Source organism: Coffea eugenioides, chromosome 5, assembly GCF_003713205.1.
Source record: "Coffea eugenioides isolate CCC68of chromosome 5, Ceug_1.0, whole genome shotgun sequence".
Lineage (NCBI taxonomy): Eukaryota > Viridiplantae > Streptophyta > Magnoliopsida > Gentianales > Rubiaceae > Coffea > Coffea eugenioides.
In genome coordinates, this window is record NC_040039.1 from 8,987,696 (window position 1) to 9,059,784 (window position 72,089).

General features: G+C 36.6%; 3 protein-coding genes and 1 pseudogene across 3 annotated transcripts; all 4 read right to left on the minus strand.

Annotated features, from left to right (window-relative positions):
* Positions 1 to 2,380: 2,380 nt before the first annotated feature.
* Positions 2,381 to 5,055, minus strand: LOC113771141 (annotated as a pseudogene).
* A 5,168-nt stretch (positions 5,056 to 10,223) lies between these two features.
* Positions 10,224 to 14,831, minus strand: LOC113771142. The gene has a single exon (XM_027315757.1). The coding sequence runs from the start codon at positions 14,829 to 14,831 to the stop codon at positions 10,224 to 10,226; it is 4,608 nt and encodes a 1,535-aa protein (XP_027171558.1).
* A 24,753-nt stretch (positions 14,832 to 39,584) lies between these two features.
* Positions 39,585 to 44,027, minus strand: LOC113770196 (auxin-induced protein PCNT115-like). Its single transcript, XM_027314591.1, has 5 exons — positions 43,719 to 44,027; positions 42,549 to 42,749; positions 41,265 to 41,437; positions 41,083 to 41,185; positions 39,585 to 40,206 (listed from the first exon to the last, which is right to left on the minus strand). Exons 1-5 carry the CDS (start codon positions 43,944 to 43,946, stop codon positions 39,874 to 39,876), a joined length of 1,038 nt encoding a protein of 345 aa, XP_027170392.1. The 5' UTR covers positions 43,947 to 44,027; the 3' UTR covers positions 39,585 to 39,873.
* Positions 44,028 to 49,983: 5,956 nt separating this feature from the next.
* LOC113771143 (putative late blight resistance protein homolog R1B-16) lies at positions 49,984 to 53,920 on the minus strand. Its single transcript, XM_027315758.1, has 2 exons — positions 50,452 to 53,920; positions 49,984 to 50,345 (listed from the first exon to the last, which is right to left on the minus strand). Exon 1 carries the CDS (start codon positions 53,918 to 53,920, stop codon positions 50,477 to 50,479), a length of 3,444 nt encoding a protein of 1,147 aa, XP_027171559.1. The 3' UTR covers positions 49,984 to 50,345; positions 50,452 to 50,476.
* Between the last annotated feature and the right edge of the window lie 18,169 nt (positions 53,921 to 72,089).

Below are 72,089 nucleotides of genomic sequence, written 5' to 3' on the forward strand. Positions count from 1 at the left end.
TTTTAGGTCACAAGTATAAAAATTAAAGTTGTATTAACGTAGCATAATCTTTGAAAATTATAGTAAAATTACGCATATGTTAAGTTCTGTGACTTTCAAACATACTTTGTATCATTTACATTATGGATTTGTATCCATATTTTTTCTATCAAACTCTTTTTTTATTGGTAAATGGTATGTAAATTATTATAAAATGTATTTTATAATAATCATAATTCTTTATAGATGAATGTTATGTAAACTGTTAAAATTATCAATTAAAAATGACTTAATCATACTACTTTATGGCGTATATTAGTCTAATTGACTAAAAAATTACTGTAATCATGTGTACGTTGATTGTTGAATTGAAATTTTCTTTATTACTAGTACAAGTTCTTCTAATCAAAGCAAAATAAAATCAAATATCTTTTCCTTTTGTATGCAGTAGTTATGCTTAGTAGAAAATTATTAAACCATTTTTACAATACATAATTTCTCCTAAAATAAGTAACATTTTCCATGACCTCTAACCTTGTCAATAATACTAACCACCAACATGTAGATAATCTTAAAAGCAAAAGCCATCAATATGACAAAAAAAAAGAATATTTTCGGGTTGAACGAAAAAATTGCGATTCTATATAAAATCAAAAAAAATTCATTATGAATAAAAATGAATTGCAAAGTTATCACATTTCTAATTCATATGCAACCAGAATTTCACGTAGCATTACTTTAGAGGAACTTTCCTTTTTCACACTAAGGAACCAATCTTAATCTCTATGTTTCTTTTATTTTTTTCTTTAACCATTAAATGGGGTCAAAGTTGTTAGCAGTAAAATACTAAATAAATTTAATTCCATTTCAAGCTCTAGTTAATTGTATACTAATATTTTACACCACAATCAATTGTGCAGCAATTTCCTTTTTTTTTAAGTAGCTATTATTTATTTTAATACTTAGGTTAAATATTTACATATAAAATAATAGCAATAGAATGCCAATTCTCGGATCAATGGAACTTCAATTATTGTTCATAAAACTAATTTTGCATTGATAACAATTAGTCTACAGAATGAAAAGTCAATGGCAACAATTGCTAAAATATAGCAATTTTTAATTATGGGAAAATAAACAACTGAGTTCCCAAATATTTCACTTTTATTGTTTATAAAATCTCAAATTGTTAACTAAATTCAAAATAATTCTATTGTCAAAAATATTTTTCCTCAAATTAACTTTAATGATTAGATATGAGATACAAATATGGTAAAATATCCCTCATACGTATGTCATTGATATTTGAGACTCTTAGTAAAAAAAATGTGTTGTTAAAATAACATTGTATCATAGTGTACTTATTATTTTAGGACCATTTTATACGTGAACTAAATTTAATTTAAATTATACAATAGATTATATATGCATGTGATTTTCATTTATAATTGTTGGATCCCATTTTTATGAACAATCTCCCAAGGAAAATAGTCCAGATCATACTCATTTTCTTATATTAATTGTTATACGAATTTTGTCATTTTTATTGTTATATTATTTCTCATTTTGTTTGGGTTTTAACTCTTATTATTTCTTGTGTCCTAGATGTAAATTTATTAAAACTTTGTCATCTTATTATATTCATAGGCAATAAATTATAAAAATTGTGATATATAAACAAGTGATATTCTATATATAACTAAGAAGATTTGTCGTTATTGTTATCCAAACTTTCAAACTTTTCAAAAATTGAAAATGATTAAAAACTTATAATACGACAAAATTTTATTACATATTTACGAGATTATGTGAAAAGCCAAACTATTTTTCATAGTATTTTAAAATATATAAATACAAAATTTTTTAAATTATACATATAATCATGTCTTATGCAGGTATATTACGAGTACTTACTAACTAAGGTACTAAGCATTAATCATTAATAAAACATCTTATCATTATTTCAAATAAATTTCCTAATACTAGTTTGAAATATGTTTTAAAGTAAAATAGTACATGTGTCCCATAAATCAGTAAGTTTTGATTATTAATCAAATTTATCATGTTATCAGTAAGAATTACTATTTATGTATAAAAACTTATTATTACTTGAATTAAACTTACTCTCTAAAAAGTAAGTTTGTGATATAAAGTAGTAATTTATTTATTTAAAAAGTAAATTTAATATTTATTCCAATTTACCTTTTGAAGTATAAAAGTTACTAATTTATTATGGCTAACTTACTTTTTTATTTTTAAGTGTTATCCTATTTAGGTGAATAGGTCCATCAAGTAATCAAATGGTCGCTAAAAGTGTAATAATCTATTATATCAGGTAAAAAATTATTTCGTTAGCATAACTATCGTTACTAAAGCATTGTCCGAGAAGGATTATCTCTATTCAAGAGGTGAAGAACAAGCCAGAAGGACCATCATCAGGCAGCAGAGCTAGCCTCACAACACTTTCAGCACCTTCTTCTACAGTCAATATGCCAGATTCGAAGTTTATATCTGTTTTGAAAAAACCAGGACAGACACTATTGATCTTGATGCAGGGATGCATCTTTGCGACAACAATTGTGTATGCATTCATGGCTGCTTTCGAGACTGTATAAGCAGACAGGAATGAAGGCCAGCCTTTGGCTTCTTTGGAACCTTCTTTTAAGTCTTTCAGGTATTGATTGACCACCTCATCCACTCTCTCTTCTGTAAGGTTGTCGACATCAGTAAATATCCCTCTGGCCCATTCACTGGGTATATTCTGAAGCAAATTGAGAAAACTTTATGTAAGCTGTTTATGGGATTTACAGTTTTCCCTATGAAATGGATACTTCATTGAGTAACTTGTCAACCGAAAATAGAAATCACTAGCTAACGTGACTTCTAGATGTCCATTTGCTCAATGTTTTCGTAAATTGGAATTTCCTGTGGATTGTCAAATCCCACTATCTGTGGTTTATCAAAGTCTGGAAGATAAGAGATTTTAAATCGGGAATCAGGGTGGCTTCAGAACAGAGTTAAAATCCTGAGGTCATCAGAGAACTCGATGCGTGGAGCCAGAATTAAGTCCAGGGCCATTGTTGGTTCTTTTAAGTTTGTGCCAAGTTTACTATCCTGCACAACAATGTAGAATCTACACACTCGAAGAAATACAATTACAAGCTGATTTACCTTTAGCTTTCCCGCGCCTGAGGAAACGTTGACAACTCTTGGTGATTGAGATAATTGGAGAAGAGGAACAATGGCTTCAATCATTCTTTTGGCACCATAATAGTTTGTTTGAAAGCATTGTACTGCCAATTCGTAAGTCTCTTTGATCGTACTGCTCTGCCAATTCGTAAGCCTCTTTGATCGTACTGCTCCAGTCAACTTTAGCTTGTGCCTGCATTGGGCAAAACGAAGGAAAATGTTCATGTATTAAAAGGACACCAATAAAAGGGCAGGTGTATGACACATTGAAACCTATAAAAATCATATTTTGCAACTAATTCCGGAGAATCTTAACTAGCAAGATGAGACAGGAAAAGAACAGGATAAAGAACATGATCTCCAGAAGAAGGAAAAAGCAGGAGATTTTGGCAAATTGAAAGAGGACCAGAATCTAGATGATTTTTAAGGTAAAATCCAAATTTACCTCTTCAATAGCACCAGCTCCAACCGCAGCTTTAAAAGCATCAGAGTCTATATCAGCTCCAATAATTCCTGCATTATTCACCTGATCGATAAAACAAAAGACATGCATGAGTGGTTACAATTTACAAGACACTGAATTTGGCATTGGGTGAATTATCTCCTTATGCCCATCTTGTCACCAAAGGGGAATCTGGTTTTACAGAAAATCAATAAGTCAGATATTGGAATTGGAGTTGCTCTGTCATACCAAGATATCAAGCCTTCCAAACTGAGTCTAGATGAATTCAGCAAGGGAAGCAACACTAGACGAATCTGCCACATCAAGCTGATTGTAAGCACAAATTTTGTTTCCTAAAATAAAAGACAAGAAAACTTGCACAAATATCAAATTTATTAAATTAAATAATAAGTAGGCTACAATCTCTGAAAATTCTTGAATCAAAGAAATTAATCCCCTGATTCTTTTCTTCGAATAGCTTCAATTGAAGGGCCGAAAAGACTTGTTCTCCAATCGAAAGGGTGTTTCCTACAATTTCGGCGTAGAAAACGATTGATTTGATGATGGCGTCAAACACTTGGAACTTCGAGTCTTCAACACCGATAGCAGGAGGATTTGTTTGACTTGATTTGGGCTTGGATTTGAGGAAGAAAGCTCTTGAGGGAATTTGACAGAGTTTCTCCGAATGTTAGGGATTTTTCTATATCTTTGCCTTGAGGGAAGACCTCTATTTATAGCCAAAATATGTAGGCTAGGTCTTCAAGAAAACCCTCAGAATCTTCCTGCATTTTGGATCACTTGTTACCCAAGAAATCCATTTAACTTGGGCTTAAATATTGGGCCAACCCAGATAGTCCATTGTGAATTAATAAATCAATTAATTCACTTCAACTTAAATGGGCATTACAATTTTAACTTGATTTAATAGCCCATATAATACTGGCCCAATTTGCAAGTTCAAAACATAATGAACTTTTATCATTTAATTTAATTTAATCAAGATCAATTTAATTTAAATAAATCTTGACTAAATAAATTAAATAAATTTTCTTTGTCTACAAATGCCCCCACTTCAAGACTTGGTGTGGCATTGCTTGACAATTGCCGAAACGAGGCTTGAAGTTAACTTTGATTTCTTCTTTTTTTTTTTTTATTATTCAGCAACTTGGGAATGCCAAAACCAATTGCATTGTCCAAAATATACTCAAGGTCCATTGGTGCAACTTACAAGAACAATGGCAGCCAAGCAACTTTGGAAATAACCAATTTACCTTGACCTTGCAATTACCAAAACGTCATTGCTTCCTAAAGTTCATGCGAGCAGCTTTTGGAAGTAGTAATAACCGAGAAATCATAGCAATAGCCAAATACTCCAAGTTTCTAGAACACCGGGCATTAATATAGTATTCTCTCCTTGCAAACAGACCTGTACCTTCCTCTTCCATATGGAGTTGCAGCTTTATTCCATACAATGAATAGGTAATTGCCGAAACCAATGTCTTGACAATATGGAATTTCTCGAATTTCGATAGCTTCCTAAACTGACTTCCAGTTTTTGGAAATTGATTTTAGGAACCAAATTCATGTGATTCCAAAAAATTAAATGGTAATCACTGAATTTAGTAGCTGCCCGAAGTTTAACACTTCTTAAAATAATTCATCCAAGCACCTCTGACTGCCGAATTTCAAGAGCTTCCTAAACCGACCTTCAGCTTTTGAAGTTAATCTTAGGAACCAAATTCATGTGATTCCAAAAAGTTAAATGGTAATCACTGAATTTAGTAGCAGCCGAAATTTAAAACTTCTTAAAATGATTCATCCAAGCACCTCTGACTGCCGAATTTCAAGAACTTCCTAAACTGACTTTCAGCTTTTGAAGTTAATCTTAGGAATCAAATTCATGTGATTCCAAAAAGTTAAATGGTAATCACTGAATTTAGTAGTTGCCCAAAATTTAAAACTTCTTAAAACGATTCATCCAAGCATCTTATAAAAGCCGCACAAGACATGTTTTTGTCTTGAAGCTGTGACAAACATCTTTACTGAAGACTACCACAATATTTGAGGAAGAAACCTGTTTCACACGTGCACCCTGAAGGTAATCATCTTTACTGCGTTTTGACAACTACATGTTGTTCGAGTAATAGATGTCCACCAAATTTCATTGTGATCTATCAAAACTTGATTTATTTCCACCTTGGAAAGAGGAAAAAAATATATATTTTTTTTTTTTGAGTTTTTTTTTTTTTTTTTTTTTTTTTTTTTTTTTTTTGCTTTTCATGTCAATTTAATTGATAACTGACATAAGTGCTCACCAACACATGCATTGCGACTTTCTTGGAAATGCATCCTTCTTATGAGTTTTTTTTTTCTTTTTTTTTTTTTGTTACAGCTTGTATTGACACCCATTGAAGCGAGTTGACGTTTCAATTGTGTTTGACACTTTATAACTCGTGGAATTCAAAATACTAAGGTAACTCACATGCCTCATGATTTTCACTTCTTGTCAATGCATTTTTTTTTTCCGCCACGAAGGGAGGATCTCTTGGTGGACACTTAATTTGAAGAAGGAGTGGTGACCACTCAATTTAAAGAAGGCGCAACCGCAAACTCCCACGAGAGCCATATCATGGCTTGAGGAGTACATGAAGGAGAGTGTGACCACCCAATTTGAAGAAGGCGCAACCGCAAACTCCCACGAGAGCCATATTATGGCTTGAGGAGTACATAAAGAATAAGACACCACTACCCACTTCAATAAAACTCACCCCAAAATTCAAGAAGCTTTTACTATCTTCGACCATGCCATTTTAACCAAACTTTCTTTTTCCTTCCTTTTGCTGCAGGTTAGTCTTGATGCAATGGTGGTGTTCAAGGAAGTCGCTTTTTCAAACGAAAAGTATCTCCTTATCACTGACAGCGATGGTGACTCCGGTGACAAAGGAACGAAATTATTAGTGCATCCCCCTATACAAGGAAGTTACTCAGGTAAGTGGCCTTTTCACCAGTACCCAGAGTTAAAGGATTGGTCACTCGAACTTCCTCAAGATGATGGCACGAAGGTTCACTCCTTGAAATCCCTTATTCATGATAAGGAGCCAAGGACAACTCCTTTTCAGACCCTTGGCAGGCGGATCATAGATGGAGATGCACATTGGGGTCCTTCCTTGAGACTCAGTGGTGCATTCAGTTACATCGAGAATTATTGGGAGTGGTTGGAGGATATTCTCGGCAGGAACAAACAAGAACTCCGTGAAAATTGCTTGTTTGATGCCTTATATGCTTCGCTTTTCACATATGATAGGAACCTCCATGTACTTAGAGCATTCTGCGAGGCGTGGTGTCCGGACACTAATACCTTGCATACATCTGTTGGAGAACTGTCTCTTTCACTTTGGGACTTGCACAAGTTGGGGGGACTTCCAATCATCGGGGGTATCTATGAAGAGGTAATCCCATGCGCGGAGGAGCTAACTGGGGTTAATGAAAAGAAATTAAGGCATATTCCACAAAGTTGTGAGTATCTGTTCGCAGCCTTACATCATCTCCAACGTGGGGAATCCAACAAAGCTGGAGTTTCTGCTGACCAGTGGATTAATTTCTGGTTTAAAGGCAAAACCAGGTACTCAAAGCCAAAGCAGAGAAGGATAAAGAGGGCATCTCGTGCTCAAGCAACCCAAAATCCGGATGGCGAAATTGGACAACCGCGCAAATTTTCAAGTCAAGACAATGGTGTATTTAATACCATCGGAGTTAAACTTCACTTGCGGGAAGAGAGTTATCTTGCAGCGTTTATATCTTGCTGGCTCTGTGTCTTTGTTTTACCAGATGAGGACCCCCACTATATTAGACCATCTACTTTCAAAATGGCTAGTATGATGGCTGCCGGTCGTAAGACTTGCCTTGCTGTTCCTGTCCTGCTAAGCATATACCGTGGGCTTGATAAAATTTCAAACTCAGCTACCCCAGGATGTGCACGTGCGGCCTTTCCGGTGCACTACGTATATGCTTGGTTAGCGAGTTATTTCTCTACCCATTATTCGACTCCAAATACCATGCCTGGACCTACCATGACCAACTATTCTGGAGAGGGTGGCGCACGATACTTTGATGAAAATAGTGCTTGCGACCTCATTCATCAGGGAGATAAAGTAACTTGGGGAATCACTTCTCTTGTGAAGAATCGCAATGAACTCTTTATTGACGATGGCAAACTAGCAAATCTCGAACTAAGTTATTTTGTAAGCGCCTGCTCAAATTACTTAGTTTTGCATGCTGAAGGGGATTTCCTTGTTGAGCCATATAGTCCATATAGATTCGCGCGACAATTCGGGTTTTATCAAGTTCCTCCACAGGAACTCGGGGCAGATGTGCGTTCCACAAATTATGACTTGAGTCGAATACTCTGGCGCACTGCTATTCGTAGTAAAACAGAGTCAAAGATACTTTTTCCTAGCTATCCCTTGAATGCTAGCAAGCACACATCTTCAGGCTTTCAAACATGGTGGTCTACGGTACATGATGATTACCTCCTCAAAGGGCGTGATACTTTGATTAAGAGTATCCAATCAAGTGGGGAGCAGAAGAGGTCAAAAGGGAAGGAACTTGCAAATCTGAACAATCTCTCCAAGGTTGACAACAGTCTTGAGATGAAGCAAAAGACTGTGAGAAACGAGAAGGAAATTTTGAAGAGTTCAAACAACAAGGTTGCTACCCTTGAGGACCTTACCCCTAATGAACAATTTTCGAAGGGTACTTCAGTTCGTCTTCCCTCAAAAATTGTGAAAGCCATTGATCATGATTCTTGCAATTCACATGAGGAGAAGAGGAGCGAGCCTTTTGATGAGGAGGATGAGCAATCCACTAGCACGGACCAGCATTGGAAGCGCAAGAAGTCCAAGGTAATGACTTTCCCTTTGGATGATATTGGTTTAGATCCTAAGGAACTCTTTAAAGACATTCCGGATATATCTGTGCCTGGTATAAGCCGTGTCAATATTGTAAGGACCCCCCTTGCCTTCTTTAATTTAGCATTTGAAATCTACTTGTCAATTTCATATTCATGATTTGTCTCATAACGTTTTCCTTACAGTTGGATGATCAAGACTTGATCTTCATTGATGATGGAGAACCAAGTCAAATATCAGTTGAAGGACCTACTGCATTTGAACTTTTGGCCAAACAAGTGATCAGTTCTACCCAACAAATGGGTGCTAGTGAGAATTCCAAAAAGGCAGTAGAGGATGGAAATGTGATTCAGCAAATCACGCCACAGAAGGTGGAACATATGACTCCATCGGCCCAAAAGAAACTCAAAATTTTCGATCCACCATCGTGGCCAAGGGCACCTCGAGTATCTGAATTTTGCCCCCAAAATGTGATCTCAACATGCCGTCGAGACTATATCCAAATGTTGTGGAATAACTTGAGGGTGATGATATCTCAAACAGCCTTAGAGCGCATGCCTGCACTTGAAATGAAAGCCAACGAAATCATAGAGGAAATGCAAAGCTTCAATGCCGCGGATATCTCAAATTTGCAAGGCCTTTTAAAGGCTTTCTTTGCAAATGCAGCTCGTTACGTTGCAGTGAAATCTTCTCTCTCAAATAAAATTCCAGCTGAATCATATGATGAGTTGCTTTCTACGGCTACCCAACATCTTAGAGACGCTCAGAGTAAGGAGAGACAACAGGCAGAGAAGATCTCAACACACATGTTGAAGCTTAAGGAGATTGATCGCGAGGAAGTAGAGTTGAGGAAGCGACTTGAGTTCTTGGATACTCACAGGAAGGAGACGCTTTCACTGCTACGAGAAGAGCAAGATGATCTTACCCGAGTGCAAGGCGTGATGGTCGACTTACAAAATGAAGTTCGAAAGATCGAGAATTCCCCGCCCCTACTTGCTGAGGAGAGTCAAACTTTGGACAAGATGCAAGCGTTACTTGAAAGCAACCAAAAGGAGCTGTCGTTATTTGAATTCTAGAAATAGTTGCAATCTTTTACTTTGTTTCAAATTTCATCTTTTGTTACCTGCTCAAAGCGTGTAGCTATGTGCATAAACATTTCATAATGAAACTTGCTCTCTCTTTTTCACATTCTTGCAGACGTCCTCGTCTTTATTTGCTTTTTCGATAGCCACCATTTTAGACTATCAATTGTAGTATGAACAATTCTATCTTTGCATAATTTTGATCACACTTGAAAAGATAATTATCCAAATAATTTGGTAATCTGAATAATACACTTTCAAGTATATGTCACAAAATAATTCGAATTGTCTTAAAGATGAACGCTCCTTTTTTTTTTATCAAAAGAATCATCCGGACAAAGGATTTAGTTTTATATAATTGTAACTGAACTTAGAAGTTGCCCTCTAAGCTGCCTACGTATCCCAACAGGGAATCAAGTCACACGTAGTTCCTACCATTCACAGTTTAAACTCTTGCGGGTCAGGAGTATCCTTTTGTTTACCACCTTAGATTTGGTGGAGTGTTTCAGCAGTTTAACCACATGCTACACTATTGGTGGTTGTTGTCCACAGTTTTAGCTCATGCGGGTTTGGAGCAACATGCAGTTTAGACTCATGCGTCATGGAGTACTTCACTTTTTTTTTTTATGGCATGTATAACTTCACGAATTTTCCATTTATAGGACCAACTTTCACGCCATCTTTGTCCACTAATTTGTACGCACCATTCGTGTAGACTTCTCGAACAATGTACGGCCCATCCCATTTAGAGACGAATTTGTCTTTAGTGCGATGAGTCATAACTATTGGCCTTCGAACGGCAAGTACCATGTCCCCGACTTGAAAGGAGCGACGTCGAACTTTCTTATTAAAAGCTCTAGAGAGACGGGCTTGATAGCACTCCAGATTTTGTTGGGCCTCCAATCTCTTTTCATCCAAAGCTTCCAACTCTTCAAGGCGCAGGCGAACATTTTCTTCCTCCGTGAGCCCTTCTTGGATAGCAATTCTCAAAGAAGGAATTTGTTGCTCAAGGGGCAGAACAGCTTCTACACCATAGACCAAGGCATATGGTGTGGCTTGCGTCGGAGTTCGGTATGTGATGCGATAGGCCCAAAGAGTTTCGCCTATCCTTTCGTGCCAATCCTTCTTTGACTTTGCCACCACTTTCTTCAACAAGTTACATAAAGTTTTGTTGAATGCCTCTGCGAGACCATTGGCTGGGGCATTATACATGGAGGACTTGCGTTGCTTGAGATTAAATTTCTCACATAACTTATCCATCAAGCCATTGGAGAAGGATTTTCCATTATCAGTGATAATGTACCGGGGAACTCCATAACGGTAAATAATATTCACACGAATAAAATTCACCACATCTTCCTTTCTAACTTGCTTGAGCGGTATGGCTTCAGCCCACTTAGAAAAGTAGTCGGTCGCAGCCAATATATATAAGTGTTGACCGGATGACTTTGGTAATGGCCCCACAACATCAAGGCCCCAAGCATCAAAAGGCCAAGAAGCAACGGTCGGGTGTAACGGCTCAGGTGGTTGATGAATGTAATTTGCATGAAACTGGCAAGCTTGACATCTTTGAGCATATTCTATGCAATCTTTGACCATAGTAGGCCAATAGTAGCCCATCCTTTTAATCCGAAAATGTAACTTGGGACCGGATTGATGTGCTGCACATATTCCAGAAAGTGCTTCGTGCATCGCCCGATATGCCTCGTCTTCGTTTAGACAGCGCAACAGTACACCTTCAAATGATCTTCGGTACAGCGTGTCCTTGTACAAGATAAAACGAGGGGCTCGACGACGGATGTCAATTCTTCTACGTTGCTCCTCAGGTAATTTTTGATACTTGAGATAATCAACGAGGGGTTGTCTCCAATCTTCTTTGTCAATTTCATAGGTTGAGACCACATGAGCGTCGCCTCCTTCAATATTTTCATCATCAATCAGTGATGGAACTACCCACTTTCGGCACACACGGACTTGTATATCATGATCCGGCATGGTAAGTGAAGAGGCTAGCGCAGCTAATGCATCAGCTTGCTTATTTTCCCTTCTAGGAACATGCTTAATACTTGCACCTCCAAGCCGCCTCATTAGTTGCGTTGCATATTTGTGATACGGAATTAACTCGGACTTTTTGACTTCATAACTTCCCAAGAGTTGGTTAACCACTAATTGAGAGTCACCATAGATTTGAATGTCCAACTGTTCCATATCAACAGCTATTTCAAGTCTGAGTATGAGAGCTTGATACTCAGCGACATTGTTTGAACAATGATGACTTAGAGTAAAAGAGTATAGCAATATCCCTCCATCAGGAGTCACGAATACAATCCCTGCTCCAGCTCCATGACGATGAGCCGCACCATCAAAATACATCTTCCATGGTGGACGAATCTCGATAAGGAGTACATCCTCATCCGGTAAGTCATCACTTAGTTCCCATTCAGCAGGTATCGGGTGATCAGCAAGAAAATCTGCCAGAACTTGTCCCTTCACAGCTTTTTGAGGCACATAAATAATTTCAAACTGTTGTAGTTGAAGATACCATCTAGCTAGACGGTCGGACAGCACTGGTCTGCTCATCACATATTTTATGGGATTCGCCCTGGAAATGAGCCTCACACTATGCGCTTGAAAGTAGTGCTTTAACTTCTGTATTGCAAAAATAAGGGCTAAGCACAACTTTTCAATTGGCGAGTAATTTAGTTCGTTGGGGGTCATCATTCTGCTTAAATAATAAAGGGCAACCTCCTTTCCTTCATTATTTTCTTGAGCGAGCAATGCCCCCATCGATCGTTCTTGGGCGGCAATATAAAGGAGTAAGGGCTTTCCATGAATAGGTGCAGCCAACACAGGTGCTTTCATAAGATAAGACTTAATGCTATTGAATGCATTACTACATGCCTCATCCCATTGAAATGGCACATCTTTCTTCATCAATCGACTAAATGGCTGACACCTTCCTGCTAAATTTGAGATAAATCTCCGCAGATAAGCTAATCGCCCTTGAAGACTTTTCAATTCATGAATGTCACGAGGTTCAGGCATCCTCAATATAGCATCAATTTTGGCCTGATCAATTTCAATGCCTCGATGGCGAACCACAAAACCAAGAAATTTCCCCGACGTGACTCCAAATGCACACTTGAGAGGGTTCATTTTGAGTTGATACCTTCTCAACCGATCGAAAACTTGTCTCAAATCCTCCAAGTGATTATTTCTTTTCTTTGATTTCACAACTAAATCATCCACATAACACTCGATATTCTTATGAAGCATGTCGTCAAAGATACTTTGCATTGCTCTTTGATATGTGGCACCAGCATTTTTGAGACCAAAGGGCATCACTTTATAACAATAAATACCCTTAGGAGTACGAAATGCAGTGAGCTCCTCATCCTCCGGTGCCAATCGAATTTGATTATATCCAGAAGAGCCATCCATAAACGACAGAACTTCATGCCCAGTAGTTGCATCAATCATGAGTTCAGTGATTGGTAAAGGGAAGTCATCTTTGGGACAAGCATTGTTAACATCCCTGAAATCGACACAAATGCGGATTTGTCCATTCTTCTTTCGCACAGGCACGATACTCGAAATCCATGTGGGATATTTAACTTCACGAATAAACCCGGCTTCAATGAGTTTATTGACTTCAATTTCGATCAACGGAATCAAATCGGGTCTAAATCGCCGTTGTGCTTGCTTCACAGGTCGAACTCCCTTTTTAACAGCCAAATGGTGGACGGCCACTTTTGGGTTTAAATCCGGCATTTCTTTATAAGTCCATGCAAAAATATCTTGATACTCCCACAAGAGTTCAATATATGCCTTCTCTTCGTCAGGACTCAATGAAGCACTTACATATATTGGACGTGGGTTCTCTGAAGTACCAAGATTGACCTCCTTTAGATCATCCACAGTGGCCTTAACACCTTCCTCCAATTCAGGTGGAGCCTCTTCAGCATCTTCTTCTTCTTCAGGCGAGTCACCGTCAATTATAGTTATATGATTGCATGAAGCAACACTCTCTTCATCATCCTCTTTTGGTCTTGTGTACACCACGGTATGCTCCCTGACCCTCAATTCAGTCCCACACTTTATTACAAGATCTGTGCATCTTCTCATTCTCGAAGGAATGCTACTACCGAATTTATGAGAACCATTAGAAGGTTTTTCAAGATTTTGCAATGACTTTGCCATTTTTCCTTTACTCTTATGAGAGTATTGAGGCTTTTGTCTTCTTTGTGGTCCTAATCTCTTAAAAACAGATACCCGTGGAGTTTTATTCTCCTTTTCATGAAAAGCTTGAAATTTACCAACTATTTGAGAAGACTCATCCTCTATAGCAATATATTGGCTACTAACTCTATTGATCTTGATGCGGATTGGTGTAGGAGAAGAGTAGCCAAGGCCAAATTTGGGATTTTCAACAGCGTATCCCTTTTCCTTCAACATCTTTTGGGTAGAATTCAACCCATGAATCATGTCACTAGTAGATTGACGAGATGGAACATTTAACACCGCAGATTCTTTGAGATCGTATCCAGCCTTAGCGAGAAGCTTATAAGCGATAGGATCAAAACCTTCTTTAGTTCTTGACTTTGGTATGGTGTCTTGTTCAACTTCAGATTCTTTGCTTAAAAAGTTAGACCTTTTAAGTTGAGAAGATGACGCCTTTTTTGTATCAAGATGAGCTACCGGAAGAGTCAAATCTTTTAGAGTTTCATGCTGAATTGCAGGTGACTGTCCCTGTTCCATTCTTGATTTGGGAGGGCAACGAAAGACAACTGATTCATTGTGTGGCAATGAAACATCAGTTTCTTCACGAACTTCCTCTTTTGATTTCAAAATCATCACTTTCTCCCCTTTTGCATTTGGAGATTCGGGGTTCTGGATTTTATCCCCAGATAGAGGTTGCTCAGATTTATCCTTCGCAATGTGCCTTTTGATGTAAAATTTGGCATCGGCGATATATGTTTCCGCCTCAGTGAAAGGATTATCATCAGCTTTCACACTTCTTGCCACCCCGTTTTGACAGTACTTGAAGCATTGATGAAGAGTTGAAGGTACAACTCCATTTTCATGAATCCAGGGCCTTCCCAACAATACATTGTATGTTGTTTTAGCATCTATCACATACAATAGTGCTCTGGACGTCATGTCATCAATGATTATCTCCAAATTTAGTGACCCAAGAGCTCTTTGCCCTCCTTGATTGAAGCCTTGAATCATCAGTCGGCTATTGGAGAGTTCATCAACCGGGATACCAAGCTCCTTCAGAGTTTATAAAGGGAGAATATTGACTGCGGAACCATCCCATGCGCGGAGGAGCTAACTGGGGTTAATGAAAAGAAATTAAGGCATATTCCACAAAGTTGTGAGTATCTGTTCGCAGCCTTACATCATCTCCAACGTGGGGAATCCAACAAAGCTGGAGTTTCTGCTGACCAGTGGATTAATTTCTGGTTTAAAGGCAAAACCAGGTACTCAAAGCCAAAGCAGAGAAGGATAAAGAGGGCATCTCGTGCTCAAGCAACCCAAAATCCGGATGGCGAAATTGGACAACCGCGCAAATTTTCAAGTCAAGACAATGGTGTATTTAATACCATCGGAGTTAAACTTCACTTGCGGGAAGAGAGTTATCTTGCAGCGTTTATATCTTGCTGGCTCTGTGTCTTTGTTTTACCAGATGAGGACCCCCACTATATTAGACCATCTACTTTCAAAATGGCTAGTATGATGGCTGCCGGTCGTAAGACTTGCCTTGCTGTTCCTGTCCTGCTAAGCATATACCGTGGGCTTGATAAAATTTCAAACTCAGCTACCCCAGGATGTGCACGTGCGGCTTTTCCGGTGCACTACGTATATGCTTGGTTAGCGAGTTATTTCTCTACCCATTATTCGACTCCAAATACCATGCCTGGACCTACCATGACCAACTATTCTGGAGAGGGTGGCGCACGATACTTTGATGAAAATAGTGCTCGCGACCTCATTCATCAGGGAGATAAAGTAACTTGGGGAATCACTTCTCTTGTGAAGAATCGCAATGAACTCTTTGTTGACGATGGCAAACTAGCAAATCTCGAACTAAGTTATTTTGTAAGCGCCTGCTCAAATTACTTAGTTTTGCATGCTGAAGGGGATTTCCTTGTTGAGCCATATAGTCCATATAGATTCGCGCGACAATTCGGGTTTTATCAAGTTCCTCCACAGGAACTCGGGGCAGATGTGCGTTCCACAAATTATGACTTGAGTCGAATACTCTGGCGCACTGCTATTCGTAGTAAAACAGAGTCAAAGATACTTTTTCCTAGCTATCCCTTGAATGCTAGCAAGCACACATCTTCAGGCTTTCAAACATGGTGGTCTACGGTACATGATGATTACCTCCTCAAAGGGCGTGATACTTTGATTAAGAGTATCCAATCAAGTGGGGAGCAGAAGAGGTCAAAAGGGAAGGAACTTGCAAATCTGAACAATCTCTCCAAGGTTGACAACAGTCTTGAGATGAAGCAAAAGACTGTGAGAAACGAGAAGGAAATTTTGAAGAGTTCAAACAACAAGGTTGCTACCCTTGAGGACCTTACCCCTAATGAACAATTTTCGAAGGGTACTTCAGTTCGTCTTCCCTCAAAAATTGTGAAAGCCATTGATCATGATTCTTGCAATTCACATGAGGAGAAGAGGAGCGAGCCTTTTGATGAGGAGGATGAGCAATCCACTAGCACGGACCAGCATTGGAAGCGCAAGAAGTCCAAGGTAATGACTTTCCCTTTGGATGATATTGGTTTAGATCCTAAGGAACTCTTTAAAGACATTCCGGATATATCTGTGCCTGGTATAAGCCGTGTCAATATTGTAAGGACCCCCCTTGCCTTCTTTAATTTAGCATTTGAAATCTACTTGTCAATTTCATATTCATGATTTGTCTCATAACGTTTTCCTTACAGTTGGATGATCAAGACTTGATCTTCATTGATGATGGAGAACCAAGTCAAATATCAGTTGAAGGACCTACTGCATTTGAACTTTTGGCCAAACAAGTGATCAGTTCTACCCAACAAATGGGTGCTAGTGAGAATTCCAAAAAGGCAGTAGAGGATGGAAATGTGATTCAGCAAATCACGCCACAGAAGGTGGAACATATGACTCCATCGGCCCAAAAGAAACTCAAAATTTTCGATCCACCATCGTGGCCAAGGGCACCTCGAGTATCTGAATTTTGCCCCCAAAATGTGATCTCAACATGCCGTCGAGACTATATCCAAATGTTGTGGAATAACTTGAGGGTGATGATATCTCAAACAGCCTTAGAGCGCATGCCTGCACTTGAAATGAAAGCCAACGAAATCATAGAGGAAATGCAAAGCTTCAATGCCGCGGATATCTCAAATTTGCAAGGCCTTTTAAAGGCTTTCTTTGCAAATGCAGCTCGTTACGTTGCAGTGAAATCTTCTCTCTCAAATAAAATTCCAGCTGAATCATATGATGAGTTGCTTTCTACGGCTACCCAACATCTTAGAGACGCTCAGAGTAAGGAGAGACAACAGGCAGAGAAGATCTCAACACACATGTTGAAGCTTAAGGAGATTGATCGCGAGGAAGTAGAGTTGAGGAAGCGACTTGAGTTCTTGGATACTCACAGGAAGGAGACGCTTTCACTGCTACGAGAAGAGCAAGATGATCTTACCCGAGTGCAAGGCGTGATGGTCGACTTACAAAATGAAGTTCGAAAGATCGAGAATTCCCCGCCCCTACTTGCTGAGGAGAGTCAAACTTTGGACAAGATGCAAGCGTTACTTGAAAGCAACCAAAAGGAGCTGTCGTTATTTGAATTCTAGAAATAGTTGCAATCTTTTACTTTGTTTCAAATTTCATCTTTTGTTACCTGCTCAAAGCGTGTAGCTATGTGCATAAACATTTCATAATGAAACTTGCTCTCTCTTTTTCACATTCTTGCAGACGTCCTCGTCTTTATTTGCTTTTTCGATAGCCACCATTTTAGACTATCAATTGTAGTATGAACAATTCTATCTTTGCATAATTTTGATCACACTTGAAAAGATAATTATCCAAATAATTTGGTAATCTGAATAATACACTTTCAAGTATATGTCACAAAATAATTCGAATTGTCTTAAAGATGAACGCTCCTTTTTTTTTTATCAAAAGAATCATCCGGACAAAGGATTTAGTTTTATATAATTGTAACTGAACTTAGAAGTTGCCCTCTAAGCTGCCTACGTATCCCAACAGGGAATCAAGTCACACGTAGTTCCTACCATTCACAGTTTAAACTCTTGCGGGTCAGGAGTATCCTTTTGTTTACCACCTTAGATTTGGTGGAGTGTTTCAGCAGTTTAACCACATGCTACACTATTGGTGGTTGTTGTCCACAGTTTTAGCTCATGCGGGTTTGGAGCAACATGCAGTTTAGACTCATGCGTCATGGAGTACTTCACTTTTTTTTTTTATGGCATGTATAACTTCACGAATTTTCCATTTATAGGACCAACTTTCACGCCATCTTTGTCCACTAATTTGTACGCACCATTCGTGTAGACTTCTCGAACAATGTACGGCCCATCCCATTTAGAGACGAATTTGTCTTTAGTGCGATGAGTCATAACTATTGGCCTTCGAACGGCAAGTACCATGTCCCCGACTTGAAAGGAGCGACGTCGAACTTTCTTATTAAAAGCTCTAGAGAGACGGGCTTGATAGCACTCCAGATTTTGTTGGGCCTCCAATCTCTTTTCATCCAAAGCTTCCAACTCTTCAAGGCGCAGGCGAACATTTTCTTCCTCCGTGAGCCCTTCTTGGATAGCAATTCTCAAAGAAGGAATTTGTTGCTCAAGGGGCAGAACAGCTTCTACACCATAGACCAAGGCATATGGTGTGGCTTGCGTCGGAGTTCGGTATGTGATGCGATAGGCCCAAAGAGTTTCGCCTATCCTTTCGTGCCAATCCTTCTTTGACTTTGCCACCACTTTCTTCAACAAGTTACATAAAGTTTTGTTGAATGCCTCTGCGAGACCATTGGCTGGGGCATTATACATGGAGGACTTGCGTTGCTTGAGATTAAATTTCTCACATAACTTATCCATCAAGCCATTGGAGAAGGATTTTCCATTATCAGTGATAATGTACCGGGGAACTCCATAACGGTAAATAATATTCACACGAATAAAATTCACCACATCTTCCTTTCTAACTTGCTTGAGCGGTATGGCTTCAGCCCACTTAGAAAAGTAGTCGGTCGCAGCCAATATATATAAGTGTTGACCGGATGACTTTGGTAATGGCCCCACAACATCAAGGCCCCAAGCATCAAAAGGCCAAGAAGCAACGGTCGGGTGTAACGGCTCAGGTGGTTGATGAATGTAATTTGCATGAAACTGGCAAGCTTGACATCTTTGAGCATATTCTATGCAATCTTTGACCATAGTAGGCCAATAGTAGCCCATCCTTTTAATCCGAAAATGTAACTTGGGACCGGATTGATGTGCTCCATATATTCCAGAATGTGCTTCGTGCATCGCCCGATATGCCTCGTCTTCGCTTAGACAGCGCAACAGTACACCTTCAAATGATCTTCGGTACAGCGTGTCCTTGTACAAGATAAAACGAGGGGCTCGACGACGGATGTCAATTCTTCTACGTTGCTCCTCAGGTAATTTTTGATATTTGAGATAATCAACGAGGGGTTGTCTCCAATCTTCTTTGTCAATTTCATAGGTTGAGACCACATGAGCGTCGCCTCCTTCAATATTTTCATCATCAATCAGTGATGGAACTACCCACTTTCGGCACACACGGACTTGTATCTCATGATCCGGCATGGTAAGTGAAGAGGCTAGCGCAGCTAATGCATCAGCTTGCTTATTTTCCCTTCTAGGAACATGCTTAATACTTGCACCTCCAAGACGCCTCATTAGTTGCGTTGCATATTTGTGATACGGAATTAACTCGGACTTTTTGACTTCATAACTTCCCAAGAGTTGGTTAACCACTAATTGAGAGTCACCATAGATTTGAATGTCCAACTGTTCCATATCAACAGCTATTTCAAGTCCGAGTATGAGAGCTTGATACTCAGCGACATTGTTTGAACAATGATGACTTAGAGTAAAAGAGTATAGCAATATCCCTCCATCAGGAGTCACGAATACAATCCCTGCTCCAGCTCCATGACGATGAGCCGCACCATCAAAATACATCTTCCATGGTGGACGAATCTCGATAAGGAGTACATCCTCATCCGGTAAGTCATCACTTAGTTCCCATTCAGCAGGTATCGGGTGATCAGCAAGAAAATCTGCCAGAACTTGTCCCTTCACAGCTTTTTGAGGCACATAAATAATTTCAAACTGTTGTAGTTGAAGATACCATCTAGCTAGACGGTCGGACAACACTGGTCTACTCATCACATATTTTATGGGATTCGCCCTGGAAATGAGCCTCACACTATGCGCTTGAAAGTAGTGCTTTAACTTCTGTATTGCAAAAATAAGGGCTAAGCACAACTTTTCAATTGGCGAGTAATTTAGTTCGTTGGGGGTCATCATTCTGCTTAAATAATAAAGGGCAACCTCCTTTCCTTCATTATTTTCTTGAGCGAGCAATGCCCCCATCGATCGTTCTTGGGCGGCAATATAAAGGAGTAAGGGCTTTCCATGAATAGGTGCAGCCAACACAGGTGCTTTCATAAGATAAGACTTAATGCTATTGAATGCATTACTACATGCCTCATCCCATTGAAATGGCACATCTTTCTTCATCAATCGACTAAATGGCTGACACCTTCCTGCTAAATTTGAGATAAATCTCCGCAGATAAGCTAATCGCCCTTGAAGACTTTTCAATTCATGAATGTCACGAGGTTCAGGCATCCTCAATATAGCATCAATTTTGGCCTGATCAATTTCAATGCCTCGATGGCGAACCACAAAACCAAGAAATTTCCCCGACGTGACTCCAAATGCACACTTGAGAGGGTTCATTTTGAGTTGATACCTTCTCAACCGATCGAAAACTTGTCTCAAATCCTCCAAGTGATTATTTCTTTTCTTTGATTTCACAACTAAATCATCCACATAACACTCGATATTCTTATGAAGCATGTCGTCAAAGATACTTTGCATTGCTCTTTGATATGTGGCACCAGCATTTTTGAGACCAAAGGGCATCACTTTATAACAATAAATACCCTTAGGAGTACGAAATGCAGTGAGCTCCTCATCCTCCGGTGCCAATCGAATTTGATTATATCCAGAAGAGCCATCCATAAACGACAGAACTTCATGCCCAGTAGTTGCATCAATCATGAGTTCAGTGATTGGTAAAGGGAAGTCATCTTTGGGACAAGCATTGTTAACATCCCTGAAATCGACACAAATGCGGATTTGTCCATTCTTCTTTCGCACAGGCACGATACTCGAAATCCATGTGGGATATTTAACTTCACGAATAAACCCGGCTTCAATGAGTTTATTGACTTCAATTTCGATCAACGGAATCAAATCGGGTCTAAATCGCCGTTGTGCTTGCTTCACAGGTCGAACTCCCTTTTTAACAGCCAAATGGTGGACGGCCACTTTTGGGTTTAAATCCGGCATTTCTTTATAAGTCCATGCAAAAATATCTTGATACTCCCACAAGAGTTCAATATATGCCTTCTCTTCGTCAGGACTCAATGAAGCACTTACATATATTGGACGTGGGTTCTCTGAAGTACCAAGATTGACCTCCTTTAGATCATCCACAGTGGCCTTAACACCTTCCTCCAATTCAGGTGGAGCCTCTTCAGCATCTTCTTCTTCTTCAGGCGAGTCACCGTCAATTATAGTTATATGATTGCATGAAGCAACACTCTCTTCATCATCCTCTTTTGGTCTTGTGTACACCACGGTATGCTCCCTGACCCTCAATTCAGTCCCACACTTTATTACAAGATCTGTGCATCTTCTCATTCTCGAAGGAATGCTACTACCAAATTTATGAGAACCATTAGAAGGTTTTTCAAGATTTTGCAATGACTTTGCCATTTTTCCTTTACTCTTATGAGAGTTTTGAGGCTTTTGTCTTCTTTGTGGTCCTAATCTCTTAAAAACAGATACCCGTGGAGTTTTATTCTCCTTTTCATGAAAAGCTTGAAATTTACCAACTATTTGAGAAGACTCATCCTCTATAGCAATATATTGGCTACTAACTCTATTGATCTTGATGCGGATTGGTGTAGGAGAGAAGTAGCCAAGGCCAAATTTGGGATTTTCAACGGCGTATCCCTTTTCCTTCAACATCTTTTGGGTAGGATTCAACCCATGAATCATGTCACTGGTAGATTGACGGGATGGAACATTTAACACCGCAGATTCTTTGAGATCGTATCCAGCCTTAGCGAGAAGCTTATAAGCGATAGGATCAAAACCTTCTTTAGTTCTTGACTTTGGTATGGTGTCTTGTTCAACTTCAGATTCTTTGCTTAAAAAGTTAGACCTTTTAAGTTGAGAAGATGACGCCTTTTTTGTATCAAGATGAGCTACCGGAAGAGTCAAATCTTTTAGAGTTTCATGCTGAATTGCAGGTGACTGTCCCTGTTCCATTCTTGATTTGGGAGGGCAGCGAAAGACAACTGATTCATTGTTTGGCAATGAAACATCAGTTTCTTCATGAACTTCCTCTTTTGATTTCGAAGTCATCACTTTCTCCCCTTTTGCATTTGGAGATTCGGGGTTCTGGATTTTATCCCCTAGATAGAGGTTGCTCAGGCTTATCCTTCGCATGTGCCTTTTGATGTAAAATTTGGCATCGGCGATATATGCTTCCGCCTCAGTGAAAGGATTATCATCAGCTTTCACACTTCTTGCCACCCCGTTTTGACAGTACTTGAAGCATTGATGAAGAGTTGAAGGTACAACTCCATTTTCATGAATCCAGGGCCTTCCCAACAATACATTGTATGTTGTTTTAGCATCTATCACATACAATAGTGCTCTGGACGTCATGTCATCAATGACTATCTCCAAATTTAGTGACCCAAGAGCTCTTTGCCCTCCTTGATTGAAGCCTTGAATCATCAGTCGGCTATTGGAGAGTTCATCAACCGGGATACCAAGCTCCTTCAGAGTTTTTAAAGGGAGAATATTGACTGCGGAACCTCCATCTATCAACATTCTATTCACTTTTTGCTCTTTTGCATAACCAGTCACAAACAAAGGACGGTTATGCGGTGTTGACCCAAGCAACAAGTCTTCACTAGTAAAAGTGATACTTGTGACGTTCACCTCTTCATTGCTGGTAGACACACGACCTTCTTCATTGCCGGTGGACGCACGGGCCATCTCACAGAGAGATTCGCAAGTATTATCTTTTTGTTCCTCGATATGATCTACTTGCGTTGTGTGACTTGCGACCACATCAACATCAAAGAATTCCTTTGGCAAAAACTCTTTTAAAGTAATAGGAGTTCGCGACTTTTGCTTGAAGATTCGGCCTCCTTGAAGATTATGATAATCATTAGTTTTCTTTACGTCATTCTCTTTCCCCTTCCAAATCACCATACTTCTTGTTAAGACCTTGCTCGCCCTACTAGATGGACAAGACTTCCGCCTCCTTCTTCGCGTGACTAGAGTCCATCCTTCATCATCCACATCAGACTGTAGCGCCTTTTCATCTTCATATACATGTTCCTGAAGAGTTGAAGGAGCACCTTCTTGTTTGATTTCTATAGGATCAAGTGATCCAAATTGAATTATTGGCAATACAGGCACCATGACCCTTTTATCCTCCATGGACTGCAGGGAACCAATGGACGTTTGATTCACACTCGCCTTGTCTTCTTCAAGGAGAATTTTTCCCTGTCTTGCCAACTCCATTACTTTGTCTTTGAAGACAAAGCATTTTTGAATGGGATGCCCGACCAATCGGTGATACTTACAGTAATTTGGATCGTCAGTGTTCCTGGCCTCATCAGGTCGCTTCATCTCAGGAAGCGTGATCAAGTTTATACCTAACAGATCGTCAAACATACCAGGGACATCAGAATCAAGGAAAGGGTACTCCTTATCCTGCATCTCCTTGAGAGTTGGTTTCCTCTTTCCTTGTTCTTGATGTGCATTGATCTTGCTGTCTTCTCTCCTGGCAGTTTTGGGAACAACCTTAAAGGGCGTTACACTTGTAGCCATAGCTCCTTCTTTTCATTTTTAAATGGTGGCTTGCCCCCTTTCCTCGCTTCTTGTCTCTCTTTGGCCTTGTAAGGGTCAGGAACTGGCGGTTCTTGTCCATCAAGATTAATCTCCAACTTATGGGCTTTTGTGGACAATTCATCAAATGTTTCTGGTTGTACACCTTGTAAGATGTATCTGAGTCCCCAGTGCATACCTTGAATGCACATCTCGATCGCGGAAGATTCAGAAATTCGATCTTTGCAATTTAAGCTTAGATTCCTCCAACGGTCGATAAAATCAATGACAGGTTCGCTCTTCCATTGACGTGTATTAGAGAGTTCAGTCATGCTGACAGTTCTCTTTGTGCTATAGAAGCGACTAAGGAATTCATGCTCTAGCTGCTCCCAACTGTCAATGGTTCCAGACTCCAGATCCGTGTACCAATCAAAGGCATTACCCTTCAGCGAGCGAACAAACTGTTTAACGAGCAAGTCACCATCAGTGCCCGCATTGTTACAAGTTTCCACGAAGTGTGCTACATGTTGCTTAGGATTGCCCTTACCATCAAATTGTTGAAATTTTGGAGGTTGATACCCCACAGGCATTTTCAAACTTTCCACTCTAGCGGTGTAAGGTTTGGTGTAACCGCTGTATGGCTTGGCGCTTCCGCCCATCTTATCCTTGATTGTACCTTCGATAAATTCCTTCAGATTGTCAACATGAATGGTGCCATCAGGGGAGATTGAAAATTCCTTCGCGGCTTGTGACTTCGCATCCTCTTTCTCCTTCTCCCTTGATGACGAGTCCCCTTCATCTTGCACTTTGAATTTCTGTTTGGACATGCTAAGGCTATTTTCGCCTATATTTTCCACCATATCCATTAATTTGACTATCTTGGCATCCTGACTTTGTGCATGCACTACTAGCCCTTCGACAATTTTGGCTAGATTCGAGATCTGGTCTTCCACAGTTGTGGTATTGGTCATCATGACGGGCATCACCACAGAGGCAGCCGAATCACTTGGGCTACCAATAGATTCATCATGGGCTCCTTTCTTGTTAGGAAGCATCTCGAGATTTGCTTCTTCAGTCACAACGTTCGCCTTAGCCTTCTCTGCTAACTTCTTGGCCTTACTCCTTGTCAGAGGTGCAGTATACTGCGTCCCTTGAGTGGTTGAGACATCAGCAACTAAGCCTTCAAGAGAAAAGTTCACCTTCTTGAACTCCATCGAATTTTGAAACTGGTAAGTTGTTGGAAGAAAAGAGATGAGAGGCAGAGATTGTCCCACTGGGCGTGCCAGAAATTTGTAAGCACAAATTTTGTTGCCTAAAATAAAAGACAAGAAAACTTGCACAAATATCAAATTTATTAAATCAAATAATAAGCGGGTTACAATCTCTGAAAGTTCTTGAATCAAAGAAATTAATCCCCTGATTCTTTTCTTCGAATAGCTTCAATTGAAGGGCCGAAAAGACTTGTTCTCCAATCGAAAGGGTGTTTCCTACAATTTCGGCGTAGAAAACGATTGATTTGATGATGGCGTCAAACACTTGGAACTTCGAGTCTTCAACACCGATAGCAGGAGGATTTGTTTGACTTGATTTGGACTTGGATTTGAGGAAGAAAGCTCTTGAGGGAATTTGACAGAGTTTCTCCGAATGTTAGGGATTTTTCTATATCTTTGCCTTGAGGGAAGACCTCTATTTATAGCCAAAATATGTAGGCCAGGACTTCAAGAAAACCCTCAGAATCTTCCTGCATTTTGGATCATTTGTTACCCAAGAAATCCATTTAACTTGGGCTTAAATATTGGGCCAACCCAGATAGTCCATTGTGAATTAATAAATCAATTAATTCACTCCAACTTAAATGGACATTACGGATTTAATTTGATTTAATAACTCATATAATATTGGCCCGATTTGCCAGTCCAAAACATGATGGACTTCTATAATTTAATTTAATTTAATCAAGATCGATTTAGTTTAAATAAATCTTGACTAAAATAAATTAAATAAATTTTCTTTGTCTACAAATGCCCCCACTTCAAGACTCAATTGAGACTTGCTTGTCAAAGATTGAAATTGAGACTTGAAGTACTTGATTTTTTTTTTTTTTTTTTAACAAAAGGAAGCTGAATGGTGCACGCCATTCATGAACCACGTGTGGTCTACGCCAAAGTGTGATGCATAGGATTATTCCCCAGGTCACTACAATGTAATTGTTGCAATTAGTCTCGGAACTCAATGGCTTGGCAATCGCCAAAGCCAATTGTATTGCTCGAATTGCTGCTCTGTTGGTCTTTGGAATTCCATTGGAGACTAGTCCAAGTGACTACCATTAACTTAAAGTTGCAATACATTAAGACACCAGACATTAAAGCTCAAACGTTCCAATCGATATTATTCCGACAAGGATGGTCCCATGTCCCTTGAAGACTTTGCTCCATAGACATTCTTCACCTGGAAGTTCCAACAGGCGCCATTAATTTAATTTCACTTTCAGCAACTTCAATGTAGCCTTATTTGCATTAGGAATCCTTCTATGACCATTGCACCGCCTAAACATTTAATAATCAAAGCATGGCTACCAATTTGTTCGGTGGAAACTTTCCATTCAATACTTATCATGAAACTTCCACTTTAGACAGCCGAACATGGTAACTTTCACCACTTTGCATGAGGTTTCAAACCAGGAAGCAAAATCGATGGCTGCCGAATCCTATTCACAAGCAAATTGGAATTGATTTCTTAAACTTGACTTAAAAAAGAGTACCATTGCCGAAACTTGTAGCTTCCAAATTGGAATTGATTTCTCAAACTTAATTTAAAGAAGTACTACTGCCGAAACTTGTAGCTTCCAAATTGGGAATTGAGAAATCAAACTTAATTTAAAGAAGTACTACTGCCGAAACTTGTAGCTTCCAAATTGGAATTGATTTCTTAAGCTTGATTTAAAGAAGCACAATTGCCGAAACTTGTAGCTTCCAATTGATTCATGTATAGAATCATACTGCCGTGGCTTCAATGCTTTAAAGAGACAGGAGCCCATTTTCCCTTTTGACTTGCAATTGATTCTAAGAGAATTGGAAACATACCACCTTCGATTATTTCCAAATTGAGCATTGCCGAATTCATTGAGCACTTGCAATGAATTGGTAATTGGGCAAGTGCCTGCTGACGAGTCCCCTTGTGACTTCGCATCCTCTTTTTCCTTCTCCCTTGATGACGAGTCCCCTTCATCTTGCACTTTGAATTTCTGTTTGGACATGCTAAGGCTATTTTCGCCTATATTTTCCACCATATCCATTAACTTGACTATCTTGGCATCTTGACTTTGCGCATGCACTACCAGCCCTTCGACAATTTTGGCTAGATTCGAGATCTGGTCTTCCACAGTTGTGGTATTGGTCATCATGACGGGCATCACCACAGAGGCAGCCGAATCACTTGGGCTACCAATAGATTCATCATGGGCTCCTTTCTTGCTAGGAAGCATCTCGAGATTTGCTTCTTCAGTCACAACATTCGCCTTAGCCTTCTCTGCTAACTTCTTGGCCTTACTCCTTGTCAGAGATGCAGTATACTGCGTCCCTTGAGTGGTTGAGACATCAGCAACTAAGCCTTCAAGTGAAAAGTTCACCTTCTTGAACTCCATTGAATTTTGGAACTGGTAAGTTGTTGGAAGAAAAGAGATGAGAGGCAGAGATTGTCCCACTGGGCGTGCCAGAAATTTGTAAGCACAAATTTTGTTGCCTAAAATAAAAGACAAGAAAACTTGCACAAATATCAAATTTATTAAATTAAATAATAAGTAGGCTACAATCTCTGAAAATTCTTGAATCAAAGAAATTAATCCCCTGATTCTTTTCTTCGAATAGCTTCAATTGAAGGGCCGAAAAGACTTGTTCTCCAATCGAAAGGGTGTTTCCTACAATTTCGGCGTAGAAAACGATTGATTTGATGATGGCGTCAAACACTTGGAACTTCGAGTCTTCAACACCGATAGCAGGAGGATTTGTTTGACTTGATTTGGGCTTGGATTTGAGGAAGAAAGCTCTTGAGGGAATTTGACAGAGTTTCTCCGAATGTTAGGGATTTTTCTATATCTCCCTCTTTGCCTTGAGGGAAGACCTCTATTTATAGCCAAAATATGTAGGCTAGGTCTTCAAGAAAACCCTCAGAATCTTCTTGCATTTTGGATCACTTGTTACCCAAGAAATCCATTTAACTTGGGCTTAAATAATGGGCCAACCCAAATAGTCCATTGTGAATTAATAAATCAATTAATTCACTCCAATTTAAGCGGATATTATGGATTTAATTTGATTTAATAGCCCATATAATATTGGCCCAATTTGCCTGTCCAAAACATAATGGACTTCTATAATTTAATTTAATTTAGTCAAGATCAATTTTAATAAATCTCGACTAAATAAATTAAATAAAATTTCTTTGTCTACACTCATAGACTTGAAAATCTATAGGTGTGATTTTCTGTTGTTGCTCATATATCATGCAGCAGAGCTCAAGATTGTGCAGATCCTCATCTTCCCAAAAAGAACACATGTAAGAGAGGCGTGCTGCGTTCAAAGCCACTACTTCAAAGTGAGCCAATAGCGAGGTAGGAATATCTGCAATTCCTCGCAATTTGGCAAAGGGAATGAAGCTTTTCAAGAATGTTAGCTTTGCTTCAAGGGCTTGGACTTGAGCACTCAAAATAGCAGAAACAAACGATTCACTAATTTCCGGATGCATATAGTCATTTGTCAAATCTGCTAGATTTTGCAGGATGAGGTCTATGAATTCCATTAATTCATCATCTGTCATACAAGAATTTGATTTCAATGACCTGCTGCTGGCCAAAGCAAAGTAAATTTGGATGATTTCTTGCTTAAGTAATTTGATCTGTTCCTCAATTTCGAAGAACATTCCACATTCATCCGTTTCTGATCTATGGGAAAGAGAGTGAATATCCTCCTCATATTTGTGAAAGGTATCTTCGATGCAAGATAAGAAAGATGGAAGACTCACCTTCTTCACAACATTGTCAGATTCCAAGTACAAATCATTGCTTTGGCTCCACTTTCTTGCACACATAAGAAATGTTTTGAGAAATTTCATGTGTTTGATTGCATCAGGAACATCTAAAGGAACATACCGGTCTCGGAAGCTGTTCAGGATCAAATCTAGATCAAGTAAGACCCGATCGATGCTGCAAGTGGAGGCCATCTCCATCTCTTATGCAGGGATTTTCGTCAGTTTCACTCTCAAATTTTAAGAAAGAAACAAATCTCACTAACTGCAGAGCTAGCAAAGTATTTCTTTCCTGAAGATTACTTATTTGTTTCTGGTGAGAAGGTGAAGAAGAGTATTCAGATAATCAACTATTCAACTAGGTGGAATTGGCATCAAGATGGACCCCAGGCAATGATAATCAATTATTCAACTTGGTGGAATTGGAGCTAGGCACGTATTTGGTTAAATTGGCTTCACCCAAAATCCAAATTTATCTTGAACTAATTACAAACGGAGGAAATTGATAAAGATTAGTTGACTCTGTCATCAACATTTTATTAGGGAAATTTGATATGGCAATCTCTCAGGATTACAGCGAAATGCATTCTTGAAACATTTTCTGTTTTTGGTTTGTATTACAAATATGAGTGTGTCTTAGTTTCCCTAGTCATTACAAGCACATTAATTGGAGTTGATCAAAATTTTGTACGCATTCAAACAGAGTAAGAAACAAAAGAACAGCAAGGTAAAAGAGAAAATGCTGGATTATCATAAAGTCATCTTGTGTTTAGTAGAGTGAAGTTTTCATTGACAAGTTTATTATTTTTGGACTATTTCATACTCCTCATATTGGAGTTGAGAAGGACCACTATGGCATTGTCCATTGGCAAAGGGTCCCTACACCTATACTGCAAAAGCGTAAAAATCTAACTTGATTTACTGCACCTAGGGGTAGCAATTCCTGACACGATTCGAAAACACGATACGAACCTAACACGAAATTAATGAGTTTGGGGTTGAGGTTTTAGGGGTTTGGGTCAGAATCGCGTCGAACCCGAAAAGAAAACAGATCGATTTCAAGTCAACCCGTGGTGACCTGATATGACCTGTTTACGAATTAAAAATAATTTAATAAATATAAAAATTATTTTATCTAACTAAACTAAATCATTCTTTTTTTCAAACGCATTAATTACTTAATCCTAAATGAATTTATTTAACTTGTGTGAAGTTGAAATTATTATATTTGGATAAATAATATATTATGTTATTTTTTACTTTTATACTGTTTTAATTTATTTTATATTTGGTTTGGGATAAAACATTTTTACGGTGTTTAATTTATTTTAGATTTGGTTTGAAATTACTTATTTAAATTTTTATTACTTGATGATGTAATTAATTTTGTGAAAAATTGATTTGATTAGAAATTACAGTGATAAATTAATAAATTAAAATTAAGTTTCGGGTCATTTCAGGTCGACCCACCAACCCGAAATTTTTGGGTTCGTGTTAGGTATCCTGACCCGTTTCGGGTTAACGGGTCAGGTTCAGGTCAGCGGATTTTTTGTTATACTTAGACCTCAAACCGACCCGATTGCCACCCCTAATTGCACCTACACTTGTTTTACTTTAATCTTTGTAAATTGATTGTTTCTTTGAAAAATTTAAGCATTGTTACTCCATATAGTCACATCCTATTATTACATACATAAATTCTATGAAATCACAATTTTCATTTTCGTTACTATGGAAAAAGTAAAATGACATTAGAGGTTTTAGTTTAATGGATTCTTTCAGTTGAATGAAAATAATTACAACTGAGCCAGGCCTTGAAAGCTTGAACAGACATTCCCTATTTTCTATATTACCCGAACAGCCAAAACAAAGTTGTTAATTCCACCGTTTTGCACTCTAAAGTCGTTAATTCTTTCAAAATAGTATGGGTTCACACACTAACCCACACACTATTGGTGCAGGCATAGGAATAACGTGGAGCTATATGTGGGACTATGAGGAAGATCAAAAAAATAAAGAAACATTAAAATATGAATGATCGAAAAAGACTTGCTATAGAGAGTATGTATATAAATATAGATTTATTTGGTTTTTCTTTTCATATTTTTCTTTTAGCATGAATCTTCAAGCTAGCTCTCCAATTTTCTTCAATTGTTTTCTTTCTTGAGCCAACCACTAAAAATTTGACCACTTTCTCTTCTAATTCCCTTCTATTAATAATCATGACCATTGATCTGGGAGATTAATAACCGGGACCAACAAAGTAAAGAATTGAAGGCAAAAAATTTGAGGGCTTTAACCCTTGAAATTTTGGAAGTAGAGAATTTGAGATTTCTACAATTACTAGCATCAATTGTATTATAAAATATACGTATCATCACAGTTAGGTCTGTCAATCGGGACATATGAGTCGGGCTCTTATAAGTTCAGATTCAATTCATTTAATTTGTAACACTTTCAAACTTCGGGCCATGAGGTTCGGGTTAATAAATGTGATGATCATACTCAACTCACAAAATATTTCGGTTTTGAGCCTTATTCAGGCTTAGTTCAAGCTCAGTTATTGCTCCTCAATTTTCTTATATAATTACTATAATTATTGAGTTGTAAAGCTAATTTAATATTCACAAGATTACCACATTAAAACTAAACATGAACAAGTAATAGTTCTTAAAAAGCACATAAATCAAGAATTTTGTAACAATATTTATATCTAATTCATTCAAAATACTTGAAAAATAGTAATAAAACATGTGGTCATAAGCCAATACATTTTCAAAAGTTGAAACTTCGTCATACCTTTGTGACTTGAATCCAAACATGCTTGATGATTTATATTTCTAGACCAAAAAGAAATCAACCAAAAAATTTGCTCAACCAATAAGAAAAGTTAGAATTTCAATTATGCAATATCAATATTGGCTCTCAAGAAAGTTAGTAGATAAGTCTTCAAATGTATTTTTGTGTTTTGAAATTTGTATATATTTAATATTTAGTAATAATATATTCGAATGTATAATTATATTACATACATATCCTTATATATATAGCTAATTTAAGGGTTGGGCCTATATCGAGTTTGAACTTAATGAGGTCCAAACTCGACTCATATTTAATTCGGACATAATTTTTAGGCTCAAACTCATATTGGCTTAGTGAAAGGTTGGGCTCATCGGATTTTTTTTGGGCAGAACGAGCCAAGCTCGGGTGGCCTGGCTTCAGTGACAATCCTAATCATAATAAATATAAACACTAAGATAATAAACATAAAGAGTAAAATGATAACGTTCAAAATTAATGAGTGCATTAATGTTACCAATATACAATGGTCAAAGAAAATGATTGGATTAAAGAAGTAAAAAATTCTACTAATTAGCAGCAGTACTTTTTTCAAGAGTCAGGACATAAATGCATACTAATTTATCTATGTATCATAGATATATTTTTCAATTATCTTTTTATCTCATATATATTATATCAAAAAAATTGATTAAATATTAAAAAAAAAATCATCCGAAATAATCTCCTATCTAGACGCAAGTAAATGCCCATTTCAGTGTTACTTGGGCCATTGGAAATTAATGGAAAGTCTTCTCATAAGTCTTTCTTCAACATTGAGGGTGTCCACTTGGAAAATTAGAGAGAAGGCGACTGGCTGCTCTTCGGGTCAAGCACGACCAGAGAACCCTCCCTTTCCTTGCTTTTTAACACTGGGTTCATGGCTAAGGCATACCCATATTTTTAAATGTTTGATATCAATTCTTCTTATTTACGTAGAAAACTTCCACGAGTTGACTGAGAATTAGGTCCTATTTGATAATTCAATTCAATTCAATACTTAAATTTAATAGATTTAAATTTTAACATGTTTAAACATATTTAATAATAAAAAATTAAACATATGAATTAATTAAGTAGTACTATATTTTTTTGGCAAAATATATACTAAAAAATAAGTGATAAGTTATTCACTTATCACTTAATATGACATACATTCAAATGTATTAGATTTAATACTTAATAATCACTTATCACTTAATATGACATACATTCAAATGTATTAGATTTAATACTTAATAATTTAATAATTTTAAAATTTCAATTTCAATTTTATCAAATGCATCTTGTGTCATAGTCTCAAGAGTCAGAACTGAAATGCACGCTAACACTGCTTTTGTTTGGATACCAAATTTTTTTAAATAATATTTCACTTCCATTACAAACACATTTTCAACTCACATTTTTATATTTCCAATCACCTTTTTATCTCACATACATCACATCGTAAAAAATGCTACAGTAATTATTCCAAATAATATTTTAAATAACACTCTATTCAAACAAACCTAGCCCTATTAGAAATCAATTCAACTCTTAATATTAGTCTTTCTTCCACATTCGGCGGGTCCATGTGCAGAATTCGATAGATTGAAGGAGACCGGATACAACCACAGAGCTCTAGCTCAGTGGCCACCACTGGCCACCACCACTCTTGGTGGGGTGGGAGGTCAACCCTTGCCTCCCACCAAATTGCCACTTTAGGTGACAGCTTTAATTGGCTTTTTTCGATGGAGTCTCTACTCACATCGAATCCCCCTCCCCTTCCCCCTAGATTAGGATAGATTAGGTTATAGGAATTCTACCGTTTTGACAAAAAAAAGAAAAAAGAAGGAGACCGGATAGTGTTCTGGTCAAGAATGGCCATTGGACGGCCCCTTTTCCTATTCTTTAATTGAAGCTTTAGCCTTTAAGGGGCAATGTTTTAGACGGGAGAAGATTTCATTCACTATGTGTAGCCGATCTCTAGCCTTGTGATTCTAACCTGCTCCATTTTTTACATGTGAGCAACTATATTCAGGTTTTCGGGGACCTGAACAATTTTGGGCTAATTGATATATGTCACAAGAACATTTTCACATTCTCTTGTGGTTAAATTTAATAATATTATAGACAGCTAATGAGTTGATAAGACTTTTATAGTGGTGTATTTATCTCTTAGATAGGACTACAATCGAACCTTGGAAGCCAGCTTTTTAGCAACGAAACTGCCTCAATATTGGCTGGCTGAGTTCAAGCAGTTTGATCAAAGTATCAAATCAAGTAGTTTGATTAAGAAAATACTCCTAAACCTCATGATATGTAGACATTCTTTTTAACATTAACACTGATGATCTATTTTAAATTCCTTCAAGGAAAATATTATAATTAATATCACTTACATATGAGCTCAATTAGATCAGATCTATGCAAGTGGAGGTCATCTCCATCTCTTATAATGCAAGGCACTTCCTCAATTTCACTCTCAAATTTTTAGCGTAGCACAAGGAGAAATATTAACAAATCTCGCCTTCTCCAGATCTAGCAAGTATTTCTTCTGTGGAATATTTAATTATTCAACAAACAAACGGAGCAAGAAAGAAATGATTAACAATTAACAACGTAGTGATGAGTGATGACAATGCTGGAATCACGAGAAAGTCGCATCTCGGTTTGGAAAAGCAAAGAATTTTTTTATTCATTACCTTATGGTTTTTGAATGAATTATTTCCCTCTCATTTTGCAGCTAAGAAGCACCAGCGTCGGCATTGTCCACTAAGAAAGGGACATACACCTAGACCCTTTTTTTTAATTTAAAAGATTTTCACTTTCCATAAGGTATGACTTTCTTGGAATTTTCGAGAGAAAAAGAGCATATAAGGGGCCCAAAAAAAAGAAAGGAAAAAATTAAAGTCGAGCAGAAATTTTTATTATCACGAAAATAGTTTCTTTCATTTTCAAGTGAAAGGGAAAAAGAGAATGATAATTTATAATTAGTGATCTATGTTAGCTTTACTTCGCTTTTTTTCTTTTCGTTGAAATTCAAGCATTGTTGTTCAATATGCATGCTCCAAAAATCAATCCTATAATCCAAAAATCAATAGTTAGTTTTTATTTTCAAAAGAAAAAGGTAAAATGACTTCAGTAGAGATTTTAGTTCGATGGAATCAATAGAGTTTATACAATTACTAACAAGGGCTTTAAGCCATGAACAAAGAGCAAAGAGTAGTCATCGTGTACCTGATAGACGACAGATTGTTTTTTAAAAGCAAGTGAAAAGGGTTGCAACTTAGGACTTGGACAGTAATTCTAAAATTTAATAGTATACCTACCTTTTAACTTTTCGTGTGCTTTTAAGGTATCATATGGGGAAAAAAAAACCAACACCATATAACTTCAAAGGGAATTTCGCCAATTTGGTCCCTAAACATTTTCACTTAAACCAATTTCGTCCTTCATGAAATATTTTAACTAATTTAGTCCTTGAACTAGTTTTTTACTTCCAATGTAGGACTTTTTACTAAATTTTACTCAATTTGCGTGGACCAACAGGGGTATAATTGTCACACTGGCTTAATCTGCTGCAATTATTCGCCGAGGAGGAAGAGTCCCTGAACACTTTCCCTTTCACAAATAATATACTATCTTTTTATTCTCATATAAGAAACTTCATTAAGTGGCTTGATTTGACAACTATAGACCCTTTTGATTTCAATACTTAAAACTATCATATGCCGTCTCAATTCAATCAATCCTTATTATTACAAATTTTTTTATTGAGTTAAACAACCTTTTGGGAATCCATCTTTTGAAGCAAGTATTGCAGATTTACTTGCTTCAGATGTCAATGGCATACAGAGCTTGAATACATATCTGGCAGCAAATCCATCATATCTTGATGTGTTGATTTTCATTTCAAAGATGAACCAAAACATATTCAATCCGTGTAATAGCTTCAAGCAGATAATGACAAATGGAAGTAGTTAACATCGAAATTTCTACATAGCGATTCTGTCATAATAATTCCTTCCTTTCACAAGACAAACCTCAGCCAAGGCTGCTTATGGCTTCTGGCACCAGGAAATGTGGTTACCTTGTTTTTCTCCTCCCTCTCTGCGTGCTGTTTATGGGGACTTCTGCATACCCCACTCAGATTAGTCGTATATATCCTTTTGCCTGCTCTAACAGCATCAAGACGTGCAATTTACCAGCACAATGGCTTTAAAAAAGAGCAGATTGCTTCTTATTGCTCGGTGAATACATCACAAATCCGGCCGATCACTGACAACAACAGAAATGACTACCTTGTAACTGTACCTTGTTCTTGCAAAAATGTTAATGGCACTGTCGGGTACTTCTATGATACTGACTACACTTTGCAAAGAAACGATACCTTTGCAAATGTCTCTAATCAGATTTATAGTGGGCAGGCTTGGAAAGTTGGCGGAGAAGAAGATTACACTGCAGGACTGAATGCCACCATGCATCTCTTGTGTGGATGCGTAGAAAGTGACTCTCAGATTGTGGTAACTTATACAGTCCAACCTCTTGATACCTTATCAAGTATTGCAGATTTACTTGCTTCAGATGTCAATGGCATACAGAGCTTGTATATTATTTGTGAAAGGGAAAGTGTTTAGGGACTCTTCCTCGGCGAATAATTGCAGCAGATTAAGCCAGTGTGACAATTATACCCCTGTTGGTCCACACGAATTGAGTAAAATGTAGTAAAAAGTCCTACATTGGAAGTAAAAAACTAGTTCAAGGACTAAATTGGTTAAAATATTTCATGAAGGACCAAATTGGTTTAAGTGAAAATGTTTAGGGACCAAATTGGCGAAATTCCCAACTTCAAATGCAAGAAGGTATGGAATTTGTCAATATGTCAATGTCAATATACATTGATATGTAAAAAGTGCACAGTTTATCACAAAGATATTTATCCTAATATTAGAGTCATTTTTTCGAGAATTCAACTTGTTCATGCAAACATGTAATCAATATGCATGAATAAATAACATTAGATGAATTTAAACCGAGTATTTTTCAAATTTAAAATTTTGATTTCATAAATGTGCATTTGCAATTTAGAAAAGATACTTTTCAAATGGCAAATCCAGAGAGTAACAAATACTCCTACTTTATTTTGATTTCAAATCTTCTTTTGACTTATCAAAAAAGTGAAAACATGAAACTAATAATGGGTCAGATGGAGAGGAGTGTTAGAAATTTGTTTTCCAAATACTTTGTTCATCTAGTTTTTTCAACGGGTCAATTTCAACCATTATGACAGTCTTGTAAATGTAGGTCTACCAGGCTTTGTAGTCCACAACATGGATTGGATATGTCGATTAGCTCACACCTTACTATTATTATTATTATTATTATTATTATTATTATTATTATTATCATTGTTAATCAACAATATCTATTACACTCCCACTCCAACTCCTGATTTAGCCTATTCTAGGGAAAGGGGAGGTTCAACTGGACCAATTAGAAAACTGACTGTGACTGAATCACTATTGGACCAGACTGGTGCATTACGCACGCGTATGAATTTTGGAGAAGTTACATTTTAAATCTTGACCTCGTATTCCACTAAGATCTGCCCAAAGAGCTGTTGGTTAGCTCCCACCCTATTAGGAACTAGAGGTTTCGACCTTCTCAAAAAAAAAAAAAGTGTTTTTGTTTTTTGTTTTTTCAAAAATTATTTTCATCTATCACCAGCAGCCGGCAGCTATTGGTCATTCATCAAAGCATAGATCCGAACAACACCAATCCCCCACCAGCCATTCCCTCATTCCTTCTAGTATCCTTTTGATGAATTGGGTTCATCTATTTGGTGTTATAAAATCACATTTTAAAAGTTTTTTTTTGCGAAATTCAGGATGTAAATGATAATTTAAAAATTTTAATAGTGGACCTAAAAAAACGACTTTAAATTTTACATGTGACCCTACCTACTTTTAAAATAGAGGGAGAAAAAACCACATAACTTCAAGTCCAATATTATATGCAATTTGTCCAATAAATAGATATTCATAATTCATAATGTCATATACATATTTTAACTAGAGGTGTCAATCACAACTCAATTATATTGATCCATTCAAATCCGTTCACGAATAACCGGTCCAAATTCGCCCATTGATATTAAATGAGTCTAAGTGAGTACCTAATTAAACCCATTTAATTGGTTGGGATAATTTCAAAAACCTCCTTTGAGGTTTTTAGTAAGGTTTTTTTTAGTAATTTCAGACAGCTCCCCTCACGTTTTGAAAATTACACACACCTCCCCTAGAATATAGGTTGGGTTTCACCTTGATGATGTAAGACAAAAAAGTATCTAAATGCCCAAAATTGCCCCTCATCTAAATTTCCTCAATATGAATAATCATTATTTTTTTAAAAAAATCGAGAATATACTTGTATACTACCAAAATTATGAGTTTTATTATTTAGCCAATGTCTTGATATTTTTCATCCGCATGATTTTCTACATCCATCCAAACTTTTAAACTCTTATCACTTCTTCTTCTTCCGAACAAACTCTTTGTTTTAGATACCAAAATCCACCGTCGTAATTCTTACTTTCACAATCTTTACCACCCTATAGGTTTCTTCCTTATATTGCCTACCAAACCGTTAGTCATAAAACTCATAATCCTTACCTTGTCCCCACTCAAATGGCCAAGTCCTCAGTTACCAAAATTCTTCTAACCTCTGCTCTCAACATTTGGATTGGTCATCCTAAATTAGTTACATTTTTTTTTTCTGAATTGACACAATTTTATTGAGAACAAGTTTGATGTCTATTAAGAGGAGCCAGGCATAACATCAACAAGATGCAAGTTTGGGTAGTAGTTTTAGTACAATTTATCAAATTATACTTTTCCATTAACCAGTAGCTTTTTTGTACTTAATGATATGAACAATTGGGTTTTTGGCAGTGATGATGGCTTCCATCATCATCAACAACAGTAGCATATTTAAGTCATAGAAGGAGAGAAACATCTACCTTGATTAGTTTATTTGAGTGATAGAAGGTTACAATTCAATGATCATAGTTGAAATAGCTTGGCAACAATATATGACCTGGTCAAGAAGTATTGTTTTTCTTTTTTCTGTTCCATTTTTTTATCAATGGCTTGTCTTTTGAAAAATTATGAAGGTTATTATAATTATTGTCTATCATCAAGAGAGATAAGTGTAATATTAAAAACCTCAAGGAAACTTAGTGAAATTGTCAGAAACCTCAGAGGAGATTTCTGAAATTATGCTTTTAATTTTTCTTAACAGATTACAACAAAACTCAGCGAGTGTTCCAGCCTCGATAAAGAAGCTTGACAAGAAGTTGCAAAAACTTGATTCGCTACAAGCTTCAGTCATTTAATCAAAGATTTGCCAACCTGAATAGCAAATATCATAACAAAAATAGAAGATACGAAATTAACATGCTAACCACAAATATAACTGCGTCACACCTTTATAGTGAATTTATCCGCCATAACTTTATAGTAAATTTATCCGCCGTAACTTCAAATACCGGCGCTGCCTAATAATTGAATGACCATAGACAGTATAATGAGTGCATTTCTATTTTCTAGTAAGACTATTTCGCAAAAAGTAGTAGAATAAAAAATGATATACAAGCTAATTAATTCCAATCACAAATAATTAATGAATCAATCCAGTTTATTCAGAATTAATTTACAATTATTAGGTTAAATTTCTAATTATTAGGGTACACATATAATTTTATTTATATTTATTTAATTGATGCAGGGATGGGATAGGGAATAGGGCGGCGAAGCACCACTGCCCCTGGTCCCACTTAAGGCGGGGGCACAAAAATCACCCGCCGCCTACCCTGCTCCGCTTCATCACCTATCCCTATGCAGAGATCTTAAAGGGAGCCTCCGAGAGAAAATGAGAGACCCCAAGTCCCATGTAAGCAGGAAAGGAAAGGTTTATAAGTGGTGATTTTATACAAAAGTTATTGGGATCATGGATTTGGAATTATATCACATCCAGAACTTGGGACATAACTCTATTGTACTTCATGATTACTACAAAATCCAGGACGTAACACTTTTGTACCTCAAGATTACTTCACAAGACGTCAAAGCTAAAATAAAACAGAAGTCCACGAAATATCAGACCAAACAACCAAACTTGCATTTCATGTGCTCTTCCAAGCCAAAACTAAAATAAAAGTCCATCAAATACCAAAACAAACTTGCTCTTCATGTGCTCTTCCAGGTTGACAAAGGTGGAGTGTCGGAAGTTTTCCAAGTGTTGGCGTCAGTCGCATATCTATTACCCTTGACAGCGGCAGCAATAGATTCGAGTTCCGCCTTATCCTCTGCGGACAGTTTTACAGACAAAGCTCCTATATTCTGATCGAGGTTCTGAATCTTGGTAGTGCCAGGTATGGGGCAAACATCATTGCCTTGGTGATGGAGCCAGGCCAATGCTAGCTGTGATGGAGTACAACCCTTCCTTGAAGCAATGGCATTGACCCGCTCATACAAGTTCTTGTTGTGCTCCAAATTCTCTGCTTGAAACCTTGGCTGATACTGCATTGTATGAATTTCAACATTTAAGCAACTGTAATGCCAGAAATTCAAAAGGGAGCAAAGCATGTGTTGTCTACAAAAGAAGACGTTATGAATAACTTCAAGATATTTGATTATATTGTTTGAGGTGCACAAAGTTCCGGGGAAAGAACAATCCTGTAAGGTGGACTGAGTACTCCAAGAAACATCAATTGCGGAAGGTAGATCCTGATGTACATTTCTCATTAAAGAAGGAACTCAAAATAGATATCAAACACATTTTTGAACTATCAGGACAGTATTATCACAGTTAAAGGATGTATAGGAAAGGGAGAATAGCAATTTGAGAGGACAATGCACAGCTTTTGTGCCCTAGACCAGACGATGACATTGCAATGTAAGTCCATTTCCCCTCAAAATTGTAAAGAGACTATAAAAAAAAAAAAGAGAGATAGTTTCTTCCTTTTTTCATGTCCAGGATATTTTTGCACCACAAAATAGAACACTCCCACTGCTTGTGATAGTTGACAACGCTAGTGATATCTTTAAATCTAACTAAATACATAGCACACAATTTCTATCCTGTCTGTACAAAAGGTTCAGTTTCAAACAATGCCAAAAACTGCATTTATTGGAATCCAAGACTACAAGGCTTGTCAGATAGAAAAAAGCTTGTTGTGTCACTCCGTTGGATAGAAGTTAATTAAATTAGACAGTTTTAGGAAAGCTCAACCAAATTATTGGACATCAAATAGTGCAGCAACATGTAACAGAGAGACAAGAACAGGGATATTGAGCAACAATGCTGCTGAATGTGGTAAAATAGATGACAGAATTTCATACTAACTATACATATACTATACTAGAAACTAATAATCTTTTTGGATATTCACAAACCTTTCGGTAGTCACCTTCAGTCAAATTCTCGATCAGCTTTGGACCTGAAGAGAAGAATCCTTGTCCGAGTGGACTGTATGCAACAATCCCTATGCCAAGCTCTCTAAAAGATTACACCAAAGTGAATTCAAAACATGTTTCTTCTAGACCATGTAGAACATGAAGCAGAATAAATGCACTACCTGCAAGTGGGAATGATCTCTTCCTCAACATCTCTGCTCCACAATGACCACTCCAACTGTATAGCTGTTATTGGATGAACAGCATGTGCTCTTCTAATTGTTGAAGCTGAGGCCTCGGATAGACCTATATACTTTATTTTACCCTCTTCAACCAGTTTCTTAAGTTCTCCTATCTGGGAGAAGGAGGAATTTTTAACGGACAAGAAAATTCTAGCTGATTTACTATATTCCATACCAAAGTATAGAATCAAAATTATACATGCATAAACTAAAAGTAGTACTCGTTCTGTGCAGTGGCAAAACTTGGTCAAAGTATACATCAAATTGAAAGCACCATCTAAAAAAAATGGCAACAAGCAGCCATAGTACTTCTCTAGATGACATTGTCATTAACCCCACTTGTTACTTAGCTCTGCTGGACCATGCATAACGTGATGCTCGGCCAATATCTTCTTTTTTTCAATTTTTTTAAGGAGTGGCATTTAAGAAGAAGGAAGGGAGGAAGGGGTATTAGAACTTGAGAATTGTAAGTCTTGAGGCCTCAACTTTTGCCATTAAACCAAGACCTCCACAGCGCTTGGCTAATATCATTATATGACATTGTTGATTCTTCTAAACAAACTAACGGCAATACATATGAAAAATGTTAGTCATCAATTTTGCTGGATTTCATTCATACTACCGGTATTTTGAGTGATCATAGTGTAAGAAAATTTCTTCCTACCATTCAGGAAAAGTAAAATATTCTCCGCTGACTGCACTAAAAAGACCATACAGAAATCGTTCTACAAAATGTTCAGTGTTATAACAAATGAGCATCATGTACTTAAGATATCAAATAATGAATGCCCATCTGCATTGCTTTTGACACTGACTGAAAAGAAGTGATAAGGTGGATAAATAGCATATCTATACTGAATCAGATAGCCTATCTCAAATGAAAGACAGAATGCACAGGTCTTCTGGTTCTAAAGGAAAGGTATACAATCTATAGTACAATATCCAGCTATATCTCTCTCAGGGCCTCAGCAGGGCTGTCAAGCTAATATAAGACAACTCTTTTGGATGCTTGTAATTTTTGGGATGCCCGCTGCTATCAGCTTTATGATTGTGCAAATTAGCATAGACCATAATGGCAACAAACTTTTTTCTGCAATTTTTGAAGCAATTGCAAAAGACATGGAACACAATTATTCTCCACAAATTTCAACTACTTTGATCAAACTTTCATTTCATCAAGAATGAGGTGCAGCTTAAATTCAGGAAAGGAAACAAGGAGCAAACCGTGACTTCAATGGGCACACGTGTATCAATGCGATGCTGATAATAGAGATCAATGCAGTCCACATCAAGCCGCTTCAAGCTGGCCTCACACGCTGCTCTCACATAGGCTGGATCACCATGTATAATAAAATTGCCATTCTCAAAGCTCAATGCAAATTTTGTTGCTAGCTCCACTTTCTCTCTCAATCCTTCCTTCAAGGCCTAAAACCATGCTTTCCTAACATCAATCATCGAGGACATACACATCATTGCATGTTATAGCAAGGCGATTTGTGATCCATGCATGGCACAATCAATCTGAGTTTTTCCGTCGTTTTCATTTTTAAGACTAATATACTCCTCCTTCCTATTGAATATGGCAGCATGCAGAATGAAAATTATGTAATCTATGGACTTTAGAAGTTTGACTCTCTTAAAGAGGCCAATCCCTTTTCATTTTTCTGTTCTTCTTCCTGTTTCTTCCAATACAAATTCACAGTCAACCTTTACCATTGATGAGATTTGATGCAAAACATGAACATATACAGACTCGTATACGTGAACCTCAATACAAAAATAGGAACCTCATACTTAATCAAATTATTAAGGTGGATTGAACAGTGCCCTATTAGGAACCGTAAGGGTTCAAGGGAAGGAAAAGGAATGAAAACATCCTAGTGAAAAAGAAAGAAAAGGAGACCAGAGGAGTAAAGTTTTCCTATTGTCTTGTTTGGAGTAAGACATGGATGTGAAAGAAAACCTAAAGATGTTGTTTGGTTATCTGATAGAAAAGAAAGGAATCAAATCTGAAGCCTAAAATTCGGGTATTCGAGGCATTTTAATAGAAAATCACTAAAAAGAATTCCTTTCCCTCCGTTTCTATCCACTTTTGAATGGAAATGTAATTTTTTCCACATTTGAATGGAAACAAAACTCAAGCAAAACAACCAATCTTGTTCCTTCCTTCCTTTCCCTTATCTCCTCTCCTTTCCCTCCTCAAAATATCAGTCCAAACACACAGACTCTTGGTTAATATTCCATCATAATAAAGATCCAAGCTTTTTGGATTGACAAATGGACTTTAATCGCTGGCAAACAAAATTAAGAGGGACAAAGTGATACAAGCTTTTAATTGCCTGGGATTAAGTGTGATTTACCTGAATATAAATTTACAATTATGATCAAGGTTACCTTGCCTATGAGGATTTCGTTGATGTGGGGTCCATAGAAATCGGAGGTGTCAAGATGGGTGATACCTCTGCTAATAGCATGGTGGATGAGTTTGATCATATCAGGCTCGGGCTTTGGCGGCCCGTAGGAGCCTGACATGCCCATGCAGCCCAGCCCTTGAGCTGAAACTTCAAAACCTTGCGAGCCCAGCTTGATTCTTGGCACTTTCACTTCTTCTGAAGCCGCCATTTTCAGACAAGAACACAAGACACAGAGGAAAGAGTTGAGTGCAGCAGAGCTTGTTCTTTAGTAGCTGAGGCCTAAGGAAGAAGTATGGACTGGACTGAGGGATGCCTTTATCACTTTATGGTAGGAACGCGTTGACCGTTCCTACCGTAGATAGCAGCACGAGAGATAGACACGTGTGAAGGACAGAAATGGAGGCCACATGGTCCTTAACTTCGTGAGCGATGGGCCGATGGCCGACGCGCACGCAAGAGGAACAAAAAGTCAAAAACGAATGCCTCGCGGTATACGACAAGAGTCAAATAAAAAGAAGGGATAATTTCAGAAACCTGCCTTGAGGTTTTTAATAATTTCATTTAGCTCTCCCAAAGTTTTAAAAATTACATATTCCTCCCTTTTTATTTAAAATGACAATATTATTCTTAAATATTTTAATGAAGTTCCCTTATTTGGTATGCTTATACTTAGAATGACTTTTAAAATCATTTTTTCATTCTTTTTCTTTTTTATTCCTTTTTTTTAAAAAAAAATTTGCCAATAAAACTATAGAACTATCATTATTATCTCTAGTTTCTATTATAACCAAATATCGAACTAATGATTTTTTTGATGATTTAACTTATATGTAATATAAAGTTTTTGCAGATCTTTGTTTTCTATTTTTTGTTATTAAAATTAATAATAAATCCAAAAAAATTGCCCAAACCACTACTAAATTATAATAATTTCATTACTCGAAAAATCCATAAACTCAAAATAAATTATTTCAACATTTTTTTTCTATCTTACAAATCTAAATTCATAATAAAATACCATAAAAAATATCCTATTATAGTGATAAAATTATTATTATAGTTGTTTATCAAATAGTAGATATGAACATTAAAAATTTGGCACATTTTTCTTAAATTATACTAGATAATCATATAATTGTATAAGAAAATAAATTAAAACTCATTACACCGGATATTTTCAAGTATTCATTTAAAAATTTGACCAAGTCAATATTATTTTAAAATTTTATTACTAAAACTATCAAATCAAGGGAGTTAGGTATAATTTTTTAAACCTCAGAGAAGCTCAGTGAAATTGTAAGAAATCTCTGGAGAGGTTTCTAAAATTATCCCTAAAATGAATTGTGTTGAGTGAGGGATTGGTGGGGCAAATACGAAAGAAGGTGGTACGATAGTGAAGTATTTGCACCATGCTCCAGTGAAGTACGGATAATGTGACTAAGCCCCCTTTTAAAGTAGTTGTGTGATTAGCTTGGAAAAACTGTTTTAGTGCCTACAAAATAACGTTGATTTTCACATATTCTTAGAACTAGCAATAGAAAATGGGAGTGGTCGAGGATAAATATTTTGTTTGGTTATATCATACTCTGAGAATTCTATAACAATTTGAAGTATATATGATTGCATATAAAAGAAATTGAAATTGTAATCCCAAATTTGTTTTGGATAACATTATCTTTGAAATAAATATATTTTTAGATAAAAATAAAGTAAGTATGCAAATATATATATATTTATAGAATAACACACAAATGGAATGGTAAGCAAAATAACTGAATGACTGTTTCGTTAGGTTGGAGTGTGATTGGTTATTTTGGTTATGAAACATAAAAAGATATTTGTAAAATACCTGAATAGGTTTTCGCCAATCCTAAAGACCAATCATAAAATGACATACGTATTCATTTTCATGTCATTATTTCGTGTTAAGAAGTTTACGTTTATATTTATGTGTTTTCATGACTTCCTCCAAAGTACAAACTTGCCATATTTTTTTTTAAAGTTGCAGTGTGCAATTGCAAAAAACGCGATTTAAGATATTAACGAACAAAGTGTTGTTCCCAAACACATGAAATTTGTAGCACATTAGAATATTGTGGTATAACTGCAAAATTGATGATGCAAATTGTAGAATATTCCGCCATGTTTGAAGTGTGGTTAAGGAAAGGAATTTGAACATTGTGAAAGAAGTGTGCAGGAGTTTTCGAACAACCCATTCAAATGTATTATGGAGACAGGTGGAAGATACAGAATCGTATGCATACAACTAAGTGACCTAAAAACTTTTGGTAATTGTAGGAGTATATGACATTTGTGAAATGCATTTGCTTTGGCCATTGAGATCAATTGTAATGACTTTAGAAATAAAAGTGAAAGAAAAGGTGAGTAGAATTAGTAGAAGGCAATAGTGATGGAAAGAGCAAAGTAAATAGATGACTGTACCACAATAGGGTTTTGTCCGATTTTCAGTTATACAAAAATATAAGTGATATGATGTATAGTAAATTGTAGAACAAGCGTAAAACATTTTTAAAGTCCATCGATGAATTAATTAAAGCTCCTACATTTTGTAATAAGTGCATCGCATTTAGCATAGACACATGTAAATGGGTTAGGGGGGAACGATGCGTTGGGTGGTACGGGGAGAGAAAATATATATATATATATATATATAGGTAGAATTGAGTGTATAAATTTTGTAGGTAGTAACGTAGAAATGACTAAGGGTGTGTTTGGATTACTTATTTTCGTCGGAAAATATTGTCGTTTTTCGTGATCATATTTTCTTATCACCTTTTTCTCTCACATATATCAAATCGTTACAGTAATTTTTCTATGAAAATGACGAAAAATGCAATCCAAATACACCCTTAGTTTGTGATTTGCAACTAAGTGAATGGTTAATGTTCAGAACTTGACACATAGAGACACCCAACTTTACCTGCTTAGCTTTTAAATTAGGCCTCGCGTGTCCTCTTTGCCAGGCACGTGGTCGGTGGCTGCCACTCCAAAACCCTTTTCCACCACAAGCGATGACACATTGGACAGAATACGGCGTGTCCATAATTATTTTTGACACGCACCGTTCCCACCATAAAGGGATCATATTGTCAAAAGCGTATGGCAATAATCAAAGCTTTGAAAGGAAGACTCGTGAAAAGATTCTACATTGACGACTATTATGTCAACCAATGTTATGTCACTGATTACATACTTCCATGAAATTATAAAATTATCAGTATTTTTGTAATGAAAAAATGACTATAATATTGAGATAAATAAGTATCAATAATATCTTTGTGATCAATATTTTTGATCACACACAGCCTAAGTATCAATATTTTTGTGATCAATGATGCACTTTTCACATGTAAATATATATTAATATTAGATGTGTCAAAATATGTGACTTGGACGGATTTAGACGGATTTCTATTTAGTAATAAATATAATTGGATCAACCCATTTATACCTATTTAATAAATGTATATGGGTATACTCAATTACCAATTTATGACTCATTTGAAATTCCATTTATTATTATTTTTTTTATTTTTCGCATGTTGTTTGACAAGAAAGAACTGTATTTTATTGTTATTAGATTCGTAGGAAATTCAAATTTATTTTCTTAATACTTACTAAAATTGAGTTTAAATGTATATTTATTTTTAAATGGGTATAAATTGGTGAGTCGAGTCAATCCACTATCCACCAATTAAATGGATTTAATTAGGTACTCACTTAGACCTATTTAAAGTTAGTGAGCAGATTAGGCGGATTTGGACATGTTAATATAATTGGGTTGTGATTGATACTTCTAATTAACATGTGTATATGAAATTATGAATTATGAATATCTATTTATTGGACAAACTGCATACAATCCTGGACTTGAAGTTATGTGGTGTTTTTTTTCCTCTTTTTTAAATCTGATTTTAGAACACCAAATAGATCAATCCAAATCATAAAAAGGATACAAGAAAGAATGAGGGGATGGCTGGTGAGGGATTAGTGTTGGCCGGATCTATGCTTTGAAGAATGACCCATGGCTGCCGGCTGCTGATGATAGATGAAAATAATTTATGAAAAAACAAAAACACAAGAACAAAAATTTTTTTTTGAGAAGGTTGAAAACCTTAGTTCCTAATAGGGTGGGATCTAATCAACAGCCCTCTGGGCTGTTAGTCACCATTAAAGACTTTAAATCATAGTGGGATGGGAGGTTAAGGTTCAAACTTTGTCTCTCATCACTATGCCACTATATATAGTTTCTCCAAAATCCATACGGATATATAGTGCACTTAGTAAATCTGATAGTGGTTCAATCTCCATCAATTTTCTAATTAGTCTAGTTGGGCCTCCCCTCCCCCTAAAATAAGCTAGAACAGGAGTCGAAATACGTGTAGAATAGATGTTATCGATTGATAAAAAAAAAAAAAAAGGGTGCGAGCTAATCGACATATCCAATCCATGTTGTGGACTACAAAGCTTGGTAGACCTACGATCACAAGATTGTCATAATGGTCGGAATTGAAAAAATTGGGTGACCAAAGAATCTAGAAAACAAATTTCTAATGCTCCTCTCCATCTGACCCATTATTAGTTTCATGTTTTCACTTTTTTGATAAGTCAAAAGAAGATCTAAAATCAAAATAAAGTAGGAGAATTTGTTGCCCTCTAGATTTGCCATTTGAAAAGTACCTTCTCTAATTGTGAATGCACATTTATGAAATCAAATATCTTAAATTTGAAGGCTACTTGTTTAAATTCATCTAATGTTATCTATTTATGCATATTGATTACATGTTTGCATGAAAAAGTTGAATTCTCGAAAAAATGACTCTAATATTAGGATAAATATCTTTGTGATGAACGGTGCACTTTTTACATATCAATGTACATTGACATATGTGTGTGCAAAAATCCCAGTTTAGTTCACCAATGAGTTTTCCAATCTGTCTTTAACTTTGTAACATATTAATGAAAGTCTACTTCCTATTCCTTGATATGTAGATTGTATTATCTAATTCTATAAATAGAATTAAAAGAATCTTATTCAATAGTGTGCCCTTAATGAAACAATATCCTAACTCCGTCGAGCTAAAACTTCAAAGCCTTGTGAGCCAAGTTGATTCTTGGCACTTCCAATGATGCAATTTTCAGGCAAAAACCAGGCAGAGAGGAAAGAGTGGACAATTTTAATAGACACCTAAGTCTTGGTTAGACTTTCGGACTTGGATGATGCATGCCCAAAGGTAAGCAAATTCCTGTTTCTTTTCTAACGTAGTTATCATATTGGGTGCTTAATTTTCCAAAAGTAATTTTTTTTTTGGGTAAGCTCTATTACTCCTAAAGAAATTATGACAAGCTTGCGAAATATAAAAATTCAAGGTGAAAAATGAAACAATGACGACAACTGCAACATCAAATGTTAGAGAAGAGACTAAATAGTTTGACAAACAATGAATAATTTCTTTTATATATATAGCAGCTAAACTAAATAGCGTACCAGCTTTTGTTGTAGATCCAAATTAACTTGCAACTACAGTTGAAGAAAACGCTATTGATTTCAGCCCATTGCAGCCAATACTTTGTTGTCCCTTTTCTTCTTCTTCTTCTTTTTTTTTTTATAATTCAGTTACCTTTTCTTTTTGAAAAAAAAACATATGCATAGAAAATGAGAATTATGAACCTTTTTTAGGGCAGATTACGCTTTACCCCCATGTGATTTAGTGTTTTTATACATAATTCCCCTATAGTTTCAAAAACTATCATAACTTTCTCATGGTTTGGATCAAAGTGTCAAAGTGACAAAATTTGCAATTCATAACGAAATCACCTAAAATGTCAAAAATTACTCCTATATAAAGTTGAAAATTATTTATTAACCACAAGAAGGGTTATGTGTATATTTTGAAAATCATAGGGGGATTTTATGATAAAGCATTAAATTATAAGAGAATTATATGATAAAATATAAACCCATACAGAGTTAGTATGTCATGTATATTATGTTTGTATATTTTGATCACGTCAACCATTTTAATTTTTAAATAAAGGTAATTTCAACATTTTAATAGGTTTCGTTACTAATGATAATTTCTGACACTTTAATCCAAATCATGAGGAGGTTATATATAACTTTTGAAACCATAGGGGGTTATGTACAAAAACACTAAATCATAGGAGGATAAAATGTAATTTGTCCAAAAAAATGAAAAAATATAACAGAGTTTCTTGCCGGTCAAAAACCAATCTTTTTGTGGCAGTACCTTCGTACATTATCCCTATTTTCCAAGTCCCAATGCAGCAAATTCATACATGTTTGAAAAGAATTAGCACACAACCATAACTAAATTCAGCAAAACGAAATTACACAAAATACGCCAACAGCAAATTATGTGAATAACCTCTATGCTGTCGTGCAGATTGATAAAATGGTGCACGATATACGAATCTCATTCATTGTTTCCACCATATCTTGATAAGAAAAGAGCCATCGATCCTTTCCAACTTTTACCTCCATCTTCTACAATAGCACCAAAGAAAATCAGACCACACGGATGACCAATTACAATCTCAAGAGGAAAAACTAGCGTAGCACTCCCTGATGATATCATTAAGGAAAAATAGAGCAATAATTAGTTGTTTGTTCATCAATTTCAATGTGCTTGTGCATGCGCTACAGGCAACTGAAGTACAAAAAAAATTACCTGATATTGCACCAGCTGATGCCCTTCAATATTTTTTATAAATGATCTTCAGATTCTCATTTCCATTATATTTCTGTGCTTCTTCAATTTCCCGTACCAAAGAGTCGACGTCATCTCCGCAAAGATTCACCTTAATTGTTTCAAGAGTTGATATACTCCTTAAACAAGCAGGCATCGTTTTCAAGCTAAAAATTTGGAAGAGTTTTAATTGCTGAAGGCACGGGAAGTAATCATCACTGTCAGGGTCTGCCTCTATCCACTCAACAATCGCTGCACGTTCCATGGTCAAGACCCTGAGTTTAGGGAATCCTCCTTCCATCAGCTCCCATTTTTGGCCCTCCGTTGACTGGGCTCTTAATTTGAGGACTTCAAGATTGGGTAGTTGTTCAATCAATGACATTTTTCTACAGGGAAGACCCACATTTTTAAGAGACAACTTCTTCAAATTCTTGGGAAAAGAAAGCTCAATATGCTCCCGTGAACCGAACAAGTGGTAGCACCCTAAGGTGAGTGACTCTAGGCATTCTAGTCGACTCATGTTACAGCATACTCTGTTTTGGAAAATTCTAAGTCGGCGAACGTTGGGAATCCTTCTCAATATGTTCTCTCCCTCTTTATTAAGATCAAGACGCAGAGTAGAGAGTCTGTCTAAATTGGGTAAAGTGGAGAGGTTTTCAACAACATTGTCATTGGAAGAAAGACGAATAACAACGGCACTACTTACACATACATGCCTCAAATTCTTCATGTTCCAGATGCTATCTGGCAATGAAACCAGCTCCAGAGAATATAGACAAAAGGTTTCCAAATGTGAGAGCTTGGCTATAGATGGCGGAATGAATTTCATGTGCCAAGCTGTAAGGGCTAAGTACCTCAAACAAAGAAGTGATTCGACTTCAGTTGGAAGCTCCTTCAGCTTTAGGTTAATGCCCTCTAAATTCAAAACTTTAAGATGTTTGTAGATGCAAAAAAGGAAGGAGATGTTACGCAACTCAAACTCATCTCCCGGAGTAGCATGGAAGAGTAGCAGAGTACCTAAATGTGGACAAAATAGCTTTGACTTTATAAAATCTTCTACACTGGAGCGAATGGACAACCGAGGTAGGTTGGGAGGCTCAATAAAGGTAGAAAGCTCATCATATCCTTGCAGGACCTGAAGAAATTTCTTTTCTTTCGCCTCGCCCTTACAGAACTCAAATATCAAATCATGAATGTAACAAGTTTTGACTCCACCAATGCATCCGCTTTTACTTACCATAACTAAGTTTCGACCAATAAGGTCCATCAGATATTCTTCTGCAATGACCTCTGATCTCTTTCCTTCAATTTTTTCCACAAACCCTTCTGCAATCCAGAGACGCATCAAATTCTTGGCAGCAATTTTTTCATCTTCTTGAAATGCTGCAAAATACAGCAGGCATGCCTTCAAGTGATATGGTAAATGCTCATAACTGAGCTCCAATGACTTCTTCCACTGGTCTGTACCAGACACCGTGGTCGAACTTAAACTTTCAGCAAATTCTTCCCAAACCAAAATATCATGCTCTATAGTTGCTAGAATTCCAGCTACAACAACAATTGCAAATGGTAATCCCCTGCACTTTTTGGCAATACGCATTCCGATTCCACGCAATCCTTGAGGACAATCTTCTTTTCCAAAAACCTTCTTCAGCAGTAGTTCAAAACTTTCTTTCTCACTGAGTGGCTGAAGATAGTGAGGTTCTCCACCATATTGAACCTCTGAAGCTACATTAGAAAATCGACTCGTAAAGATGATTCTACTTCCATTCTTGTCATTGGGGAATGCAATTCTCAGCTCATTCCATACCTCAATGTCCCAGACATCATCAAAAACAACAAGATATCGATTCTTCAATAGCCTTTGATAGAGCTTTTCAAGCAACGCATGTTCATCCAGATTTTGAAACTCATCCTTCCTAGAATGTTTGCCATCAGAGCACAAAATTTGAAGCAACACATTTTTCATGTTAAATTCTTGAGAAACAGTACACCAAAGACGAATGTGGAAGTTACAGATTACTGACCTATCATTGTAAACTTTTTTGGCTAAAGTTGTCTTACCAAGCCCACCCATTCCCACAATGGGAACAATTTCCACCTGTTTTGATCCGCTTACAAGTCGGTCAATTACTTTTTCTGCCTCATCATCAAGACCAACCATGACTTCGTGGGTTTTACCTTTTGATAGCATGCGGCTGGAAGTCTTGCTAACTTCTGGTGCTCTTAAGCTATGAAAGGAAGGAATACTTTCAATAATGCTTGAGCCACTGATCTGATCCTTAAAATGCTTGATATGGATGTTGGTATTAGCCAGCATATCATAACAGTCAAGGGCATCTGTGGACTCTGAGAAGCTAACTTCTCCTCCTTTCACTCTGTTTAGAGAAGGCGAGCAAATTATAATGCCTGCCTCACTAAGAAGAGCACCAATTTTTTCGTTTTGTTCATCCATTTTCTCCTGATGCTCCCTTAAAATGCTTCTCAAGAATTTCAGTCCTGCATAGAGTATTCCCATTTCATCTTTCATAGAATCCATAAAACTTGAACTGCAGCAGAACAGCTCCCAGAGACAACCTATAAGAGAATCATTGAAGTTGTTCAATATCTGCTTATCCTGCACCATTGGTGTATGTAATGATGCTGAGCAGTATGAAGCTCCAAGTACTTCCTTATAAATTTCGTAGAGATGAAAATCAACAGCTCTGATCTTCTGTTGTTGTTCATACATCATGGAGTGGAACTCAGGATAGTGCATTTCCTTTGCATCATCCCAATAAGAAAACATGTGAGAGAGGCGTGCTGCGTTCAAAGCCGCCACTTCAAAGTGCGCCAATAGCAAGGCAGGAATATCTGCAGTTCCTCGCATTTTGGCAAAGGGAATGAAGCTTTTCAAGAATGTCAGCTTTGCTTCAAGGGCTTGGACTTGAGCACTCAAAATATACGATTCACTAATTTTCCAATACATACTGTAATTTGTCAAATCTGCTAGATCTTGTAGGATGAGGTCTATGAATTGCAACAGTTCATCATCTGTCATACAAGAATTTGATTGCAATGACCTGCTGCTTGCCAAAGCAAAGTAAATTTGGATGATTTTTTGGAAGATTTCTTGCTTCAGTGATTTGATCTGTTTCTCAATTTCGGGGGACACTGCAAGATTAACAGTATTTTGGGTATTTTTGCCCGTTTCTAATCTAAGATAAAGAGAGTGAATATCCTCCTCATATTTGTGAAAGGTATCTTCAATACAAGATAAGAAAGATGAAAGACTCACCTTCTTCACAACATTGTCAGATTCCAAGTACAAATCATTGCTTTGGCTCCACTTTCTGGCACACATAAGAAATGTTTTGAGAAATTTCATGTGTTTGATTGCAACATGAACATCGTAAGGAACAGTCCGATCAAGTAAGACACGATACATGCTGCAAGTGGAGGCCATCTCCATCTCTTATGCAGGGAATTTCCTCAGTTTCACACTCAAATTTTAAGGGAGAAACAAATCTCACAAACTGCAGAGCTAGCAAAGTATTTCTTGCCTCAAAAAGTACTTTGCTTTTATTTTATTGTATTTTATTATTATTATTATTATTATTATTTTTTTTTGGTGGGATAGTGAAGAAGAGAAATCAGATACTCAATTGTTTAACTAACAAACGGAACAAGAAACAGAATATCAGCAAAGTAAAGAGAAAATGCTTAAGGAATATGAACAGAATTATCATAAAGTCATCTTATGTTTAGAAAAATAAAAAGTTTTCATTGGCAACTGTATTATTTTTCTATATTTCATACTCGTATTGTAGTTGAGAAGGACTACTCTGGTATGTTCCATTGGCAAAGGGTCCCTGCACCTATACTACAGAAGCACAAAAATTTAACCATAGCTGCTCAATTCAGACTTGTTTTACTTTAATCTTTAATTGATTGTTTCTTCGAAAAATAGTCCCATCATATTATTACATGCATAAAGTAACTAGTTTCATTTTAGTTACTATGGAACAAGTAAAATGACTTTAGAGGTTTTTGTTTAATGAATTCTTTCAGTTGAATGAAAATAATTACAACTGAGCTTGTACAAGCATTCCCTATTTTGCCAGCATAGAGTTGAGTCTTTTAATTCATCCATGTTTAAAATATGTCAATTATAGTTAAGCTATTATCTTATTTAGTGTGGGTATATTAGGAAGAACGAAAAATAAAGAAACATCAAAATATAGATGATCAAAGAGACTTTTATCGGGAGTATAGAGATATAAATACAAATACAGCTTTAGCTGGTTTCTTTTTATTTTTTATTTTAGCACGGATGTTCAATCTAGCTCCCTAATTTTCTTCAATTATTTTCTTTCTTGAGCAAACCACTAAATTTGATCACTTTCTCTTCTAATTCTCTCGTATTAATAATCATGACCATTGATCTTGGAGATTAATAACCATGGCCAACAAAGTAGGGAATGCAGAGAATTGTGGGATTTCTGCAATTACTAGTGTCAATTATATCATAAAATATATCATTACCTTAATAAATGTAAACACTAAGATAATAAATATAAACAGGAAAATGATAACGGGCAAAATTAATGTTACTAGCGTGCATTAATGTTACCAATATACAATGGTCAAAGAAAATGATTGGATTAAAGAAGAGGAAATTTCTACTAATTAGTTGTAATACTTCTTACAAGAGTCAAGACTTAAATCTAAATTAAATATTTGTACAAAATTATCCTTTTGCATCATAAATATATTTTTTAATCACATATTTTTATTTCACATATATTATATCAAAAGAGTGATATAATTTTATTTTATTTTTTTTGTAAATTATCCCGTATAATCTCTTATCCAAACACAAGTATATGCCCATTTCAGTGTTACGTGGGCCCATTGGAAATTAATTCAAGTCTTCTCACTAGTCTTTCTTCCACATTCGAGGGCAATGTTTTAGATGGGAGAAGATTTCATTCACAATGCGCAACTGATCTCTGGCCTTGTGATTCTAACCTGTGCCATTTGTTATATGTGAGCAACTATATTCAAGTTTTTGGGACCTGAACAATTTTGGGTTAATTGATATAGGTCGCAAGAACATTTTCATATTCTCTCGTGGTTAAATTTAATAATATTATACACAGCTAATGAATTGATAAGGCTTTTATAGTGTTGTATTTATCTTTTAGATAGAACTACAAATGAATCTCGTAAGCCAGCTTTCTAGCAGCGAAACTGCCTCAATATTGGCTGGTCGAGCTCAAGCAGTTTGATCAAAGTATCAAATCAAGTAGTTTGATTAAGAAAATACTCTTAAACCTCATGATGTATAGGCATACTTTTTAACATTAGTACTGATCGTCTATTTTAAATTCTTTCAAAAAAATATTATAATTAATACTCCCTCCGTCTCATATATTTAGTCATGTTTGGGGATACATGCTTTTTATGCGTAGTGCATTCTACCAAAAAATTTTCTTTTGCTCCACTTTTGCCTTTAATCATGTGTCAGTCAAAATAAAAAGTAGAAAACAATCTCATCACATTTGTTTTTATGTATCATTAATGAAGGGTATAAGGAAAATTTCAGAGTATAAAATAGTGAGGATGTCAAATGTGACAAATATTTTGAAAAAGTATGATACTTTCGTTAGGACAATGGGACGGAGGGAGTATCTACTTACATATGAGCTCAATCAGATCCGATCTATCAAGTGGAGGTCATCTCCAACTCTTTACAGTGCAAGGAACTTCCTCAATTTCACTCTCAAATTTTTGTGTAGCGTAAGGAGAAATTAACAAATCTCGCCATCTCCAGATCTAGCAACTATTTCTTTTGTGGAACATTTAATTATTCAACAAACAAACGGAGCAAGGAAGAAAAGGTTAACAAATAATAACGTAGTGGTGACAGTGTTGGAATCACGAGAAAATCGCATCTCGATTTGGAAAAGCAAAGAATTTTTTTATTCATTACTTCATGGTTTCAGACACATTTTGCAGCTAAGAAGCACTAGTGTCGGCATTGTCCACTAAGAAAGGGACCCTGCAGCACCTAGACCTTTCCTTTAAAAAAAAAAATTAAAAGATTTTTGCTTTCAATAAGGTAAGACTTTCTTGGAATTTTCGCCTAGGTTGGAAGAGAGAAAAGAGCATATAAGGGGCCAAAAAGAAAGGGAAAAAATTAAAGTTGAACAAAATTTTTTATTATCATGAAAATAGTTTCTTTCATTTCAAGTGAAAGGGAAAAAAAGACTGATAATTTATAATTAGTCATCTATGTTAGCTTTATTTCATTGTTTTTTTTTTCTGTTTGTGGAAAATTCAAGCATTGTTGTTCAATATGCATGCTACAGAAATCAATCTTACGAGATAGCTAGTTCTTATTTTCAAAAGAAAAAAGTAAAATGACTTCAATAGAGATTTTAGTTTGATGGAATCTTTGACTAGAGTTTATATAATTACTGACAAGGGCCTTAAGCCATGAACAAAGAGTAAAGAGGATTCAGCACCAGTCCGTGATTTACGTTTCACGGGTCGGGTGTCCTTTCCGCCTAATAAAATTGTAATCCGAACCAGTTCTATTGGTTCGATAAAAAATTAAATTATAACTGTGTCCCGGAGGTACCGGACTTGGTACCTAAGTTAAAAAAGAGATCATATTTTTAATTGAGAATTAGAAAATAGTTACACGTCTAAAAGATTTTATTTAAACATAATTCATTACTTGTTAAGAAAGATCACATTACCATCAATACTTGCATATTTAAGGTAAATTTTTTTTTTAAATATCACTTATTCTCAACAACAAAAGCTAAATATATTATATAATTAGCAAGTTAACACTTTTATATTGTTGAAATGGTAAAGTATGTCATCTCAAATATAAATATTTGATGAAAGATGATTAGATATTCCTCTATTAATTATAGTTTTAATGGACAAAATTATAAGTATATCCTTATATATGAATAGGGTTGGGTATCTGCGATTTTCAAAGCCTTTGAATTGCGAGAGGACGTGCTCACTTGTCAATCTGATCTAGTACCTGAACTACATATTAAAATCAATTTGGATATCCTAAATTTGCGGTTCAGATCGGATCAGTGTTCACTATTTTTTAGATTTCTCCGATCAAAATAAACAACCTTCTTGTATCAACATCTTTATTATTGAGGGTCGGTTAACTAGTATCAACATCAATTGGGTAATCATGGTTTCTAGATCCAAACCTCAAGTCTTCCGTTTCTCACTTCCTTCTTGTAAAGTTTAGAGTCCTCTCACTCAATTAAATTTTTTTTAAAGAAAATGTATCTAAAATGTTGCAAACCAATCAGGATTAGAGTTTTGCCACTAGGCCTTTGGCCCGGTGATCACCACCAATTTTATGGTGTTAGAGGTCAATGATTCAATTCTTGTCTTCTATCAAAATTTATCATAATATGTGACGGCCTTAATTAGTTTCTTTCGATAGAGTCTGTATTCATCCACTTCTCGTTCCCCAAGATTAACTTATAGGAATTTTACCGTCGCCAAAAAAAAAAATCATGATTAGAGTTTTAGATCGTTCAGCATGTAATTGGCATCAAAATGGACCCACGCAACGTTAGACATTGCCAGCGAAGAAGTCACTAGGCAATTATAAAATTATTTTTCGTCACGATAACCACCAACACAAAAGCTGCACCTCAGAAAAGCAAAAAAAAGATACTTAAAAGCATCTCAACTGACAGATCGTTAATTTAAAGGTCCCTCATTTCAACGTTAAAAAAAAAAAGAAAAAGAAAAAAAGTCCCTCATTTCGATGTCCCAAAAACTGAATAAAAAAGGAAAAAAAAAAGTTAAAGCCGGATGAATTGCACTAAATCCCGCTCCAGAATTTGTGTAACCAAGAATGATGGCCTCATCTCTATTATATTTGCCTGATACAAAAACTAAATAAAAAATAACGAAAATAACGAAAAAAATTTCCTTACAATCCATCCATTACACAGAGAGGGACTTAGCGTCTGACACAGCGGGATGGCAGCCTGGCAGGGACAGCCGCCCCTGCAAAAGTTTTCAGAATTTTAAAATTTTTCCTATAATTCTAGTTGTCAACTAAAATTATATTATTTTGGCTCTCTTAAATATAATTATCAGTAATTTTATTTGTTATTTTGTTTAATTTCTTTTGATAAAGTGTCCTATACCAGATTAACAATTAACTTTCTTAAAAAGTATATGATTGGTATCTACTTACCCTACGATTATGTCCTGTTTGGATTGCTATTTTTAAGAGTTTTTGTAGAAAAATGTATTGTAGCTATTAGATATATGTGTGAGGTAAAAAGATGATTGAAAAATGTGTTCATGAAAATCGTAAAAATTTTTCTGCAAAAAATCACAATCCAAACTTTTTAAACCAAATTTCTTATAACAATGAACTCTTAGTTTCTTTGGTTCCTATAACTTTAAAATAGCAATTAACGTAATATTGTACACGTTACATAGGAAATCAAAGGGGAAAAAAAAATTCAACTATCATATAAATTGAAGAAGTTTGAATTATGGTTATGAATGCCTCACATTCATAGTAAATATAACAGTATAGAGTCTAATTCTTTACATTTTTCTTTACATTTTGTTTTTATGTTTTAAAAATTTCTTACCGTCACCGCAAAGGGTACTTGGAGGCATATGTAAGTGGGGGGCTCACTGCTCGTGAACAGCTTTTTTTTTTTTTTTTTTAATAAAATGAAAGAGAGAGCTACATAAATTAAACCACAAATGAGTCAAACACAATCATTTTAAGAAACTTAATGCTTAAATGTGACCAACTGAATTTGGTGATTATGAGAAAGTACATGTTTGATGATTAGAAGACAGCAAATAAATTAAAATCCTCGAATCATGTTTGATAAGAAGATGAGTAAATTGGTTTTGAATAGTAATCTACAGTCCATCTCGTCGTCCATGCCTCTGCCATATTTGTTTTGCCTTTACCAATAATGTTCCTGCTGAAGCCCATGATCCATTCACTTACAAACTGATATTATTCATGTTTTCTAACTGGCCTCTCAACGCTAGGGCCCAAATGAAGAAATTCAGCAGCAACGCTAACAGAGAAATTAATTAGATTTTTGGGTCTATTATAACTATCAAACAAAAATTAATTTATTCCTATAATTCCATAGAACCCAACAGACAACGGGAAAAATAGGAAACCAAAGAGCATTAAAACTGTTAACAGTTGAGAATTTTTTACAACCAAATTTTATCCAACTAATGAAATCTAATTGAGCCACCCAAGGGGAAATGATAGGAAAAGACGTAGACATCCAAAGACAAAGAGCTTTAGGACACCTCCTAATTATATGTTTAGAATCCTAGCCCGTGAAAAACGCAGGAGCTGTCTTGAATGATATTTCTAATGACAAGGAGTTCTCTCGAGGCAAGTCTGTTTTGAGAACACAACCAAAGAAAATGCTTGCCTAATCTCATCTGAATCATGCGGCGGTGTGGAATTCCAAACAATTGGGCATAAACAAACATTATCTATGGGTATAATTGAATTTGAAACCCATATCTAAAGCTGTAAACCATTTACCAGACACCGCTTAAATATCCATTCAATCATATCACCTTTAAAGCTCCCTGGAGAATCAATTATTTTACTAATTTCCTCTCTAGCAATTAACTCAAGAAACAGAACACCAAGTTGTAGATACCCTTCTCACCCTGTTAGTATGGAGGATTTTTCTACAATGGAGTTTTCTTGAGAACATAGAAAATTGCAACCCAATCCTAGATTTCGTATGTGGTGCTTGTAGTAATTTTTTGATCTTCATTTTTGTGCCCTAAAAAAATCAAGAACAAAAACAAAACTAGGACGCTTTCACAAATAAAATATCTTGTTTTCATATAATATTCATGATTCCGTTCTCGTACTATTAATTTTTAGCCTTGATTAGTTTTCTCTTTATTTACTTTATGCCTCCAATTTATTTATTAAATTATAAACTTACACATTAAACGGATCAGATAGGTCAACCCATGTTTGATCTGATTTGGACTTGTTTGCCGGGTGGTTGTTCAGGTCTAACCTGATTTTGACCCGAACGCATGAAGCGTAAATCCATACGCGCTAATTTTGTATTAGATTCGAGTTATATTTTTGAGTCATGTCGAGAATTGTCATCCTATGATTAATATGTTGATATGTACCATTATATTGGCTTCTCAGTTATGTTGGGGATTTATTTCTTAAGAATTGTAAATAAAATGAGCAAATGCATATCTTTTAGTGCACTTTCATTTGCAATATGAGTTGTTTGGACTTGTAATGGTTGGGGATTTGATGATCCAGCCAAGGAACAGAAAATATGGAAAGGAGGGAATAGAGAGAAAAGATGATAGGAAAAGGGAGACCAGAATGAATGAAAAGAGGCGGGAAGTTGTATTCTTCAATGATCAGATTTTGCATGCCTTCTTTACATCAGTATTCGCCTATTAATAGAAAGTTTCCTCCACTAACTAACAGTAACCGACTTTCTCCAAGTTGTTGCTGTTATAACAAATCCAGCAAGGCAATATCTGGCTAACAAAATTTGGCTAACTATTTTTGTCTTATTTCCTGCGGAATGATTACAATTGCCCCTTCTTGAAACAATCCTCGTCTCTAGGATTGAAGTTAGGGAATTGACTCCTGATGATAGACAAGTCTTCCTACATTGCATCTTTATTTTCAAGTCCTTCCATTGTACCAAAATCTGCTCCACCTTGTGTCCACCCCTATCAATCCATCTACGATCCAGTATAGAGGAAGGAATGATGGAGAAGAAGCCTTCATCACTTGGCTGGGGCAATATTGTACTAGCTGGGGCACCTTTTGTGGATGGTTTCAAAAGCGACACATGAAATATCGGATGAATAGCAGCTCCTGGTGGCAACTTGAGCTTATAGGCTACTGCTCCAACCCTTTTTTCAATCTGATATGGCCCATAATACTTAGCCACTAGCTTCAAATTTTTTCGAACAGCCACAGTGGTTTGTCTATAAGGCTGCAACTTAAGGTAAACCCAATCCCCTTCAGTAAATGTCCTGTCAGTCTTGTGCTTATCTGCAAATTGTTTCCTACGGTTCTGAGCATGCAGCAAATTTTCCTTCAGTAGGGAGTTCCAATTCACCCTCTCAGATAACCAATCTTCTACAACAGCTACTTGGGTGTTGTCTGGTTGTAGGCATAGCTGTTTTGGTTTATACCCTTCAGAGTGCTTGGAAAGGCGTCATCTGTAAACTTGAATGGAAATTAGTGTTGTACCACCATTCAGCTACAGGCAAGCATCTTCTCCAGTGGCCAGACTGTTGCAAACACATAGCCCTCAAGTATGTTTCCACACATCGATTTACTCTCTCAGTCTGTCCATCAGACTGGGGGTGATATGAGGATGAGAAACTAAGGGTAGTTCCCACCTGATGAAAGAACTCCTGCCAAAACAAACTTGTAAAAACCTTCTCCCTATCAGATGCAATATCCGCTGGCAATCCATGCAGTTTATAAATCTGTTCGAAGAACACTAGTGCAACACTCTTTGCTGTGAAATGAGACCCCATGGATATGAAATGCGCGTATTTAGTATGCCTGTCTACTACGACCATTATGACATCATGTCCCAAAGATCTTGGCAAACCTTCAATGAAATCCATTGAGATATGTTGCCAAGCCTGTTCTGGTATTGTGAGAGGCTGTAGCAAGCCAGGGTAGCTAGCATGCTCACTTTTGCTCCTCTTGCAGATGTTACAAGCTTGTACATATGCTTCCACTTCCTTTTTCATTCCCAGCTAAAAGAAATATCTCTTCAACTTTTGGTAGGTCCCTTGGTTGCCAGAGTGGCCTCCAACTGCCGAATCATGCATACAACTAATAAGTTGCCTCCTAAGTTCAGTGGTAGTTCCAATGTATACCCTCCCCTTGTATCTGATAATCCCTTGATGGTAGGAGTAATCAGGTGTACTAGAGCTGTCTATTGCGAGTGTTGTTAATAATTCTTTGATCTTGTCATCTCCATTGTAGCTCTTTGATACCTTGGACAGCCATAGAGGCTTGATTGCAGATGTAGAATGAACTCCCTTGTCACTTTCCTGATTGCTTCCTCCTGCAGAACCACCTTGCCTCTTAGAAAGAGCATCTGCTACTGTATTATCGGCCTCTCTTGTATTGGATTTCATAGTCCAGTCCCATCAATTTTGCAAGCCATTTCTATTGTAAGAAAATTGTGATATTTTGTTCTAGCAAGTATTTCAGACTCTCATGGTCTGTTATGATGATGAAATGAGAACCCAATAAGTAATGCCTCCATTTCCTCATAGTAGTGATTAAAGATAGCAATTCTTTCTCATAAATGGACAGTGACTGATTTTTTTGTCCCAAAGCTTGGCTCATAAATGCTAGTGGTCTCCCTTGCTGATCAGTACTGTCCCCATGGCTGTTTGGCTTGCATCTATTTCTAACATAAAGGGCATAGAGAAGTTGGGCAAAGCTAGTACAGGAGCCTGTGTCATAGCCACCTTGAGCTGCTCAAAGGCAGATGTAGCTACTCCACTCAATACGAAACTGTCCTTTTTAAGCAACTCAGTTAGGGGCTTTGCTATTTTCCCATAGCTCTTAACAAACCTCCTGTAGTACCCTGTCATTCCCAGGAAACCTCTAAGAGCCTTAATGTTATCAGGAACTAGCCAGGACAACATTGCCTCTACCTTTGCAGGGTCAGCAGAAACACCTTCAACAATAACTATATGTCCCAAATACTCAATTTTGTCTTTACCAAAGGAACATTTAGACATCTTAGCATATAATGAATGGGTTCTCAAGATGTTAAGGACAAGGGATAGGTGTTTAAGATGGCTATTCAGGTCTGAGCTGTAAACAAGAATATCATCAAAAAATACAAACACAAATTTTCTGATGAAAGGTTCAAATATAGAATTCATTAAGGCTTGAAATGTAGCAGGAGCATTTGTGAGGCCAAAAGGCATCACTAGGTATTCATAAAGGCCAGAATGAGTTCTAAAGGCTGTTTTAGGGACATCAGAGGGGTTCATACGAATTTGATGGTAACCTGACCTTAGATCTATTTTAGAAAATATCTTTGCATTATATAGTTCATCAAGCAGGTCATCAATGATAGGAATGGGAAATTTATCATGGACGGTAAGGTTGTTGAGCTGCCTATAATCAATGCACAACCTCCAGCTTCTATCTTTTTTTTTTAACTAGGAGAGCTGGGGATGGAAAGGGGCTATTGCTGGGTTGTATGATACCAGATTGCAACAGGTTTTTGACTTGTCTTTCTATCTCTGATTTCTGCATGTGGGGATATCTGTAGGGATTGATTTTGAAAGGTTTGGCATTAGGTATGAGGGGTATTTAGTGGTCCAATTCTCGGATGGGGGGTAAGGATGTAGGTTCCCTAAAGATGTCTTGATATTGGTCAAGCAATTGAGTAAGTGACTTTGGTACAGGAGTTACCTGACTGTTCTGTACTTTGATCATGCAAGAGTGTTGCAAGGAAGTCCTGACTTTATCCCTAATATACCTCTGTGCTGCTGTCCCTTGCCTCATCCTCACTTTGGCCGTATGTGAATCACCTTGCAGCAACACAGTTTCACCTTCTTTATCAAAGGACAATGTTAGCTCCTTGAAATCAAAAGTCATTGGACTGTAATGTTTCATCCAATCCACTCCAAGGATTAAGTCATACGGCTCTAAGTCCAACACATATACATCCTGAGTGAAGTTATGTCCCTGCATTTCCCATTTCATATTTGGAATCCACTGATTGCATGTTAACTCCTTTCCATCAGCTATCCTCACCTTGAAAGGCTTATGATCATGCACAGAATCAAGATGTAGTTGAGCAATGGCTGATCTAATAAAACAGTCGGTACTCCTCCCATCTAGCAGAATGGATAAATCATGCCCCTTGGTGCCCTATCATTTTAATGGTATTGGAAGACATGTTTCTTGAGACTGAGTGTAGGGAGAAGGCTACATCCTTGCCAGACTTATTCCCTTGATACTCAATGATTTCTCCTTCTTCCTCATCTACTTCAGTGTCGAGCAATCCTTCCTCATCTGCAAGTACTAAATGTACCCCTCTATTCTTGTAGATGTGTCCAGGGAAAAATTTTTCCCCACACCTGAAACGCAGGTTATGATCCTTCCTATATTGAAATTCTGTGGGAGAGATTCTCTTATAACTTGGAGGAGAATCCTTCTTAATACTGTTCTCAAACACCTGAGTTGCAGGTTTCTTGTGGCTCAGGTCATTAGGGTGGGTGTGTTTGTTTCCAGAAGAAATTGGTGGAGGTACCTTCATTGGTGCTTTAGTTTGCTTTAAGATGATGCTCAAGTACTGTTCTTGCCATCTAGCCTTTTCGAATGCTACCTGTAAGGTCTGAGGCATGTGTATTTTTCACAGCAGGCTTGATCTTCTCCTTCAGTCCACTCAAGAAGCTAGAAACATAATATGATTTAGAGAGGAGGGGGGAGTTTTACCATGACAACAACCCTTAATTCTTCAAACTTCTCATGATATGCTAAAACTGATAAATCTTGGTACAATTTGTTGAACTCCTCTACCACATCTTCTCCCCCTATATCCCCAAATCTTATACAAAGTTCTGAGCCAAAATCCACCCATTGTACCACTCCTCTATCCTTCTTAAAGCTTTGATACCATAGATCAACCTTGCCTTCCAAATGCAGTTCAACCACATCCATCTGTTGGCCTTCTGGAATCAGGTATAACTAAAAAAACTTCTCATATTTTCTGATCCATTCTCGTGGATTGGAACCTCCAAAGCTGGGGAATTCCAGTTTGGGAACTCCTTTTGGGAAACGACTCTTCTCTCCCAGAAATGGATTGCTCCCTTCTGGACTTTTCCTGAGCATTTGATTCGGATGTCGCTCAGATGAGTTAGGAGATTGGCCTAGAATTCCTTTTTCCCCCTGTAAGTCCCTCATAAAGGTATTGAACTGAGCACTCATTGTGGCCATGAAATTCTTCATTTCTTCCTGTAACTCAACGCTGTTTGCTTCTACCAAAGCCTTCATGTCCACGTAGTTAGACTCCATCTTTTCCTCCAAAGCTTGACGTTCGATTGTACTGGATTCGAGGATAGCTTTGATCCTTGCATCTTGCTTCTTCAATGACTCCTCAAATCCTTTCATTTTGGTGCCTTCCGCCATTGTTGCTTAGACTGGAGTTCGCAATTCCAAGGAACGCAAGCTCTGATACCAAATGTAATGGTTGGGGATTTAATGATCTGGCCAAGAAACAGAAAATATGGAAAGAAGGGAATAGAGAGAAAATGATAGGAAAAGAGATAGCAGAATGAATGAAAAGAGGCGGGAAGTTGTATTCTTCAATGATCAGATTTTGCATGCCTTCTTTACATCAGTATTCGCCTATTAATAGAAAGTTTCCTCCACTAACTAACAGTAATCGACTTTCTGCAAGTTATTGCTGTTATAACAAATCCAGCAAGGCAATATCTGGCTAACAGAATTTGGCTAACTATTTTTGTCTTATTTCCTACGGAATCATTACAAGACTGATTTGAGACACTTTGACAGATTTTAGGGTCAAAATTAATAAAACAAAAATGAAAGATGCAAAGTGACAATCTATGTAAACTTAAAGCATGGAAGCGGAATTTAATAATATGGGCCTCTGCAAAACTAATAACCTTAGACGTAGGTACAATTGACACCACAAGTCAAGCCGAATAAAGTTACCTCAGTTTTGGGTTGTTCATTTCATAATTTAAAAAATATGAAATGAATCTGACAGGTGCCGAATCTGTGCAATAATAATAATAAAAATAGAACCTAACCACCACTAAAAGCAGTCAAAAATTAATCCTAGGTACTGGAGCAGGGACTCTAGGTGTGCAATGGGTTACTTGATTCACCCTGTTCCCGAAGAGTTTGCTTAATCCGATATACCAAAATTAATTAATTGACGAAATTTACTAAATAGTAGACAGTGGCAAGTAGGGTCGTCTCCTCAGGGACTGGAGATATTTGTCCCTTTTAAATTCCAATTGGTAAGAGGGATTTTATCGGAGTGAAACTAAAAATAATTAAGCAATCCAACTAAAAATAAATAATTAACTAGCACAAATATAGCTGGAATTAAATCAAGAATAAATAAAGTCTAGCCAAGGATACATCTATTCAGACACAGTCCATTTATCCGATCATTGATGCAAGAGAGGCTCACTCAATTTATTAATAGGCTAGTTATAGCCGCCGATGAACTCTAACAACCAATTTTTCCTTAAATTATTGATAACCAAGGTACGACCATTGATCACCCTTAACCAGAAAATACTCCAAGGTACGACCGTGGGAATTAATTTTCCAATTGCATTAGTAACTAGAAAAACCTAACCCTAATCAATAACACGCTACGAGAGTTATTCAAATTAGATTGCACGTTCCCCTAATGTGTAAACACACCAGTTGCCACAAATATTAATCAATCAAACAATTACGGATTTAATTGACTAAATTGGCACGAGATTAATAAATCACATTGAACATCGGGCCTTTGACATCCAATTAATAAAATAATCTCATGAAAATTCAAGCAGACAACGTGCAAATATTAATAAATCAAGGAACGCGCGAAAACTAATTAGATCTCACAGATTTTCGGGATTGCGTCGTCGAGTTGACCCTTGACTAGATGGAAGGTTTAGCCATGCCGCATAATTAAATCACCACACGAATTAATTGATTGCAAAGGCATTGCGTTTTTACTAGGAAGCAAGGAATAAAAAATGTTTTTCCCGTTGGGAAATATTGTCGAACACCTGGCGTGTGTCAGAGGCCAGTCTCAGGAAAGAAAGAAAGAAGACTCAAAAAACTGACTAAAACTAAACTAGAGCCGTCTAAAGAGTAAGTCCCCCCTTTTTGCTTCTGTACGTCCCCTCTTAAAGAGCCAAAAGAAAGATGCCTAAAAGCTATCTCCGGTGGTCCCCACACATGTGGACAAAGCCTCCAAAATTACTTCTTGTTCCAAGTCTTTCTACGTTGCTTTCTTTGAAGAGCCCAATTGACTAAATGCCTTTCATTAGCTTGTGGTCTCCACCAATTCAAGGGCCCAAGGGTTGAAGCCCTTAGAAGTCCCCATTTTCCCATAAAGTCTCTCCTTTTTGGTAATTTTCTACTTCATTCCTGAAATTAAATCCAGATACCAAATATAAGTAGATATCAACAATTAACACAATATCTGGCAGGGATAAAAGGGAAAATTAATAATAAAATTACTAACAAATGATACCCTATCAGAATCCCCAAATCTGAACCACCAGCCTTTGGGCTGGTGGCCACCACCTAATTGAACCCTTGCCTCCCACAAAAAATGCCACATTTAAGTGGTTTGTTTCTAAAAAATTTAGGCGGGTATGTTATGCACCCGTTTGGTCTGGTGGTGATTCAGTCCCTTCCGAGTTACCCTTGAATCGAATGAAACCGGCACCAGAATGGTTTAGAATGATAAAAATCTCTACAGAAAAATCTAGCTGTGCCGATTTCATTTGGCTTTACCCAAGGGTCAACTCTTTATTCCCTCCGTCCCACTTAAAGTGTCATACTTTTCTTTTTTGGTTGTTCCAAAATTTTTGTCATGTTTGATATTTCTAACTACTTTATACTTTGAAATTTCCTTTATACCCTTCATTAATATTGCATAAAGATAAATATGATAGGAATGTTTTTTACTTTTTATTTTGACCATGATAGGGTGTTAATTGTTAGTAATTTTATTGTTAATTTTCCTCTTTGTCCTTGCCAAATATTGTTTTAATTGTTAACATATACTTATATTTGTTGTTTGACCCTAATTACAGGGAGGGGAGCAAACAAGTGCAAAAAAGGAGACTTTCTTGAGAAAAATGCTCCACACGCATGAAGCTTCTAAAAGATCCACAACCGGGCCCCACATTGTACCACAAACAGATTGCCTTTCCTTTTGCTAATTGGTAGTTGACTAGTAATAGGTAGTTTACTAGCACTAGAATTCCGAGACAGAAGAAACATTTGCGGGCCGGCTTTTGCTCTTGTTATCTTTTTTATTGTGGAGATTAGAGACAGTTTTAGGGCTCCCTTGGTTTTGGGGGCGTCCAATTCCTCTATTTATTTTTTTTCCTTTTTTCCGTCTCTTCTAGGAGGATGACAGGAACATAACTTGTTTTCGAGAATTACTTTTGCAATTTTGCATGGGATTTCCTCCATGAAGATGAACTAACTCCTTTTTCTAGTCAAGGGTTAATTTGAAAATGCGGTTCCATATATCTGTGAGATCGAATTATTTTACTTATTTCTTTTATTCATTGGTATTCGTACATTTTCTGGTTTAATTGCTTATGATTGTTTTGTTATTTGAATTTCAAGGGTCCGATATTCGATTAATTTAATAATCTACTGTCATATTAATTGATTGAATCCGTAATTGTTCTATTGATTAATACTAGTGGTGACTAGCGTGATTGGTTTCATGTTAGGGAAACATATGATCTAATTTAAACAAACCCTCATAGCGTGTTTGCTAGTTAGGGTTGGACTTTTCTAATTCTTAATGCAATCGAGGAATTAAATCCTACGGTTGTACCTAGGGGTTAAATTCTTGGTTAGAGAAATAGTTAACGGTCGTACCTTGACTATCAAAAAAGTAAGGAAAGTTTGGTTGTTTATCGCGTGTATGACAGCTATAACCAATCTAGTAATGAGTAATTGAATAATCTTTGCATCGATGATCAGTTGAATGAACCATATCTGAAAAGTTGCACCTTTGACTAGAATCATATTGGCTATTGATTAATCCTTGTTTAATTCTATTAGTAGTTTCATTAGTTAGTTAATTAGTTATTTTATATTCTTCAAAAATCCCTCATACTTTGGATTCTGGAAAAAACGAATTATTTCCATTCCTTGTGGATTCGACCCTACTCACCGCTATATACAAAATTTGTAATTTTCTTGAGTAGGTAATTATTATTGCACAGGCTCGACACCTATCAGACCATCACATAATTAAGGGCAAAAGTGAAACAAAAGAAAAAACCTTTTTATGGAGGGTACTATATATAAAAAGCATATATCCTCAAATATGACTAAATATCTGGGATGGAGGGAGTATTATTTTGCCTCATGAATAATAGCCAACTCTTTATTATTTTGCCTGAAATTAAAAATAAGGGAAATAGTGGACAAAATTTTTTTTTTTCTTTAAAGCTGAAGGGTAGCACTGCATTGTCGACAACGAAACATAGTTTAGTTGATAAAATGCTTCACCTTGAGTCACATGCACTATCCTGTCAATCTCTCATCGATCCCTTATATAAAGGGCATTTGGAGGCCTATGTAAGTGGTGGGCTGAGTGGTTCAAAACCTCTACAATTGGATCCGGTTCTAGAGAATTAACGCGTGCCCATATTTTTCTTAAGGAGAATTATATACCGGTCATAGACATCCTTCTTAAAGGAACCACACTCCCATATTTCATTATTCACCGCAATTCTCCTCCTTGAAGAAGTAAAATTGTTTCTGGAAACTTTTGCACTTTCAAAAGTTGGACATCTTGGGGTTAAAAAATATGACAGAGCAATATACATGTTGAACAAATGCTGCGATAGAACTACTCTAATCTGATGAAGCCACGCAAGGACTTTCGCTATCACAATTGCAAACGTTTTTAGATCATGCTATGCCCTTAACCGTTTTGAGCAGAAAAAAGATGATCATATATAGGTTTCCATATGACATGTATTTGTAGATCAAAGGTCTGCTGTTAATCTTCTAGCTGAATCGTGTTAGATTGCTGCGGTCTCACTCTTCCAAGAGCCATGAGATGAGACATAAATTGATCAATCCAAGTAGTGTGATTTATGGAGTTTCTACCTCCTAGAAAAACAAAAGCTCGGAGAGCTACAGGTTTCTTGACGGTAAAAAGCCAAACCATTTTGAAGTTTTCCAATGTACATTGTCCCCGTTTTCTAAGTCCCAATTCAGCAGATTGAATGAAACAAGTCTGAAAGAATTAGCACACAACAGTCGCTAAAATAATCAACACAAAATCCATGCACAAATTTGCTTCTTCAGCTGTCTTTTTCTTCACACTAACAGCAAATTGTTTGCTCATCAGGCATAGCTGTTAAACCATCATGCTGCATTGCTGACCAGTAACTTGATAACATGGCGCAGTGTGGAAAGAGCTCACTGATTGTTCTCACCATCTTGCAAATTTCAGTTTCATAGGAACAGCTGTTATTAATCTTGTTGTGGATCAACTGGTGGTCATGTAAGACACAATTAACTCAAGCGGAGAACCAAACCTCATCTTCTGCAGAGCTAGCAACTTGAGTTGAGGGCGAGGAGGAGCCTAAATCGTGCAAAAGCTTTAAACGACTATAACTTTCAGTTCCGGAGGAACTTATCGGCTTATGATATAGCCTTAGGTTCATCTATGAGAGCCCAGTTTCGGGGTCGAATTCCACAATTTTTCGAACCCCATTTCCTGTTTGTTTGGTAGTTTCCTTGTTTTAAGCCTGATGTTGGCAACTCTTGAAATGGTGGAATTAGATGGATCTGGCTAATCACGTTATAAAATGTATACACTAACACAATAAATAAAATATAGACAAGCACCTGTTGTTGGTTCTGATTGCATTCTTTTCGAGGCCATATCCAAGTATGTAATCAAGCTTATTGTAGTGGGAACAAACACGGTTAAGAAAACTTAGATGGGATTGAAAATGTTTGCTTTGCTTTCTAGAGTGTGAATTAGCACTTTAAAGTATCCGAATCATACTGTGTAAGCCTGTAAATAGATTGAAGGTGATCCTTGTAGAATAAAGCTACTACAAATTCATCACTCACATAGCAGATGATGAGTACTACACAAAAAAGTCCTATTAGTTTCCAGATTGACCTCAACTTGCTAAGTGACAATAAAGTTTTTAGATTTCAATTCGGTTTCTCAGGCATAAAGCTGAGGAGCATAATTGACCTCAACTTTGGATTCTTAACTGCTAACTTATTGACTTTGATATGTAAATTATTCAAAACTCTCCACCACTAAAAGTATCAACTTAGTTAAACCGTCATCATATAGCATTGTAATTGCATGCATGGAATATTGCCATCTATTTAGTATAGGTTTTTTTTTTTAGCTTAGTACAGCTTGAGAACAAGTGAGGATTTAAAATTATTTGAATCTCAATTTTTTTACTCATTTTATTATTTGTCTAGGTTAATTTTGTTCGAATTTTACTACTCTTACATCCGTTATAAATTGTTGTACTGTTAACAATGGAGGAAATTGTTTAAATAATATTATTGTTTAAATGCCATTTCAGTATAAATTAATTAGCAATTCTTAAGTAAGTACTAGTTTTTGTGATTTGGAGTTGTGTATTGTCTCAGATTTGTTCGTTATCCTCTAGTAAACATTTATAACTCTAGCCAATTATGTCTGTGTGTTTATATTTATATATACACATTAAGTTTTAAGACTTTGTAACTAAAAGTGCAGTGGTCTCCACAAAAATAATGCAAAATGATCATTTACTAT

Coding starts and splice junctions, on each gene's coding strand:
- LOC113771142 (XM_027315757.1), bottom strand. CDS start 14,831: ATGATTCAAGGCTTCAATCAAGGAGGGCAAAGAGCTCTTGGGTCACTA.
- LOC113770196 (XM_027314591.1), bottom strand. CDS start 43,946: ATGGCGGCTTCAGAAGAAGTGAAAGTGCCAAGAATCAAGCTGGGCTCG. Junction 42,750..43,718: donor ACGAAATCCTCATAGGCAAG/GTAACCTTGATC, acceptor GCATGGTTTTAG/GCCTTGAAGGAAGGATTGAG. Junction 40,207..41,082: donor CTGAAGGTGACTACCGAAAG/GTTTGTGAATAT, acceptor CATACAATGCAG/TATCAGCCAAGGTTTCAAGC.
- LOC113771143 (XM_027315758.1), bottom strand. CDS start 53,920: ATGGAGATGGCCTCCACTTGCAGCATGTATCGTGTCTTACTTGATCGG.